Here is a 72,089-nt window from a genome sequence, read left to right as displayed (position 1 = left end):
CCGGTGACAAAGTCTCTGCAGGCTGGGCCGGTGACAAAGTCTCTGCAGGCTGGGCTGGTGACAAAGTCTCTGCAGGCTGGGCTGGTGACAAAGTCTCTGCAGGCTGGGCCGGTGACAAAGTCTCTGCAGGCTGGGCCGGTGACAAAGTCTCTGCAGGCTGGGCCGGTGACAAAGTCTCTGCAGGCTGGGCTGGTGACAAAGTCTCTGCAGGCTGGGCCGGAGCGACCTCCAGAACCACCATCGGAACCTGAGACGGTGGAGACGTTGGACTGGAAGGAGCGTCGACCTCTGGAGTGCAGAGAGCATCCTCAGACGAGGCGACTTCAGACGAGGCAACTTGAGAGGAGGCGACGTCATCAGACGAGCCAACTTCAGAGGAGCTGACTTGGGAGGCGACGTCGTCAGACGAGCCGACTTCAGAGGAGGCGACTTCAGGGGAGGCAACGTCATCAGACGAGCCGATTTCAGGGGAGGCGACGTCATCAGACGAGCCGACTTCAGGGGAGGCGACATCATCAGACGAGCCGACTTTAGGGGAGGTGACGTCATCAGACGAGCCGACTTCGGAGGAGGAGGCGACGTCATCAGACAAGCCGACTTCGGAGGAGGAGGCGACGTCATCAGACGAGCCGACTTCGGAGGAGGCGGTGACGTCATCAGACGAGCCGACTTCGGAGGGGGCGGCGACGTCATCAGACAAGCCGACTTCGGAGGCGGCGGCGATGTCATCAGACGAGCCGACTTCGGAGGAGGAGGCAATGTCATCAGACGAGCCGACTTCGGAGGAGGAGGCGACGTCATCAGACGAGCCAACTTCAGAGGGGGCGGCAACGTCATCAGACGAGCCGACTTCAGAGGGGGCGGCAACGTCATCAGACGAGCCGACTTCAGAGGGGGCGTCGACGTCATCAGACGAGCCGACTTCAGAGGCGACGTCATCAGACGAGCCGACTTCGGAGGGGGCGGCGACATCATCAGACGAGCCGACTTCGGAGGAGGCGCCTTCGGACAAGTCGACTTCAGAGGAGACGACTTCGGACACGTCGACTTCAGAGGAGACGACTTTGGACACGTCGACTTCAGAGGAGATGACTTCGGACACGTCGACTTCAGAGGAGACGACTTTGGACACGTCGACTTCAGAGGAGACGACTTTGGACACGTCGACTTCAGAACAGGAACGGGCGTCGACTTCAGAACAGGAACGGGCGTCGACTACCATCGACTACTGGTCCGGGGGCGTCGGCTTCGGGTCCGGGGCCGTCGACTTCTGGTCCTTCGGTTTTCGGACCGTCGACCTCTGGACCGGAACCGGAACCGTCTGCTTCTGGCCCAGAGGAGTCGGCTTCTGGTCCCTCGACTTCTGGACCCCCGAGTTTTGGACCGGATCCTGTACCGTCTGCTTCCGTGTCGGTACCCTCTGCCTCTGGACCCGATCCGTCAGCTTCTGGGCCAGTGGCAGAGCCGCTGCTAGGAGAGCTTGTAGCGATGAGGAGAGGTGGGAGGCCAGCTCGTCCAGCTCTAGCTCCCTGAGGCTGAGCGTCCAACGGAGCTGGGCCAGCTCAGCCCGCTGACCGGCGAGCTCCGCTGGGTGAACCCCGCACTCGCTCCTCTGGCCCTGAGACGAGGAGGATAGAGCATCCAGGTGAGACTCCTGGCGGCTGATGAGCTCGCGGAACCGGCCGAGCTCCGCCCGTTGCTCTATCAGCCGGGCTGCGATTACTGCTCCTTCCTCTGCAGCCGACGTAGGCGCCGGTTCAGGACTGGTGCTGGCCGTGGGCGTGTCCGAACAGCCGCGCCGGGCAGGGGTAGAAGCGGGCTCACAGCTCGTCTGGAGACCCCGGATGGTGGTGGAGTCCGGTGTCTTCCCCCACACCATGGACCAACTCCGGGGGAGCAGATAGCTAGCCTCGTGCCCTCATAGCTGGAGCGATCCTGGAGCGTCTCCCGGTCCAAACTCCCATCCGGTTCCGGGAGGGTGGCAAGGATAGCCGAGGGTGCAGTTCGGTGCCGTCGTCTGCGGCGGAGCAGAAGGAGATGGAGAAGCTGGCAGGTGATCGGACGTGAGCCACTGGAGAAGGCAACTCCACGGGAGAATCTCCCCGCTGGATCCGCTACTGGGTGGTGGTGTCATTCTGTCACGACGTGCTGCGGAGTGAAGCGGAGCTAAGGCGAGGATCCAGACCGGGGAGGAAGCAGGCAGACAGGTAGGATTCACTTGACAGGTTTAATAGGACGCACGCTGGACAATGAAACAATGACACCACAAGGAACACGGAACAGAAGGGGTTTAAATACACGAGGAGCGGGAGCTATGGTGATTGGGAAACAAGAGGCAGGTGGGAGCAATTAACGGAGACACAGACTACAACCTAGGAGAAGACAGGACAGGGTGTGACAAAATGAAGTAAAACTGACCTTTTAAAGTGGACCTTTAGAAGTCTGAGTAATAAAACTTTAATTTTTACGCATTTAAAGCTTCTATTACTCTTTAGTTATGACTCTTAAAACATGTAAGCACGCAATATTATGCTGCAGATGTCATAATGAGGGTTATTGTAAACATCAGTGAGCAACAAACTTTCCTTCCTAAGAGGAAAAGTCTTTGTTTTCAAATGCACAACTTCTGTTTTTCCTCCTGATTACTTCTCATACCGGACAATGATTCCAAGTCATCATACAAATAATGTTTGTTAGTCAGCTTGGCCTCATTGAAGGCATAAATAATGCAAACGTTTCTGGAAATGGACTCGTTGGGAAGACTACAAGCACAGAAGTGAGACAACAATAATACAATGTTTTATGCTATAAGAGTTATAAGGTTCCCATAACCTGTTTTATATGTTTTTAATCAACCAGATATGATTTAGCTTGGTTTAGTCTGAAACAACCAGATTTTTTGGGAGGTCTATCTTCTCATCCAAGAAGCTACTTCCGTTCTGAAGCTTAGGTTGAGAGAAGGAGGCTAATGGGCTCTAGGCCATTAAAAAAATTTTTTTTTTTGAGAAATCTGCTCGAAAATGACCTGGCCACACTTTATTGAGTATATATCTGTAACCACAAGGTCTATTTGATTAATTATAGTCTATTTTAAAGGGAACTCTTGTAGGATTTGTTGAGAAGTGTAAATATTAGTATGTATCACTGGTGAAGTGTAAATGGACATGAAACATTGTAAAAAAGTATTTGTTTTCCACCTGAATTTTAAAAAATTTCTACAGCCATGAATGATTGGTCAATTTGGATGTTTGACACTTATTTTTGATTCTTAGGGCAAATTGAATTAAACTATGCTCACCAAAATGAGATTACTGTCAGCCAATGAGATTCGTCAAAACACAAACTTGCACAGACAAGGAACAAGGCCCGCCGTCAGGGACTTTCGAGTTGTAAGCCTCTGGTTTTGGTCATAATGTCTCTGGTTTCTGTTTACACCTTTTTCAGTTTGACAAAAGAGTTAGAGCTAGAAGTAAATGATGAGAACGTCTTGATAAAATAAAAAATTCAAGGCAAAAATAAAATCAGAGGTGTGAGACGCTTTTAGAGCCCTGCTGGAAAACATTCTGTTGTTAGGTGTAGAATGTTACAAGACGCATATTTAAAATCAGCAGGGCCTCAGCTTCAACATGGTGGTTTGAATGTGTGCACAATTAAAAGTCTAGCAGTACTAGAGGCAGAAATGTAGCAAAACGTTTACAAAGTAGTGCTGTTTAAAGAGCAACTTCTCGTCATTCATTTAATTCTAGTTTTAGTTGTGTTTGGAGAATTTTAAAAAGGATTATCTGGGCTTGTAGCCAAGGTTCTGCACTTTTTTTTAGATGTTCAAATTGATTATTTTTACTGATGAATGGGGCATGAAGTTTGCTGCTGAACCTTTTTTGTCCCCCAAAGGCCCCCGTCCTCGGGGATAAGGTGTGTTGTGAAACAAACAGGTTTATAGGATCATGGTAGTTGCTGGTGAGGCCATTGTTATTACTAATGAGAAGGTCACATGACTTCATGGCCCCTCCCTCTATTCAGCTTCCTGTTTATGTCATTGGTGCTAATGATCCTAACGTTATGTGATCATTTAAAGTTAGGTCCTTGACCTAGAGATGGTGATTATTTAGTATGATGATGAAAACCACGTTAACATCTTTGTTAAAAAAACATCTGTACGTTAATTACACTGTAACTATACGATAAAGACTCAATAAACCATTTTAATGTTTTATTTTACCGTTCTTGTTCTGCATTTATGCAAATCAGCTGTTCCTGTTAGCGTTTGACATTCATAAGCAGAACAGGATGCCGTTCCTCCTGACTGTGGGTACATCTGTCACGTTGAGAGGACTGTTTGGAACCAAAATGCAGATACCCAGGATGACACGAGGCAGGAGTTGATATAAAGAAAATCCTTTTATTGTAGGATGAGTCCAAAAAAAAAAAATCCAAAAGGCAGGGAGCCAAAATCCAAAAATCAGGAAAATGATCAGGAGATCCAAAAACACCAGAGGAACGGGCAGACTGACAGAACAAATCACGCTGACAAACAACAATGAACTGACAAGACAATGAGAAACAGACAGGGCTTTATAGACTGGGGCGTAATGGGAGGCAGATGAGCTGCAGGTGTGTGGGGAGAGAACCAGGTGAAGGCAATAACTAATCAGGAAGGAGGAGCAGGAAGGAGCAGGGGAGAACACCGGACCTGACTGGGGAAGAACACACACACACACACACACACACACACACACACACACACACACACACACACACACACACACACACACACACACACACACACACACACACACACACACACACACACATACACACACACACACACACACACACACACACACACACACACACATACACACACACATACATACACACATACATACACACACACCGAGCTGGGGACAAAGAGGCTGGAGCTACAACTGGAGGGGCTGGGGATGACCTGAAGGGCTGCAAACAGAAGACACATAAATGAGATGCAGACAAAGGACACATGAAGGCGCTATGAGACACAAAAGGGGAATCTAAAAAGGGATGGAAGACATCAGGAGACACATGGGGAAAGACGCAGACACATACCATGACAGTACCCCCCCCCCCCCCCAAGGGCGGATACCAGACGCCCACAAGACAGACAAAACCACACCACAAGCAAAAGACAAGACAAAAACAGGATACGAGAGAACACAGGGCAGTAGAGGAGGGAACCAACAAAACACAACCCAAAAAGGGCAGGCGAGGAGGGAACAGGAGACCCCGGGAGGCTGGCGACAGGGGACCAGGAGGCAGGGCCAGGGAAGCCTAGGTGACTGGCGACAGGGGACCAGGGAAGCCTAGGGGGCCAGCGACGGGGGCCAGGAGGCGGGACCAGGGAAGTCTCGGGGGCCAACGACGGGGGACCAGGAGGCGGGACCAGGGAAGTCTCTGGGGCCGGTGACGGGGAACCAGGAGGCAGGACCAGGAAACCCTGGGGATTGGGGGCTTTGGAGGAGGAGGACGAGGAAGGGACTTAAGCGGACGAGGAAGGGTCTCTGGAGACAGGGACTGAGACTGGAACACTTGGGACTCGAGAGACTGGAACACTTGGGACTCAAGAGACTGGAACACAGGGGACTGGACCACAGGGGACTCTTGAGACTGGAACACTAGAGACTGGAACGCAGGGGACTCTTGAGACTGGAACACTTGTGGGGACGGGGAGACGTCTACTTCAGAGCTGGAGCTGGAGACGTCTACTTCAGAGCTGGAGCTGGAGACGTCTACTTCAGAGCTGGAGCTGGAGACGTCTGCTTCAGAGCTGGAGATGTCTGCTTCAGAGCTGGAGATGTCTGCTTCAGAGCTGGAGACGCCTGCTTCAGAGCTGGAGATGCCTACTTCAGAGCTGGAGACGCCTACATCAGAGCTGGAGACGGCTACTTCAGAGCTGGAGACGCCTACTTCAGAGCTGGAGATGCCTACATCTGTCGACTTTGAGACAGGAGGTGTCAACTTAGGAGGCGGCGACTTCTGGCCTGGAGGCGCCGGACTGGGCGGAGCCTCTTGGACAGGCTGGGCCGGGAGCGGAGCCTCGTGGACGGGCTGGACCGGGAGTGGAGCCTCATGGACGGGCTGAACCGGAGCCTCCCGGACGGGCTGGACCGGAGCCTCCCAGACGGGCTGGACCGGAGCCTCCCGGAAGGGCTGGACCGGAGCCTCCCGGAAGGGCTGGACCGGAGCCTCTTGGAAGGGCTGGACCGGAGCCTCTTGGAAGGGCTGGACCGGAGCCTCTTGGAAGGGCTGGACCGGAGCCTCTTGGAAAGGCTGTACCGGATGTGGTGCATCCTCCGGGACCACCGCCAAGACAGGGCGTGATGCGTCCTCCAGGACCACCGCCGAGACAGGGTGCGACACATCCTCCGAGACCACCACCGAGACAGCAAGCGACGCGTCCTCCGAGACCACCGCCGAGACAGCAAGCGACGCGTCCTCCGGGACCACCGCCGAGACAGGAAGCGACGCGTCCTCCGGGACCACCGCCGAGACAGGAAGCGACGCGTCCTCTGGGACCACCGCCGAGACAGAAAGCGATGCGTCCTCCGGGACCACCGCCGAGACAGGATGCAATGCGTCCTCCGGGACCACCGCTGGAATGGGACACGGTGCGACCTCCGGGACCACCGCTGGAACTGGATAAGGTGAAGGTAGGTGGAGCTCCGACTTGGACTGCAGAACTGGGACCTCTTGGACAGGCTGAACAGCTCGGGTCTCTGGGATGAGGAGGAGATCGGGCTGAGCTGGAGATGGTGGCGAGTGGAGCTTGGGCTGAGGTGTAAGTGCAGGAGACACCTGAACTGTCGGTGATGCTCTGGCCCCAGAAGACCTCTGAAGGCGGCTGCGGCATCGTCGATGTGGGGTTTTTTGGGTCAACGGAGGTGGGGAGATGGCAGAAATGGAAGATGAGGAAGAATAACAACCCACCAGGAATGAAGAGGCAGCGTTGTCGGGATCAGGTGAGGGTGTGGTGGTTTGGCCCATCAGAGGTGATGATAGGGCACCAACAGGTTCAGGGGAGAATGAGATGAAGCCGGTTCTGATAGTTTGGACCGGGGCAGGAACGGACTGAAGTCTCAGAACAGAAGGAGGAGACTTGGAGGAGGAAGTGGCAGGAGCGACTGGTGGAGGAGGGTCACGGCCAAAAGCTCGTAGCAACTTCCTGTCAAAGTCCCAAAAAGACACGGTCTCGATTGGGTGGACGTCTAGGTAGTCTGCTGCCCAATCCAGAGGTCCATCCCTCAAACAAAGCACCATGAAGGAGACTTTATTGAACTCTGAGGAAGTCTAGGCTATGGGCGCAGTCCTGAATAAAGCCCCAACAGTTGTCCGGGTCTCCATGGTAAGTGTACATAACCTGGGATGTTGGTGAAGCTGGAGGTTCTGCTGGGTCCTGGTATGGTTGGTTCATTCTGTCACGTTGAGAGGACTGTTTGGACCCAAAATGCAGATACCCAGGATGACACGAGGCAGGGGTTGATAAAAAGAAAACCCTTTTATTGTAGGATGAGTCCAAAAATAAAAATAAATCCAAAAGGCAGGCAGCCAAAATCTAAAAATCAGGAAAATGATCAAGAGATCCAAAAACACCAGAGGAATGGGCAGACTGACAGAACAAATCACGTTGACAAACAACAATGAACTGAACTGACAAGACAATGAGAAACAGACAGGGGCATAATGGGAGGCAGATGAGCTGCAGGTGTGTGGGGAGAGAACCAGGTGAAGGCAATAACTAATCAGGAAGGAGGAGCAGGAAGGAGCAGGGGAGGACACCGGACCTGACTGGGGAAGAACACACACACACACACACACACACACACACACACACACACACACACACACACACACACACACACACACACACACACACACACACACACACACACACACACACACACACACACACACACACACACACACACACACACACGCACACACACACACACACACACACAGCTGGAGAAGAACATACACATACACACACACATACACACACACATACACACACACATACACACACACACATACACACACACACACACACACTAAGCTGTGGAATGACACACACACCGAGCTGGGGACAAAGAGGCTGGAGCTACAACTGGAGGGGCTGGGGATGACCTGAAAGGCTACAAACAGAAGACACATAAATAAGACACAGACAAAGAACACATGAGGGCGCTATGAGACACAAAAGGGGAATGTAAAAAGGGACGGAGGACATCAGGAGACACATGGGGAAAGACGCAGACACGTACCATTACAACATCTCACTCAGCAGCCCACAAGATGTATTTATACACAGCTTCAGCCTGCTGAAGGCTTCCACAGCTAGTGACACAACAGATATTATACCGTTTAAAGTATACAAACACCTACAGGGAATAATCCAATAAACCGCTTAACTGACTAATGCCTCGCATTTGTCTGATTCAGTCTCGACAGAGCTGTAAACAAGACATGCCTCGATCAAAGCTATTAATGGGAACAAATGACTGTGGTTTATAAAAAACAACTATGTTAAAAGTGATGCAGGGACATTTAAATGATTTTATGTGTTTAACAGCTTCCTAGAAAGGAAAGGAAGCTGAAAGGACAACTGAAGGGCCTGAAATCAGAGTCACTCCTGCCAGCTGCTGTAATTATTTTCCTGCCCTGCGCTCCACTTTCAGGCGCTTCGCTGCTTTTCAGACCCAGTCGGGCTCCCCTGTGCTGAAGCAACACAGTCACAGAAAGTGGATCAATTAGCAGTTTGGTTTCTCTCATTTCCACTAATTACAAGCGGCTTCCCAGACACACAAATGGACCCTCTGTTCCTTGGCACAGTTTTGGCGATTCACGTCCTATGGCCGCGGTAGCCATGGGAACCTAACAATGAAACGATCTTTTTGACACCACTCTGAAGAAGGAGAAAGTTCCTGACAGGAGCAGAGATATCTGTGCTTTGACACTCATCCTCTGAGTGATCCTACGGATGAGGTTTGAGGTTAAACGAGCTTTTGTCCGCGCTGCTCTCATGCAAAGCGCTACCCTTTTGTAAGAAACCGCACCCCCTGTTCAACACGTCAGGACGTGAAGCCATAAAAACCAACCTGATTTTATGAGCAAATCAGGTTGCATCCCACATTTCCATGATTTCTGTCTCGGTTGTCAAGAGCTGCTGAACTCAGAGGCTCCTCAGAGAGTGCCTCTGGTCCAACTAACCCAATATCTAGGACAAACATGCCTCATCGCTGTCAACCTTTTAGAGGGACACCTGATGCTGCACGGCAGCACCTGTTTACCGGGAATAGCTTCTACTCACTATGTTAGAAACACAGCTATATGAGAAGCCCCACAGCTGGAAACCCTATGTAATCCTATAAACAATGACTGTTGAATAGGCTGATGTTTAACACAGAGACAGTGTCTCAGTGCCATCTGGCCTGTGAGGACACACACAAGTCTACGTTCTGGTGTCAATCTGCACTCCCTTGTCAACAGCTGCTAATAAACTGAAAACCGGTTGCAGGAATTGATTCTTTTTTCCAAGAATCCTCATAATAAAGATGTTTATTGAACTGGACAGTTTCGGCTTGCTTCTAGGGTTAACCTGGTCTTAATAAGACTAGCATCTTCTGGGACACCATGAGGGACACAGCCATGAGCCAAGGCAAGTGTTTTCTGGGCATTTTATTAGGATTTTCTAAACATCAGGTAAAGGCTCCTTATGTTGTGTACTGTACTACACACCCGCTGCTGCTACCTAAACATTTTATGTGACTTGAAGATTTGAATTGCAAAAAGGGAACTTGATATCAGACAAAAGAAGACCTTGTTGAATCTTGTTTGTTTCCTTTAATCATAAGGATAAACACTTAAACGTACAGTTTTCTGCCTCATTGTATCATGCACCTAACTAGATATTAAATAGTGTCTCTTCATTAGACTGAAGAGCCTCTTTCCTTGATGATGCCAGGCTCAACGTGCAGCCCCTCACCTCCTCTCTGCTTCCTACACTCCACCAGCAGGCTCTGACATTTGTATAATGAACGTGGTTCATTTTCAGAACGGCGCCCAATCATGTGAGGCACTATGAGCTGTGGAGAAGAATTTTAGTTGTCCAAAAGCAGTTCTCTCTAATAAAACAGCCTCATGGATTATATTGAATTTGGAAACAAGTGAATAAATTATTCAGCTTTTCTACATTTCAGAGAAAATCAACACATTTTTGTCTTCGTCACTTCGGAGCAAACGAAAATGCAGATAACGTGTCACAATATTATTTGTGCACATGAATTCCAGTTGTGGGTGCTGGCTATGCAATATTAATGTTGTTTTGTAATTATTACTAAGAAACATTAATTGCAGCATCATAAATAAAGAGCTGCACTTAAGACAATAAAACACAACCTGAAGATCTTCCTCTTTGTGATCTATTTTTGAATGAGCACACTGTTAGCTGTCTGGACGTTGTCCTTTAGTTGCTTATGGCAGGGATGTAATGAGAAAGGCCCAGATGCTGCCAACAAGGAGTTACTGGCATTTGCTGATTTTATTGCACCTGCTGCATAGGAAACAATAGTGATACATTACAGCTGTCACCATTTTAACAGCCCTATTCGATGTGGTCTTAATTACAATAAGCCTACCTGAGCTTTCTTCTTGCTGCGGAACAGAAACATTATGAAAATTTTAAAAATCTACATTATTTCTAAAATTGCTGTATAAATGTGTAGATTGTATATCTTATTATAACCCCAAATATATTTTGGTGAGTTTACCTATTTGTGCTGTTGATATAAAACAAAATTACAATGCCCCCTACTGGCTGGCTGCAGTAAAAGCTTTAAGCCCCACCTCTTCATGTGACTAAATGAATCAAATATTTTATTGGTGTTGATTCCTGTTTGTTTGTGTAGTTCTTACCAATGCTGTTATAAATTCCAACGATAACTATTCTAATATGTTTAATTGTACTTAGATGAAAAATAAACACATTGGTGGTATGCAGGTGAACACGTGTGACATTTAACCCTTCATCTAGCTCTAAAACTACGACATAGCAGTGTGTATAAATGAGAATTTTGGCTTCTTGACGAAACATATAAAACAAATGTGATACAGATTAAGGATCTGATTACAGCTGTAGACATAGTTTAAGCATGCATTTGATGTTATATTCACAAAATGTCCAGACATCTTGCATTTAACTCTGTGTTTGCGCTTGTTTATGTAAATGCTAACAAACAGACAAACAAAAAAACTTTAATGCCACTTGTATCTAAAACTTTAAATAAAACTTTGTTTTTCTTACTATTCTAAATAAAACTTTACATGTGCATGCCTATGAAAGAAAAAAATCAAAAATCACTCAGATGTCAAAATACTTGCAAAAAATAAATCAATTAATCCAAATTTCAGGAGATTTGGTCATGTGGAGGTGTGTCACACAGACCCTGAAACAGTCAACAATAACAAAGATGGCAGCTTTAGAACCTAATCCCTCAGATAAACAGACTGAATAAGGCGTCATGTTTCCAAAGCACTGAGGAGGAAGTCAGCAGGTGAGATGCTATCTAGGAGAGGAACTGCAGTGGGCACTACTTTTCCTGGGGTAGTGTGTTGACATGTTAATAATACATCAATGTTCAGCATTGATTGAAAAATCAGTGATGTTTGTAGTTTGAAATTGTGCCATGCTGGAGCTGAGCAATTGTTTTTTCAATGATCAGATTAATAAACGTTCTGAAAAATTCTAAATCCAAACAGTCTTTATTCTGTGTGCAAATAGAAGTCATCCTTTTAGATCCTTCTAACCGCACAGAAACCAAGATAGTCAATAATAGCTTAAATCAATCTTTGTGCGGAAAGTGAACACTAGCAATTAGCATGAGGCAAAATATGTTGGTAGTAGATTGGTGGGGGGGTGACGCCAGATCTGCTAAGTTTCTATTAGCTGCTGTTCCACCTTCGATGCGAATGCATGATGTGCAAATGAGAAGCAAGAAAATCAGAAAACTCTCAAACTTCATGTATTTTGGTCACCATTGACTGTTTTCACATCTGAATGTGCATATCTGGCTGTGATCACGTAAAATATTCTTCTCTGAGCACGTTGGACAAAATTATTCCCATAGAAAAAGATGCTCCATTTGATCCGATCTTAGAAAAGGGTGTTGTGTTCAGGTCAGTGCATTATTTAGCAATCTACATTACAATTTAATTATGTTTCAGTTCTTTAACAAGTATCGTAACATCTGCTCATTTAGAAAACATAAAGATGATGTAGATCAGAGTGTTGTTTTGTTTCTAGTTGTTGTTCAGAGGGAGCTCCTCCTGTGTGATCATTATTCTAGCAGTGAGTGGCCATTCATGCCTAGCCTGATCGTGCTGATAGCCTATAGCTCTGTCAGTTCGTTTATGGAGAGCAAAGAAAATAAAAAGTGACTGGAAGGAGGAAAAGAAACAACCCCAACCCTGCAACGACACATAGCTATTGAATGTCACTTGTAAAGGACAGTAAGTTGACCCAAGGGGTGGTAAATCCTCCCCTTTCTGCATGACCACCAAGTGAAATTAGACCGACTCGGTTATTTTTAGAGCAACCATGTGATTTGAGCCACAGGTCCCAAGACAAATGGGAGTCCTAGAAAAGAATGGCCTTCTTAAAAATGCCAGTATAAAACAACTGCTGCTTTCAAAGTCTGGAGGACTATTATTTTGAGTGAGGTCATTTATTCTAATGTTTTTATTTTTGTTGTGGTGCAGCCTGGACGATAACACCTTCTTCTCTCAGCAGCATAGCAGCTGCATCATTCATTAGGCAGCCCCACTATAATGAGACAGCACAGATAACGCTCCCAATTTTCACTGTGTCCTCTTCCCTCTGGGAGCTGAGATCATTATGAGGCGGCTGTTTGTTGCTCGGTTATGCTGACTCATGAAAACACAGTCACAGGCCATCAGCCGTTCAGTTCTCACTTCCCTCCTTTCAGCGTCTGGGAAGAGAAAGCATTATTTAATCTTACCCACTTATGTTCCAGCCTCCATATACTGTATATGTTAACACACACACACACACACACACATATATATATATATATATATATATATATATATATATATATATATATATTTGTAGTGAACCTGGGTAGGCTCTGTCAATTATGTAGGGTAATGGTTTATGCTCTTTTATGAAAGAGGAACCATTCTACATTTTAATTTGTGATATTAATTTTAATAAATTAATAACCAAATTTTATAGGTTTAAGAAGACTCAAAGGTTGTTTTCATCGATAAACTGTCGATAATATCCGTGGGTCTGTGTTTCAGTTCAATGAAGAGACAAGTTTGAAAGTTAAAAGATTTAATTCTTCAAATTAAACTAATGATTTTGAAATGACAAGCATAGGAAACAACAATCAACATTGGCAACTTTGTTGAACAATCTTTAACAGTTGATATTGTAAACTTGCTCAAATAGACCTTGTGTTGGATGTGCTGAAGATTGAGAATGATGTGATGTGATTATGGATGCGTGTGTGCAGGTGTCTGAGATTGCTTCAGGAAGAAACAGGTGTCTGAGTGAAAAGTGATGGTTTGAATAAACTTAGGTTTTGTTGGAAAAGATGCATCAAACGCTATCTCTCGTGGACTGCCTCACCGACTTTAGGACCCTCTTTTAGATCCGCGACGTCAAAGGAGGATGTTTCATCCAGGGCATCTCGGCTGACAGAGAAGACGAAGGTGTCCGACGCTCCGGTCCAGAGATGACCTCGGTACACGTGATGATGAAACGTTTGCAGATGCGCTTTCTTAAGTTTAAATTACTCAGAAAATCAAAGACTCTGGACGAGTCTGCGTTAGCGGTTGTAATTCAGCTATCCTGTCTGGCTTGGCAGGAACAGCGTGAGGGGGGGAGAAAGGAGCCGCAGCCCCGTTCCCCGTTGGCGTTGTTCACAAGTCCTCCCTCTTTCGTTGTCAAATACGAACTGAATCATGAACTGAAAACTTACCAAAAGCCTTTCTCTTCTCAAAGCAAACGTGTGCGTCAGAGCAAATGTGTTTTGGAGTTTACTGTGAGTTTGTGTGTGTGTGCGTGTTTGAGTGAGTGTTTGAGTGTGTGAAGGTCGTTACCAAACATCCTCAAAACATTATTTAATTAAGCATTGATTCATTAGTTATTATGATTACCCAAAGCATAATAATCATTCATTTGATTAAAACACATTTATAATGAGCAAAGTGATAATACTGATCATTTAACAACTTAAAATAAAGGAAAGGAAGTTTAAGACTTTGTTATGTTATGACTAGCTTTTCCATGAGAACACATCTTCTGGCACTGCAGGTGTTCAGATGTTATGGTTTCTCCCAGACTCGCTGGCGTTCAGGTCTTAATCTGTGGGTGAAAGTTCTCAGTGACCCAGCTTTGACCCAGCTGAGTCAAATGAAACCTTTGGCACAGAAAACCCATATTTCCTCACGTTACATATTTTTGCAGCAAATAGCAAATTGCTAGGGCAATTTCCTTTTTTCTGATTACTCATTAAATACAGTGGTATGCAGGAATCAGAGGTGTGGGAGTGAATAAAAAATATGGCAGTTGATTTACGAATTGTAGACCAAGACTTCCAAGAGTCTAACACTGACAAGATGCAATTCATTCATGTGACGATAAACATCAGATGCGTGTTTATTTTCTTTACTGACGAGTCATATTTCCATTAGTTTCTGCTATACTCACACAAGTAGCCAATGATACATCTCCAGCTGATGGAGCACTTAGCTCTCATTTTAGTGTTGCAGTAACCTCTAATAAATGTTGGTTTATAATGTTTCATAAACTCTAGATTATAGATTTTTATGTAGAGGTCAATGTGGAGCCAGAGCTATTAAGTTTTGTTCTCTTCCTCTGTTGTGGTTATGTTTTCATGTTTTTTTTATTGATACCGCAATTCATTTCAAGGAAGAAAGCTCAGTTAGTTCAGTGATTTTTGTTACAACAACAACAACAACAACAACAACAACAACAACAACAACAACAACAACAATAATAATAATAATAATAATAATAATAATAATAATAAATTCGTTGTTTACAGTGTGTAAAAAGCGTTAAAACTTTCGGGATTTTGTGTTTTTGTTCGTTACGTCAGAACCAACTCTCTTACGCTATTGGCCAACATTTTCAGAGATACCGTATTGTGATTGGCTACGTTTTTTACGTTCAGCTCTCAGCTTGTTTGCTAACTTTACTGTTATGTAGCTATGTGTTCGGAAAATTCACGTCTAATATGTTGATTTGTGATCATTTCTTTACACTTTAGAGACATGTGTCACTTCATTATTGCACCGTAATTGCAATCGCTTAATCGTTCTGGCTGTTTTGAGCCTTAATGCGTGTGTTTACAGCGGCGACCGGCTGAACATGCTAATAGCCGTGTAGCTTCGTGGTAGCTGGTTCTCACAGACGGTCTTGTTTAAAACTGACCTTGTCAACCGGAAGTAAGTTTAGGTGGGCTCTGTCAGAGTTATGGCATCGGCCAGGGTTCTGTGTTTATTTAATCGGAAGGTAGGTTTGAACAAAACATTAGCTCAGGCTCGCTGCAGCAGTGTGCGCTTCAGGCGAAATATCTGCAGCTCACCTTCACGACCGCAGAGCTGCATGTCATCCTGGGTCATTGATCAGTACGGGACTAATGGAGTTCTGAAGTACACAGAAGAAGTCCCTATTCCAACTATTAATTCTGCTAATGAGGTCATGATAAAAGTGATTGCCGCAAGCCTTAACCCTCTGGATGTAGCTATGAGGGGTAAGTCATGACCTGTTGTACAAACCCAAATGAAAATAGATGTCTGATTTGTCTTTAGACTTTTACAAACAATATATTCTCTGCTTTCTCTGTATTAGGAGGATATGGAGCTACATTGCTGAACCTAAGAAGAGATCCGTTATCTTTTATGAACAATTATAATGAGTTTCCACTCATTCTGGGTCGTGATCTGTCAGGTGTTGTGGTAGACTGTGGATCCAAGGTTAATCACTTTGCTCCAGGTGATGAGGTAAGTGCTTTGTTACACACTCATCTTTTATAAGATGTACATATTTTTATAAATGGTGGAGAGGCTCATAATATGGTTGTTACTATTGGAAGCAATAATCTGGTGATACAGGATACTCTGGAACTCTCTCCCCCTGAGCCTGAGATCAGTGGACTCCTTTAAAAAGCAGCTGAAAACTCACCTGTTCAGGCTGGCTTTGGTGTGACCTTCATCACCCTCTCTTTGTTCTGCTCTCCCTACCTATTCCACCTTCCTCAGGATCCACTGATTCCCACTCTTTCCTATTCACTCTCTCTTTCTTTACATTTTTTAAACACAATAGTCTATTTTTTTGCTCATTTGAAATATATGTTTAATCATTTTCTAAATTCTTTTTTATATTTTTACATTTTTTGTTTTTGTGAAGCACCTTGTGATTTTATCATGAGAGGCGCTATAGAAAATATATTTTGTTCTTCTTCCTAAAGGGGAGATGATACAATATATTGCTATAATAAAAGTCAGATGATATTTGCAATGTTTAGGACTCAGTTTCATTGGAAAACTCAGGCTAGACACTTCTAAGGCCCAATCCCAATACTCGCACTTTCACCCTTGCGCCCTTCAGTTGCGTGATCCCAACCAGGGGTGTGAGTGCGTAGGGTGTCTCGATTCTCAAATGCGGAAGTTGATCACGCCCCTTTTGCACCCTTGATCCGCACTTCACCCAAATTTGCATCTATGTGGACTTAGGTGAAGTGTATTACCCACAATCCATTGCTGCAGGAGAAAAGGCTCAGGTGCCTTTCCTGAAAATATGTATTATCTAATGAAATTAGTTAATTTTAGGTGATTAGCTGACGCTCTGAAACTTTTAGACAAAGCTGCAATGCATGTAAATTTATTTCAAATAATTGGTTGTTTGTTTGAAAGTTATAAATAAAGGTTTTTAAAAAAAAGTATCACCGTGACCAGCATCCCTGCATGCGTTGCAGTATATGACCTAATGCTCCCTGTCTCAATTCGGCTATTATTTGCACACTTGTGTACTACACACTCGAAGCCTTACTGCACACTCTCTCTAAGTGCACTCTGCTGAAAACCACAGGGCGCAGTGCAAGTACTGGGATTGGGCCTTAGATGCATCAAGTGTTATGGCAAGATTTTGTTCTGTCACATTTAGGGCGGTAAAAACTGCTGCCACCTAGCAGTCGGAGTTGGAATTGCTCCACACAAAAAATATGGTAAATGTTTGCATATCAAGCCTCCAAAAAAATAAAAATAAAAAACACACTGCTTTTAAATGACCAATTTGTTATCATAACACTAAATATTGTGATATTTCAGTGTAGCAATATTTTCATACATACCTACTTACTACAGTATGGTAAAGGATATTTATTCAAAAGTAAATATACTAAAACCTGTCCAAAGCTTCTAATAATTATAATAATATTCATGACTTAAGTTGCAAAACCAAAGAAAAATTGACCTTGAATGCTTTTTATTGGCATAATATCAACGTGAGGGCAATAAAGCAACCCTAAACAATGTATTGGTAACGCTTCCTTTTACAGTCCCCTAATTACTAAGTACTTACATGGTAATTACATAGTAAGTGTATTATTGTTTCTGAGTTCTTAAACAAGTATTACCACGTAACGCAGGTTCAATTCTAGTTTTTATTTTATTAATCATTCCCAGTAAATACTGCTTTACACAATAGTTACACTTTTTTTACAATCATACACTTTAATTACACAATAATACACTTGAGCTTACTATGTAATTACCATGTAAGTACTTAGTAATTAGGGGACTGTAAAAGGAAGTGTTACCAATGTATTCTAGTAGGAGGGTAACATAAGTTTTAACAATAAGAGATTAATTGTTTCAATAATAAATAAATACAAAGAGCAAATATGAGAAAAATTCCTGAGTCTGTCTTAATTTGAACATAATTTTTGTTGAAGGAGTTACACCTTTCTTTGAAGTTATTTTTATTCACAAGGTGATATTTATAAAAAAAAAGTTAGTCCGGTTCTTTAATCCTTTAAGATGAGCGGTAAGGAACAGAAAATAATTAAGCAATTTTAGGTTTTAACTTAAGTCACTTAGCTACTTGCAGCATTTAACTCGATTATATAATCACCTCTTCTGCATTTAGATGTTTAAAAAACAGAAAAATAACCTTTTTAAATGCAGAAAAATGTAATTTTCCTCCTTGGTAATTCCTTTCCTTTCACATATTTTTCCTCTTTTAAGACGTATTTTAAGCCCTGCAGCATCATCTTCTATTCTCCACTTGGCCCCTTTTCTCAGCTCTTTTTAAAGACTTTTGAATTTAAATAAAGATCTTTACTATCATGACCAAATATTTTTGCAAAATAGCTTCAAATGCAGTTTTCAACATCAACATTCACCCTGGTGTCATGTAACATCAGAGCAGAAAATCTTCTTTTTGCTCAGTCATTACATGAATCTGACTCATAATCATTACAGACGCCTGCTGGTCTGTCTCCCACTTGGCCACATTTCTGTGGTCCTACACACAGAGGCACACTTTAGCAAACTGGAGGGATTGTTATCACTATAATGAATTAACATAAACATTTTTCCATGCACACTAGTCTCATAACAGTGCTCCATCCGTTTCTAGATGACCTTGGAAGCAGCTAATTATGATTAAAAAGAGGAAGAGCTGTTAAAGATGGCTTAATAGGTAGACTCAGACACCATGAATAGGTGGTTCATTTTAGCTGTGTTCACCTTATTAAATGTCCGCTAGCAGCACGCATCAAATTCAAATTGCTAACACTAGCATACAAAGTCCGAGATGGTACGGCTCCCATCTACCTGAATCCTCTTGCAAAGGCTTACGTCTCGGCCCGGCCGCTCCGGTCATCACAGGATCGTCGGCTAGCAGTGCCTACACCACGCTCAGGACAATCCAGACTCTTCTCATGCATCGTTCCACAAATGTGGAATGACCTACCAAGCACTACCAGAACAGGAGCTTCCTTTTCAACTTTCAAGAAACTCCTGAAGACCCTGCTCTTCAGAGAGCGTCTTCTAAACTAGCACCCTCCTGCACCCGCCCCCCCTCTCTACTGTCCACTCCTTGTTCCCTACTCTCCATGATTGATGCCAAGTTGTTGTTGTTATTGTTGTTAGCCTCAAGGGCAACATGCCGACTATCACTTGTAAGTCGCTTTGGACTAAAGCGTCTGCTAAATACATAAACATAAACATAAATGTCACACTTGTCCTTCAGGTGTGGGCTGCTATTCCTCCGTGGAAACAAGGCAGTCTGGCTGAATATGTGACCTTAACAGAATACGAGGTGAGTCTTGTACTTAAAGTGCATAAAATAATGTTATTCTTTTATACAATTTTCAAGTGTAAGAAGTAGTCGGGGTTAAGGCTTGTCCAGCAGCTTTGGTTGTAATCACAGGGACATTTACATAGGCAACTGTTTATTCAGCAGCTCTATCTACTTGCCTTTAGAACAACTGTGGTATCGGCTCATTGTGCATTTAAAATCACATCCTGTTAATATTTTATACTTTTTAATATTGTTTGGCTGGCGCTCTCTGCAGGTTTCGCATAAGCCAAGATCAGTGAGTCACATCGAGGCGGCGTCCTTTCCTTATGTGGCCAGCACTGCTGTGTCTGCACTTGGCCATACGGGGGGACTTTGCAGTGAAAGCTCCTCAAATAAAAGGTAAAAAGTCTTCTGATCCTGGATAGATTTGTGTTAGCCATGGCAAGCATCAGGGAGGTTTTTAAAGGGCAAGTTCACAGAGAAACTGTTTTACTTGTTTTTGAAATTTGATCATTCACTCTGATTTTCATATGCAGGCGTAGGAACACTAGTTTCCTGCTTGTAAACAACCCCACAGCAGCCTGCTGTAGAAAGTGCTAAGAACAAGCTAACACTAGCATGAGCCAAGTCTTACTAAATAAGCCACGAAGTAAAAAGATTCACTTTGGAGCAGTTGCAGTAGCAACAAAGCGAGGTCAACATCAGCCCATGATTTCATATCCTCCTTCAGAAGAGTGCCGGCTGAGCCCACTTTCTCTCCGGTTTCAGTGTTTTCCTTCACCTTTAAAGATGTTACTCTCTGACTTTTGCTTCCAGGCTCCACTATGATGCCAACAAAAAAGCAAACATCTTTGTTTTTCTTCTTCTTCTTGTGTTTTTATTGACAGTCGGTAAACTGAAAAAGGCTAACTTGTTAGCTGCTGGCACAGAAAATAGCTTACAGCCATTAAGCTGGTACAGAGCACCTCCTAGGGCACCTACCCACTCCACAAAAGTTTACAGTGATCCCTCGTTTATCGCGGTAGATGCGTTCCAGACCTGGCCGCGATAGGTGAAAATCTGCGAAGTAGGGACACCATATTTACAGTACAGTACTATATTGAATTATTGTATGATCACATTCTCTTTTTGTGGGTAAAACTCAAGAAAAATTTTTTTTACTTGGGTTTTTTTATAGTTTTATTACAAAAAGTGCATTTTATGATGAAATTGATGAAAAAAATAGGAATTTCTTGATATTTCGCATAGAAAGTTACCGCAAATCGGTTAAAAATACCGCGAATTGGCAAATTTCCCTTGAGTAAGGCTCCAAAGAAAAAATCTGCGAAGTCGTGAATCCGCGATAAACGAACCGCGAAGTAGCGAGGGATCACTGTAGTGCATTTTCTACCAATACAATCATTGAACCCCACTTTTAAAGGAATTGCTTAAAGTGTCACTTTAAACTCCTATTCCCTTAATTAGCCGCCAAAAGAAAATGGACGGGGAAATGCTCGGATCACTTAAAGCCTCACAGATCTACGTCACACGGAAAATTAGCATTCATAGACTCACCCATCATGGCTCACGGCTGAGGAAGGCTATTGTTGACTTTAGCAGCCAGGAGAGAGCAGAGCGCGTCTCGGCTAGTCAAAGCTAACCGTTAGCATTAGCAACTCATTAAGGCAAAACAAGGCAGAACTCCGTCAGGCTTGTGTTACTTGTGGATATACAACATTAACATTGTTCATGGAGGCAGTAAAAGAGTTGTGCTGCTGTTAGCCAATCAGAGGTGTGATGTTGGAATATTCCAAATCCCACCGTTTTCTGCCCTCATCTCCTCCAGCTACCTTCTACTTCCTAAAACAGGAGTGCCAGAGCTTTTTTCCCCCCACGTGGAACGACTCACAAGGCATTCACTCCTACCAGAGAGCACTGCTAATGTATTAAAAAAAAAAATGAATGGGAGATTTAAGAAAAAACGAAAAGTTTGAAAGGAAGTTTTTTCCATTTCTTAAGTGTTCTAAGTTATTAATGCTATCTAAATCTTTCTGAACAACCTAAATAATTGTTTATGTTCAACCGGGCTAATAAGGTAACAGGAAGTTGTACATCAGAGTGGCCCAAAAATGTAATAATTTAATTACTGATATTAAACACTTTTTATACTATGTTTGCCAATAGAAATGTTGTCTCTACTCATTAATCTACTAGAACATCTCTGTTTCCTGTCATTCAGAGAGTCCGTTCACCTCCTTTAGCCTAATTTCTTTTTGTAAACTTTTCTTAAACGAGTCATCCAAAAACTAAAAGAACCTCTTGTTGTTGGGCCTTCTCCTCCCAGAGTTTTGATCACCGGAGCGTCCGGAGGTGTCGGAACGTTCTCTATTCAAGTAAGTCAAGACATATTCCTGTAGCCATAGGAACTACTGACTCATAAACCGTGCTGCAGAGGCAAGTTGATGCACGTGTAATATTGTTTTCCTTTGTCTACGTTCGGCCAGCTTTTAAAGGCTTGGGGTGCACACGTAACCGTTACCTGCTCTCAGAATGCTGAAGGCCTCGTCAGAGGTCTGGGGGCTGACGAGGTGGTGGACTACACAGCTGGAGATGTGGCCGAACAGCTGGAGATGATGGAGAAGTACGATTTCTTACTGTGTTATTAAGGACAACCAGAGAATAAAATCTTACGCTAAATCAAAAGGAAATTAGTGACAATGTTTAGCTGCAAGACACATGTTGGGTAAAAATCCAACTAATAAAAAAGAACTGATACAATTCTGAGGGGAACCCTAAACGCCCCAAAAGTTCTGACTCAGTTTCTAGTTTCCATGGAAACTATGATCATTCGGTTTTAATAATCAAAAGCGGTTTATTGTTTATGTTGAGATGTCAGCTTTTGCCCAGCAAGACTTCCTGAGGCTTGCAGCTTGTGCTCGCACCTCTAGGTTTGACGTTATCTTGGATAACGTGGGAGGCGATACGGAGCAGTGGGCGACGAGCCTGCTGAAGCCCTGGTCGGGGGCAAAGTACGTCACCTTGGTATCACCTTTACTCCTGAATACTGACTCCATGGGTCTTTTAGACGGGACGTTTCAAGCTGTTCTCACTCTCCATAACACAGCTTTTCAGGTAAGACAAACTCGTCTTTTGTCCTCTTTAAACAGATTTGCTGATGCTAATCTTGAGCAATGCTAGGGTTGCATCATATGCGACATCAGGTTTGCTAACATTAACTGTCTAACCCTGGTTTCACACTGGAAGCATCAGCGGCGTAAAACGGCAGCGGAACGGTTTTCTCGTGAACCAGTTTGCAAAGCAGTCCTTTGCACACCGGGAAGGTCTTGGCTGCGGCACGGCTCCCTCACTGTGCTCTTTGCTGGACGCACAAGATCACAAAATCCCTCGAGACTTCTGCCATCCTCCTCGCTTGACTCGCGAGATCACAAGATCACGATTTGTTTATTAAACCAACAAAGAAGGAAATCACATTTGATATCGCTATTTGATGTCATATATGACGTTTCTCTCTACTGTCAGGATTAAAGTAATGAAAAACACACGGCTTCACTTCTGGAATGATTCTGGGAGTAAACGATCCATTTGGTCACACGTAAGCTACATATAAATGGAATAGCATTGCTGCAGTACTTTTATTTTGAAAAGTACCAGGGATTTTACACTGAAACTGTGTGTGATTTCTTGTCTAGCCCAATGTTCACTGTGGAAATCGACATGTCCCAGACGGCGTGCCGCTTCAGGGGCTGGTTTGAAACACTCCATAGACTATAATTGGTTCTATTTAAAGCAGTGACGTTCTGCTGCCGTTTCGCGCCGCCGAAGCTTTCAGTATGACACCGGGGTCAAAGATCAACTCCCAATGTTGCATTTATAATACTGTGTTAAAGTTTGATGGAATTGGGAGTCAGCCCTTTCATAAGCAAACCAACAGTTAATTCCCAAGTTTTCAGCAACAATCTGACAATGGTCTCACATTTGCATTGTACATGTCAGGTTATCTCTCTTCATCAGTTACAGCCATTTTAGTGCATTAAAATCTATGAAGCACAACGCGCAGCTAATTGCTGTCCTTGTGGTTGGGTTTGTTTTCACCAGGCACAGAGCAGCCATATTGGATCAGGTGGATTCCAAAGTTTAAAGGCATACTATGCAACTTTTTCATATTATTTAATCATTTTCTTGTGCCAGTATGTGCTAAAATGATCCTTTACAGGGTTAATGAAAGGCCAGTCAGACCCTCATCGCATGGGCTGCATGGTGGCGCAGTGGTTAGCACTGTTGCCTCGCAGCACGAAGGTCGCAGGTTCAAAACTCGCCTTTCTGCGTGGAGTTGCGTGTTCTCCCCATGCATGCGTGGGTTTCCTCCGGGTACTCTGGTTTCCCCCACAGATCACAACACGTCCTATAGGTAAAAAAAAAAAAAAGTGTAAGTCGCTTTGGGTAAAAGCGTCGGCTAAGCACATAAACAACATCGCCCCCTGTGGCTAGAATATCGCACTTGCATCTTCAGAGTGCTAGTCTGGTTCCTGTTGGACTTAGTGAAGAGGAGCTGACATGCCTGGCGCTGCAATGTGTTTACTGCATGTTTTAGATCATTATTTGTTTGATTTAGTGATGAACCGCTCCTGTAGAAGCTGATAAAGGCTGGAGAGACGTTTCAGCTGTTAGATTAAGGTGTTAAAAAGAAGAACGCACAGCGAGAAAATAAGTTTCACTTTTGGTTTGGTTAACGGACACTAGGGGGTGCTAAAAGCAAACCAAACCGCAACTTATTCTTTTAAACAATTCCCCCTTTTTTAATCACAATTTGTTCATTGGTTCTTGTGATATTTCGACATTATTCAAATATCCGCACACATGCACAGATACAGACATCGTTTCACAGGGAGTAACGACGCTAATTGCTAGTAATCATGTAGGGCTGGTGGATATGGCGTAAAATTAATATCACAGTATATTGAGGATTTCACCTCTAATGATAAATGGATGATTACTACAGGTGTGTGCAGAAACAAAAGTTGTCCACTAGATGGGGCTGTCGCACGTTGAGTCACATTTTTACGTGACTCATGGTGATACAGCTTCTTAAAGGGACATGAACGCTGCCAACCTACACATCTTTTCATTTTTTTATTATCACATTTATTGACATGGGAAAAATTATCACGATAAGTCAGAAATTTCGATAACAATAATTTTTTGATTTATTGCCCAGCCCTATAGTCATGTATATTTCAGTGTTTGCAGAAACACGTCGGACATTACCGACGTGTTTTAATTTTGTCCGACGAAAAACTTTAAATGGTCGGACAGTGTGACCGACGTGCTTCTTTGATCTTGCCAAAATAAAGTAAACCTCTCGACAACCACACATTGATGATAATTAGCTCTGATTCCATGACTGCAGCAGCTGTAATAGATCTGCGCACCTTTAGCTTTAAGCAGCTGTGTTACAAACGCGAAGTCACTTAAAATCAACTATTATTGTTGTGATATTTGTGCTGAACCGAAACGCCAGACAGAATGGCATTTAAAGGGACATTAATGGAAGTTTGACAGTCAAAACATGTATAGAAATAATAAATTTCTTCTTCATACATTCTCCTGCAATGCCCTGGTCCTGTAGAATGAGCCCTGGCATTTTTACTGTGATTGCCTGTTTTTCTGTAAAATCACAGAAAAAGAGAGATGCTCGGGTTGAGCAGGCTGCTTCATGCGTGTTCACGCTCAGGCATTGCCCGTAGCATTTGCTATCAGTAGCTTTAGCAGCAGAGTGAGGCAGTGCCACTTTGTCGCTGTTCCTAACGCCTAGTGATGAACCCAGCTACATTTCTGAGGACCCTTAGCTACTTTCTGTAGAACTTTCTTCTAGATATTTCCTGCAAATTAGCAACAAAATAACCATTTTCGCTCCAAACCGTTCATTGATACAAACGATACAAATGACATCACTGGCGCTTTAGCTCACCTATTAAGTCATCGGATTCTTGTGCAGAAAACTCGGGTTCGATTCTGGATGTGAACATAGTTTATTTAGAGTTTCTTTTTTACATTAATGGTACATTTTTTTTCCAGTAAGATGCTCAAATTTTTATTTGAGACTCACCGAACGGCACTGAATTCACAGATAAACCTTTGTCGACTGTGCTGAAGAGAAAGGTACATAACCAAATTATTTAATTAATTAGCTGCGCGTTCACCTGTCCTCTGTCCTCCCACACACACACACACACACACACACACACACACACACACACACACGCACACACACACACACACACACACACACACACACACACACACGACTGTCTTAGCTGTTATTTTCCTTAAGGAGTGTGCACGTACAGCATGCGCGCCTCGTGCACGAGCCTACTATTGAAGCTGCCGTTAAGCTTTTGGCCTGAGGGGGCAATCGCGAGCATAAAAATTCAAAACTCCGTAAAGTCCCTTTAATCCTAACAGCGGTTTACTAGAGTAGTTTAACAAACAGCTAAGATTAAGTTTCAGTTAAACTCTTCAGCACCGCGTCAGTGACATAAGCTACATCACTCACAATGACCCCTTATGAACCATTACATCATTTAGAAATGTCTTCATATGTATTCTGATGTCTCTGGTGTTTCATAATAATTTATAATAATTATATGATGAACTCTATAATCATTTCCTGATCAATTCTGTAGGTTTCTTTTCCAAGCAGAACTGTCCAATCCTCAGAATATACAATACCTACTGTTAAACAGTTCTGAGGACATTGGCCTACGTGGTTCAAAAATGTCCTGCGTGAGACACTCCCATGTTAGGCAGACGTGGCTCAAAAGTTTTCACACACACTGATATTTCTTTCTGATGTTACACAAACATCCACCCTTCTTTAAAAGCCGAATCCGCTTTAATCAGATTGTTTTTTTTCCTCTAAACCAAAGTGAATCCCTGAGCTGGGTGGAGCGCTGTAACTCCGAAACTGAAACGACCCGCTGGATCCTCAGTAGTGTGGAAACAACCTGTTCAGACACCTGGAATGTTTCTGCTACATCTTAGTTCTGTTCAGTTGATCAGATGAGTTCAGGGGCCGGGGGGGGGGGGGGGGGGGGGGGGGGGGGGCAGTGTCACTTAATTACCTGAGCTAGCTTCGTAAACCTGACTGTGTGCGGGTGAAGAATACACAGAAGAATTTTAGTTAAGGTCTGGCTCATGAAAATCCTCTCTCCCCCCAGACTGCACATGTTGACATGATCACAACGGACGAACAGACTAGTGCTGGTTGGAATTTCCACCAGCTGAGGCAATCATGGCAGCACGGCTGCTCAGACTGCTCGTCTGCGGATGAGACAGTAAATGTGAGCACGGGCATTAGACGGGATGCAGGGTTTGTTGCTGAACAAGCAGTATTCAGTGTTCTTTCAGATTGACCCCACCCCCTTATGCCAGCATTTCTGTGTTCCTCGCCAAGCCGCTGAGCCCTTTTGTCTATGAGAGCAGCCAGCTGGTCAGTTTGGTGCATCTCAGCTCTCCTCCTGTCTCACAGCACAACTGAGCCCTCTAGTGTTCATTGTGCTGCACTGCTGGAAAAGAAAACTACCGATTACATCTCTTGTATCTAAAGTACTTTAAGTAAACATTGAGTATCATTGCTGAATAATGTTTGACTTAAGCAAAAACCACATTTCTCTTCTGTCATCCTGATGAAGCTAAATGAGATGTGAGCATTCACGGTCCTGAGGGTCCACCTGATTGGTCCAAAATAATGTCGACATCTAGAGTGTTTGTCAGTTTGACTTAAAATATTATATTTTAACTTCAAACTTTTTTTTAAACATTTTCGTGGATGATGACATTGCAGCATTTTTTGTGATATTTGAAAAATATCCTGTTAGTGATCGTTTTAATAGAACCGTGTGAGCTGAAGAGATTGACATGTCAGTTTTTGGGCACTTTTAACAGGTAGTAATAATATGTCTGGGAAATTCTCTTCACCTGCTGAGCTTTGAAGTAAAAGTTTGTTGCTGTTTGAGTTTTAGCCTTCTTTTTTTTTTGGTCAAATTTTAAAATAGCTCACATAATCCTGCAAGATCTGTCGTGAGTGACACTCGTGAATTTTCAGCTCCAAATGTGTAAAACTCTCCTGTGTTTTCTTGTGTTTGCGAATGCTGATTAGCTGTCAGACGAAGATTTATGCCCAGTAAAGACTGCCTGAGAGATATTTTGGTAACGCCTCTGAGAAACAGACAGAAACTTAAACACAAAGTAATGTTTATGTAACAAGGTAATCCAAATGAACCCCATAATATCAGATATGCTGCTAGATTTAGTCAGAAATAAATTCTTTTGCTTTTTATTAGTTCTTTTGAGTACATTTTTAGTCATTTTCTAAATAAATGTGGTGGTTTATTGCCCCTCAATACCTTTTTAATGATTTAGTTGCTTGTTGGATTTCTACTGGAATCAACCATTCACTCGATTTAAAATATGGACGAACCCTCCGCGCCGTCACCCGTAAGTTTCTGAAGAGCCGAGTTAAAGCCCAGCAGGTGGTTCCCACCACCGCCATCTTGGCTCTGTCGTACATCTCATCCGGAAAATACAAAAATGGAGCGGAGAGCGGGGTTCTGAAGGTGGGGACAGATGTTTGCCACTCTTTAAACTCTGGGCCGATGTTGCTACGAGCTAACTTAGCTAACCGCAGCAAATGAGCGCTTTTAGCCAGACAACCACGACTCTGCTGCCCTCTGCTGTCTAACCTGTAACATTTTTAATGTGACGTCGAGGCTGGGGCTCGGGGAATGCTAGCGCTGACGGCTCATCTACTACCTGTCAAATCAAAAAGACACACCCCTAAATATTCATAATTTAAGAATAATTTCATGCATTAAAGGGATATTTAGCAAATCAGTCATATTTTTAAATGATTTTCTTCAGCCAGTATGTGTTAAAATGACCCTTTACAGGGTTAATGAAAGGCCACAATCGCCCCCCTTTGGCCAGAATATTCCACTTGCAACTTCAGACTGGCAGCAACACAGCTAATGTGTTAAATTTAGTGATGAATCACGCCTATAGACACTAAGGAAGCTTGGGGAGACATTTCAGCTGGTAGATAAACGTGCTAAAATGACGAATGCACAGTGAGAAGATAGGTTTTGCTTTTGGTTCCACAAACAGACACTAGAGGGTGCTAAAAGCAAGTGAGAACTGCCTAGTTCCCCTTTAATTACATCTAAACAGATGAGTTACAACCAACATAAACCACCTCGCTCAGATTTGTCATGATGGTAAATGTGACCTTTTAAACCTTGAATGTTTTTAAGCTAGGCTGGAAAGTTAGCATTTGACATGGGAGCCAATAGGGACGTTCTATTTTCTGGGGCCAGCCCCTAGTGGGTGAAGTGGGAACTGCAATTTATGCCACGCCCACGTTGACTTCACTTTTAGTAGCAGTTTGCCCCTTGGAGTCAACGTTAGTTTCTTCTTGGTGTTTTTCTGTCTTTAGTTAGATAGTTGTGATTTTGTGATGCTGGAAAACCTCTCCATCATGTCTTAGCCCATCTGTCTCAATCTGTCTGATTTCTAATGCTTGGCTGACCTCCGTTTACCTCCCAGAGCATAACATCAAGTGGAGTGTTCTACAGGTGGGCCTTTTATTCTCCTGATGGGTTTGCCTTGGATGATGTCAGCAAGCTCGTGGATGCGGGGAAGGTATTTGGTTTAATGTTTATATCGTACATGCTTACCAACATAGCAAGGGAAGTAAAAGTGGTCTCATTTACACACGAGTCAGCCTGAGAGTGGAGTTCATGCTGAGATGTACCTCGTACAGCTCATGCCAGGGATTCCCTAAATGCTGGCTGTGGTTTTTCTAGAGGTAGAGTGCATCAGAGACTGGTTAGTGGGCGGCGCGCGCGGCTGATAGCTGGGTGATCGAGTCCGGCGCCAGGGAACTGTGAAAAGGATTTTAAAAACAGTGCTGAGCAGAGCAGTCGCGGAAGCGTGCGGACCCTCCATCCTTTTGTTTCAGGGCTTACTGAACGCGACGCGCTCCCATCATTGGCGGGAAGCTGTACGCCTCACAAAACCCACACACACTCTCTGGGTGTCGTGTTGGCTGTCAGGAGTGTGAATGATTTCCAGTGACGCCACCGCGCCTTCCATTCATTGTTAGCAACAAGAGATGCTGACCAGAATAACAAGCCTGTAGCTGCTTGTGTTGTGGGATGAGGACAGGATTGTCCAGCCTCATCACATTCTGATGCGTCTCCCTCATTATCTCACTTTTCCTACTGTTGAAGCTTTATGATCGTCATTATTCACATCGTATTCGGTAACGCGTAGGATTGAACTGTTAAAACTGTTCTTATCGGGCTGCAGAGGTTCTGGTCTTGGATTTCCATATAGATGCTATCCATCTTCTTCCGCTTATCCGAGGTCGGGTTGCGGGGGCAGCAGCCTAAGCAGGGAGGCCCAGACTTCCCTCTCCCCAGCCACTTGGTCCAGCTCCTCCAGAGGAATTCCAAGGCATAGTCCCTCCAGTGTTTTCTGGTCTTCTCTTAGGTCTCCTCCCGGTTGGACGTGGCCGGTAAACCTCACCAGGGAGGCGTCACGAAGACATCCTAACTAGATGCCCGAGTCACCTCAACTGGCCCCTCTCGATGTGGAGGAGCCAGATAACCGAGCTTCTCACCCTACCTCTAAGGGAGAGGTAGGGTTGCGCTCCATCTTTCCCTCACTGAAGACCCTGAGATATTTGAGGGAGGACCTCATCCCTAACCCAGAGAAGGCATTCTACCCTGCTCTCATATTTAGAGGAGCTGATTCTCATTCCAGCTGCTTCACACTGATGAAGCCAACAGGACCACATCATCTGCAAAAAAACAGACCTGATCGCCAGGTCACCAAAACGGATCCCCTCAACACCTCGACTGTGTCTAGAAATCCTGTCCAATAAAGTTACGAACAGAATCGGTGACAAAGGGCAGCTTTAGCGGAGTCCAACTCTCACAGCCTTTTTGGCTTGCGTTTGCTCGACGTGTTGCTTTTTGAGATCGTTTTGCCTCCTTCATGTTGTCAGACAGGTTCCACTGAAGTGAGGTTAATTCTTCCGGTCTGGCGTTAATCAGGCGTAGAGGAAATGAACTCAGCTTTGCAAAAAAGTTATAAAAAAGGGGGAAATTACTCTTCCACTGCAGGGCAAGTTAGTAACTTCTACCGCTGGTCAGCAGCAACGGAGAAGTCCAACTTCGTTTAGTCTTCCTTTCCTCCTGACAGGTGTTGATTTTAAGTTTGTGTTGCTGGCATTTCCTTCGCTGCTCCATCACAGATCCTGCCAGTCGTGGAGGCACAGTTTCCCTTCGCCCATGTGCCTCAGGCTTTTCAGAAGCTGGAGGAGGGTCACGCTAGAGGGAAGACGGTAATAAAGGTCGCGGAGGAGGATGACAGCTGCTGCACAGAGTCTGCGGACTCGTTGCACGAAGTTCAAGGAGCGACCCGGCAGAACTGAAGAAGGGAACACCATCGCCAAGAGAATTACTCTTGTGATTCGTCTCACCTTTACAAAGCTGCAGAGGAACGCAGCAGACTGTGAAATCCTCCCCATTGTCAGATAAACACAAGTGTGACTTATATTTGTGATGAGGAAAAGCCAAAGGTTGATCTTGTTACACTTTTTGTAATTATCCTGTATTTATGTCTAAGAAATGACTCGCAGCCTCCAGATGTTTACCAGGCATTTAGCAGCGTTTTCCTGCAGCTGATGCAACATAAATTTGCATATTGAAGCGCGTCTGTTATGCTTATCTCTGTGTTTATCCTCCAAAGCAGGCGAAACCCAATCAGCAGAGCAAGATTAATATGGTTTCACTTTCATTTGTTTTGCCTTTATGTGGAAAGCATCACTTTTAATGTTCAACAAACATTTGATAAATGGGAAATACAACCTGGATTGTTTTGTTTCCATCTTGTTATAAACCGTGTATTTAAAACAAAGTTATTGTCAAAATAGTTTTATTTATGACAACAAAGCAGCTGTGTTGTACAGATGTGATTAAAACATCAAAAAAAGGCAAATTGCATTCTCTTTGCACATATTGCATGCAGACAAGGGAAGAAACGGTAGTATGGCATCATTCAAAAAGACTCGAACGTAACACTGTTTAAATTATCAGGTAGAAACAGGTTCATTCAATGAAAATATCATCAAAAATATTACCAGAGGTTTCAAAATCTGAAGCGTCTTTCAAGTTCAGAGCCATTAAAACTTTAGCTTTGACCTTTTTAGAGTTTTTAACAGTTCAGCTGAAGAAACGATGCGTCAGACGTCCCGTTACAGGCTCATCCCATCTGCTCAGATGATCTCCACATCCCACCTTTGCTGTAGTTTGTTTGGATCGAGTGTGTTGAGAATCACTTGGCTTTTGTCGTAGTTGAAGCCGCCTGAGAGAAAGAAACGTGTTGTAGTTAGTGTACAGATTTCTCAGTGTTTATAAAAACAGCTGTTATTAAAGGATGTCTCATGGCAAGATTAGAACTGATGTTATTAATACTGATCACACTAATCAGGCATTTAATTTAGTTTAGAAAGTATATTTCGAACGAGAAGAAAAGAAAAAGCATAATGATTAAATTTAGCAAATAAAAAGAATAAAAATTTAACATGAAAAAGAATAATCCAACTTAGAAATAATCAATTTCATAATTAAGTATTATTATCAAACAACCAAGAATGCAGCACCAGGTAACCTGTACACCGGTGTGCATCCGCTGATATTATTATGTCCACTAGGTGTCACTATATGTCAACAGTGGTGGAGAGGACATCCCCCACAAACGTTCCCCAAGGAGGCCTTTTGGTTTAGATCAGATAAAAATAACTAGTTTTAAACATTTATTTTTGTTTTTTGGTATGATTAAAGCTATGAATTATTGTTAAAACAAAACAAATGCAAGTTGTGGGAGCCCAGATAGAAAATTGTTTTACTTTAAAAAAGAAAAAGTTTGAATAAAAAACTTTTTTTGACATGGATGCTCACCTTTGATGTCCAGGACGAGGTCGGGTGTGGGCGTGTAGTGGATGAAACCTTTAGAGGTCATGCTCCAGAGGTGGGTCTGGTTGTCTAGCCCTGGCGTGAGCCCCACTCGGCTTCCAGCGATGGTGACGCTGCCACTGGGACTCAGGCAGCACTCTTCCAATAGCTGGTCACAGATCAGTGACAGGCACAAGCTTAAGTCAGTGATTCTGTCAGTTGTGGTGCTATTTGACCTCTTTCAGGGTGTCGACATTCACCATCATCATTCTCATGGTATATAAGTGGTACCTTGCAGTGCAGATGCCCATTGTAGTAGAACCAAATCTGCTCCAGTCCATCCGTTTCCTCCGTTTCGTGTATTCGCAGCATTTTTACATCATCCAGGTCGCCGGTCACCGACATCATTAACCCCGTTTGCCGGTTCCTTAAACGGAAATGAACTTGCTTCTGCACACACAAAGACATTTACATATTTAAGAGCTGGAGTCACTGCTCTGGTTAATTAGATTTTTTTGTTTTTGGACTCCGTTGGTCGGTTTTAGTTGCCTGAACTCACACTGAAGATGTTTGGAATGCACGGGCACCCTTTAGAAAGGTAAGTACGTAGCATGTTTGAGTGCTGGTGACGCATTTGGTGCAAACCTGTATGAGAGGGCGCAGGGATCCAATTTTCTGCCAGCTGCTGAACATGCGCCAGTCAGGAATCTCACCAGGCTTCAGCAGGATCTGAGCTCCCCGATAGTTGATTCCCTCGTACAAGACCCACCTGAGACGGAAGAAAACACTCCTCTAGTGGTGTGATCAAAGAAACTGCCCGGTCATCAGAAGCTCAGCAAAATTAGTCACCAGTTTCAAGCTTAAGAGTCTGTTTTACAGAACAAATCTATCCAATAAGCTTACAAACATAAAAAAATAAAAACGAGTAGAAGTTGCTTTTTTGTGCAACACTTTGTAAAAAGATCAACTAAACTACGCAGAGCGTCTTGATCTCTAACTTTTCTTTTTGCTTCGATCTAAACGGCCCATGCAGCGGGACTGTTCCACTTCCACAGACAGCTCTGACATGCTGCAAGCCCTTTTTTTCCCTCCTGCAGGGCTCACACCCACAGTCTGAATCTTGCACATCAGCAGCAGGTTTCCATAGCTGTCAACACTGTCATGAACCGAGCTGCAATATCAAGATGTGCTGGCTCCGCACTAAACGTCCAGGATTTCAGAATCTTGTAAACATCACGTCTGAGCCTGCAGAAATAGCTCAGGGCATCTATCATCCTTTGTTCATCACACTAAAATATCTAATTAAGTGATTATTTGAGTAAAAATAGCCACTCGTGTGAAACTGCAGACATTTTCTTTGAAGAAACAACCTTTATCCAAGCTTCTTTTATCATCTCAGGTTCAATCATCTTTATTTTAAGCTTTTAATTCAAGGGATTTGTCTGCCATTTAAAAGCTGTGGTATTATATTGCACAGGACATATGAGGCTAATGATAAGATAAGATAAGATAAGATAACCTTTATTAGTCCCACAAGTGGGAAATTTGTTTCGTTTACAGCCAAGTAAAAGTAGGGTAAAAGTTATGCAGCAGAGGGAGAAAACACTAAAATACAATAAGTTCAATCGTAATGAGATAAAATAAACTCAATACAATAGACAATTTATAAACCTTAAGAATGGGTTAAAAAAATGGTGGATGAAGAAAAGCTTCAACAAAAAGTCAATTTGGAAGCTGATAAAAATTTCTAAAATGTGTTTAGTTTTGGCCCCTCAGGGGATTTTAAACTACAGACAGATGTGCATGGTAAAAATTATTCTGTTTCATGTGTTTCATGACTGAGAGAGGGATCCTTGACAGCACAGTGGGCTCCGGCAGAAACACACACATGCATCGACCTGTCACACACACTGTGTGGTTTCTAAATGTCAAATTTTCAAGAAAGAAAGAGAAAAAAAAAACTGCAATAAATCAGAGAGGCATGGGAGAGTAAAATGGTAAATGGCCTGTATTTGATATAGCGCCTTCTAGAGTCCTAGAACCCCCCAAGGCGCTTTACAACACAATCAGTCATTCACCCATTCACACACTGGTGGTGATGAGCTACAATGTAGCCACAGCTGCCCTGGGGCGCACTGACAGAGGCGAGGCTGCCGAGCACTGGCGCCACCAGTCCCTCCGACCACCACCAGCAGGCAACGTGGGTTAAGTGTCTTGCCCAAGGACACAACGACAGCGACAGACTGAGCGGGGCTTGATCCTGCAACCTTCCGATTACGGGGCGAGCACTTAACTCCTGTGCCACCGTCGCAGAGACCAAAGGTGACATTGCTGAGCTGAGTAGGAGAGGTGTGCTGCAGACCGCTGAATAATATAATAAACCATCTATTTGTGACTATTCAGTGTTTTTTGTTGGCCCACAAATGACTAGAAGTGCGACGAAATGTGCGATGCATGCAGGACGGGAGCTAGCTTTAGTCTCACTTTTGCTAACACTTTCACACATTGTTATTTATCTGTCAGACAGGGAATATTTGATAATTACATTTTCTTCATCTATTGTTCTGTTTGTTTTAATCTCCGAATATATCATAATTTAAATATGATTCTGCAGCCAACTTTGCAGGTTGGTTTTTGTCAGATTTAAGCATCCTGTCTTCAAAGGCAGCCTTTATTCACACACACACACACACACACACACACACACACACACACACACGCACGCACACACACACACACACACACACGCACGCACGCACGCACACACAGCAATGTACTCACATGCCTCCATCCACCAGCACAGACTGGACTCGGCCGCAGCCTCCAGCCAGCTGAAGGTTGACTGATCCTTCCGTGAGAAGTACCCTCTTCCCCCGCAGACCGCATCGCTCAAATAGAGTGATGGATGGCAGAGAAAACTCCTGCCAAGAAAGACAGAAAGCACATTAACAAACTGTGGAAGCTGCAGGTGATGCAGCTTATTTGAAGTTGCCCTGGCAACAGACCACACTCCAACCCCCGTGCTCTCTGGCAGATTCACAGTCTGGTTACTGTAAAGAACGACTGCTTTTCTAAATCGATGCTGGAGTGGTGATTTATTTATAACCTCAAGATACAAGATAAGCTCTAAGATATTGTTTAAATGTTTGGGTTAGTTGCATTTTCAAATTTCCATTTTTATTATTTTGCTTTAAATGAATATTAAACTCTTAATCTCTAAATTTGCTGTTTAAAATCAGAAAGTTATGTAATACGACGCTTGATATTAGCTTTTTTTACATCGATATACCAATATTGTCTAACTCTTAATTTCCAACACCGATTTATGTGGAGTCCCCCCTAATAAAAAAGGAAAAACTAAATAATTTAGGTTGCTAAAATTATATTTCTCCTATCATACAGCAGGACATCTAGGACAGCAGATCCTCACAACACAGAGAAAATCCCCACTTCCTCACAAGTTGTGTCAAATAAAACTAAACTATCTCAGGATCTAAACCTCAGATCTGTCATATTGTGACTTTTCAAGAGAGAGGAGATGAAGCAGAAGAGTTTGATGTATAAGATGTGCATCTTATCTAAAAGTTGGGTCATTAAAAGAGTAAAAACCAATTCCGATATTACATTTTATTGCTAAAATTGGCCAGACTTCTCTAGTATGTAAGATCCATAGAGAAAATTAGCTGTTGCTTAAAAAGTTATAAAGTGTAGTTTGTCAGAAGAAAACATAAATAACTTGAACAAGAAAATGCATAGAAAGAACACTGCCTCTTGTGGTGGCTGAGGGGCATTGCAACTGAATACAAAAGCAGCATTTTTTTATAAGTCGAGATGCTAGTAGCATTGTGGCACAGCTAACCACAACAGGAGATTAGCAAAGTAGCTCTTTAAAAATCCCATGAATCACTGCATGAAATAAAAAACTAAGGGGGCGGGACATAAAACCAGTACTGCAGCCAGCCACTAGGGGAACACACTTTTGTTTAAGCTCTGAATTCTGCGTTTAGTTTATTATACATGTTCCTGCCAAACAGTCAGCCTATTCTAAGCTCCTGTTTATCTTCTGAAAACTTATTTTGAAGTGATATATTTTCCCAGAGGCATTGTGAGACATGATGTAGAATTAATTTAAACGTTGGGAGCTGTGCATGTAGTTCAAACCAGCTTGAATTTTATCCCCCCTGCAGCCAGCAGCCCAATTTAACAGCAGTTATTTCGACTTTAAAAAAGGGGGAAAGCACGGGTGCACTATAATGAGGGCTGCATTCCATTCCTACAGCATGTGCATGCTGGTTTTTTGGAAACAATGCTACTTCCTCTAAATGAAATGCGGGACTCTTTGATACACCTGTGCTCTCCTGACTCTTTGAAGGCCATAATAACCCCCCTTCCCCACATAGTTATCGCTCAACACTTTTATTTTTATTTGGGTAACTTGAAAACTAATTAAAACGGGAATGACAGCTTTCATTTTTCCACAGAAAATACTTGCAGCACATTAAGATGGGTTGCATGCTTAATAGGATTAGCAAGCATAGAAAAAGGTTGGGTGGATTTGTGTTAGAATAATAAAAAAATAAAAAAAAGAAGTGACTCACAAATCCAACGATTTGCAGGGACAGAATGGACGAGCCACTGCTGACACAGCCCATCGCTCTCAGATCTGGGTAGCTGCCTTCTTCTAACACATACATCTTCCCTGTGAAGTCCTGGCTTTCATATGCCAGCCAGCTGGAATCCATTTGCATAAACAATAGCACACAGGAACATGGAAAATGTGATTAAAAACAATTCAAGGGAGAACCTCTGGTTTTCCGTACATCATTCTGTACCGCAGGCTGATTTATGAGCTGTGTCATAATTAATAGGATGAACATCATGTTGCTTTCTTACTAATTAACTGAGCTTTGCAACTTAATGCATTAATATAGATGCTGCAGTGTAATATTTGTAGTATTCGTATTGTATTAATTAAAGTGCATGGCTTGTAGCAGTGATACCTGCTGCTAAAATCTGCCTTCAGAAGGTTGCAAATGTTTTCGTTGGACTTGGTACAAAGCTCACCTGCCAGCCAGAACCTTGCAGGAAGCTACGGAGAAACCATCCTGAAGGGACACTGCGCTGTCCTCCAGGACAAGGACAGAGCCTTGAAAACCCGGATCGGAGAAAAGCTGCACCTGAGGGACACAGATCACGGCATGAAGACTGAGTCATCTGCTCACAGACGTCACCAAATAACTGAACAAAAAACACAGAGGTTATTTTTCATGTTATTTTGCACTTATAACCTACCTTAAACTTGTCTGTGCTCACAAAATCATCCTGAAAGGAAAAGAAACAAGTAATCTGCAACAACTCTGCTGTAAAAGGTGGGAAAATATAAATGTTTTTGAAAAACAGGGGAAGAAAATAGTTTTTTCCACTCGTTATAAACTAAATCAATAGGAAGTGAATGTGAAGTATGGAGTCTGTTCCTGCAGAAGGTTTTATTGGTTTTAGCATCCTTTGGAGGTTTGCAGACTTTCAAAAGCCACATTATTATTTTCAGCCTAACAGGAAGTAGAAGGGTTGCATTTTAATAACGTTCATATTTATAAGAGAGCATCCTGCTCTGTAATTTTCTGCTCCTATACAATAATCAGCAAATCCTTTAGGGTCTCAAGTGAGTTGATTCTAATCCGATTTGTCCTTTTCGTTTAATGTGCATCGTAAACATTTTTGGAGCTGCTGTTAACCTTAGGCCTGAAGCTGGATCATAAAAATGGAAGAATCTGTCGACCTCATCAAGGCCAAGCTTAACAACCTGGGGCTCTGTGGATTTTACGCACTCAGGAGGAAATCTTTTAAATCCCCATCACAGTGATGGACATTCTTTATTTTTTACTCATCAGCCTCATGTTTTATCATAAAAAACTGAAGTGAAATGCTGCATCAGTTTCTAATTGCTTCCTACCCCTTTCAGAGGAAGCAACAAAAGAGCTTAATTTCATTAAGCGTTCACAATAAATATGATCCGACTCAGAACAGAGGTATAATGTTAGTTAGTTTTAGATTCATTTTCTTTTCATCAGTATTTTCCACATTTTTTTAAATTTGTCCTTGATTATCAAAAAGCAGCTCTAGTCAAACTTAGCAATGTAAAACAGCAGATGATTCATCATATTTCTATAGAAAATGACACATTTCAACAGTCTTGTTATTTAGATTTCTCTTTGGACATTTAGTTTGGTAAAACTGCATTTAATATAATTTCTGGTGAAAATTTGACTACAACTCTGAGCATGAATTTGGTGTATAAAACGACAGTACGTATTCTTTAAACGGGGGCATATTATGACTTTTCTCAAGTTAAAATAGTTCTATGGTTATGAAGTTCTTTGCACAAAAACCCTCTCACATAAAGCGATTCCTGCATCTTTGAGCTGTGTCAGGGCTCAGTTAAAAAAAAAGAAAAGCTAACACTAGCCACGCCCACCCATCCCTGCTCGGCTTGCTATAGGCTGAGAAACTCTGATATGCGCGAGGGCTTTGAAGTAGAGCCACTGCTCTTCCAGCAGCAGGTCTCACCTCCAGATGATAGAGGTTTATATGGTACCGTATTTTCCGGACTATAAGTTACACTTTTTTCATAGTCTGGCTGGTCCTGCGACTTATATACCAAAGCGCCTTATATACCAAATTATGTATACCGCGCTGCTGCGGGCCGGCTCCGGTCCAGGTTTCAGCTCCTCTGCCCCGCTGGGAGGGGTTAAACACCGCCATCCTCTGCTGGAGACCGTGGCGTGCTGCTGCACCCTGATTGTTTATTCTGTTATTGTTACCGGCACTTGTCTTGCAATGTGAAATGCTTGGTCTCAGATTTTGTAAAAATAATAAAATTTCCCCCCAAAATGCGACTTATAGTCCAGTGCAACTTATATATGTTTTTTTTCTTCATCATTATACATTTTAAGGTTGGTGCGACTTATACTCTGGAAAATACGGTAATTTCCACATTTGTGATGTCACAAATGGGGACTTTTTGAAACTGCTCAATTTATTTGCACAATTCCTAAAATCAGTGACAGAAGACTGATGTTTTTTTGTTTTTGTTTATAGAGGCAGTAGAGATCCACATAGCAGTAGAAAAGGATGCAGAAGGAGAATTTAGCATATTTTGTCCCCTTTAAAAGCATCTGCTCATCATTTTGTGGTTTGCAATCAAAACATTTTCACTATGAGTCACCTACATGATCCACGCTTTAGTCATGTACGTTCCTGTTTTCCTTTCTAAACCGGGCACATGAGTTTATTCCTGATTTACTCCAAAACTTCCACAATTCATTCTAAATAATCGATTATGTCACAAGTGTGAGTGCTGAGATTAGTCCTGATATAATCTAGAGTGAGGTAGAGTTGCCAGGGGAAGTCAAAAGTTCTCAAAGTGTGCAACTTGAGTAAAAACACAGACTATTTTAGCAACTGGATGTAAAATATCACAGTTTCTGGACCGTCTGAGTAACACCCAGGCCACGTTTCCACCAGAGCAAAACAGTGAGGCGTTGTGGTTTCCTTGTGAGTCACCCCTCTTACCAGCAGGACCGGCATGGCAGAGCCAACTCTGTGCTGCAGCGCCCCCCAGTCCTCCGGGCTTCCATACAAGCCTTTCTCCAGGATGTAGGTCTCGCCACTGAAGCCTGGTTCTTCAAACACAACCCAGCTGAGAGGGAGTGAAAACAAGAACACAGAAAGCGGTGCACGATTACTCCATCAGAAGAGAGATTTATCCACTTTCATTTTATTTTAATCAGCAGAGAGACACCTTTGATGTGGCCACAATTCCTTGGAAAGAAGAACCGCAGGAATTCAGGCGAAGCTGTGCAAATGCATCAGAAAAGCCAACAACTCGGTCTGGATCCGAGTGCATAGTAGCTTCCCACTTCGCAGCGTGTCAGCATTTGTTGTCTTGGCAAACGTGGCGGGTCTAAAGTGGCTGAAACCTTGTGTTGCTTTTGTGGATTCATGATGTGCAAGGGTACAAACAAAGCCTCCCACCGCGAGTCCAATTCAAACCACAGAGCCAATCAGAGGAACACGTGGGTGAGGCTAGCAGTAAAACCCTTCCTGCTAAAGGAGGACACAGTGTTCCCCTCCACGTTTGTTGGATTCTCCCATGGGAAGCAACAGTCACCAACGCATGTTCTGCATTTCATTTTCCTGATTTGCTTCGGATTTTCTTCCTGCTCTTTGCTTTTTTTGGCTGATCACAACATAAACAAAACCAGACATGTGCCATCTAAGTAAAACTGAACTTTCCCAACTTTCCCGAGCGTGAGGCAGGACAATCACACCCCAACAGGGAAGTGATGCGTGGAAGCTTTAAAACATTAGTGAGCTCGCGTATCTGTCGAGGCCTGTCTGTTTGGGTGTGGCGGCTTTTGCCGTTACACCTGGGCACCTTTAAATGGCAAGAAACCAACACGAGAGGAAGCAGGAACTTTGGTCTCGACTAATGCAAAGGTTGCAGGGTTGGAAAAACACTGGAAGTTTTGCATATGAAGGGATGAGACGTGCCTTCAGCAAACGCAGAAAAAAGTACTCACACACCACCGAGGACATCGATGGACTGCGTTTTCATGCCGTAGCCTGTGTCGTCCATGTTGATAACGGGCGCCGTGAGGTCAACGTTCACACCGAGCTTGCCAAAGTTTTTATCGGAGAACATTTTCATGAGAGGGGACAAGAAATCCTACAAGAGAACAGGATAATTAGGGCCAAATGGAAAAATATATAGGACATGACAGATTTAGTGAGACAGGGGTTTTCAGAAATGATCTCACTTGAGGAGCAGGACAAATTCTCAGCATGCCACAGGGCACCAGTTACATTTTTTTGAAACCCCCAAACACTCAGCTGAACCTGAAACGTTTGTTTGAAGCGATGCTTCAAACTGTTGTTTTGACTCCAGTGCAGCTTTGGGATTTAACATTTTAGCCAATAAACCAGTTTGTTTTAGAAAAGCCGAACATCCGAGAGCTGCGGGAGGGATTTTTCTTTCATCGATTTCCATTTGTGGATTTCCTTTGTTTTGTATTCCATATCTGAAGAAAAGTAAACCCCCCCGCACACAATGCTCAGATATTTGATTGCCCTGCAAGACGTCCAAGCAATTATATTGTGAAGTTTATACCCGCGGTTATTGGTTTGGTTTCCCATGGCGATGAATTGATTTATAGCAGAAGGCTGAGGAGCTTAGTGATTGGTGCGCTGCAAAAATAATTGCACCCTTCTCTTTTTTTTTACACCAGCAGATGCAGAAGTAGCGCAAAAATACAAATTAATGATGGACCCTATGTATTCAGCCTATAATATATACACCCTCTGTCCTTCACGCACAAGGCTGAGCTAAACTAACAACTTCAACAGAATGTCTTACATGCTGTTTATAATATATTGGTGTATTTATGGTAACTTACAGAAATAATCGGTCGCAGTGACAGAAGCTCAGCGCCTCTCCAGTCGCTGCAATCCAGGTACTCTCCTTCCTCCAGGATGTGCTGCTGACCCTCAAACCCAGGCTGGCTGTATCCCACCCAGCTGCAACAGGAAAAAACACGTTGATGGATTTCTCTTCAGAGCCACATTGGTAGATTTAAACCACGTTGCATAATGAAAAAATATGTATTTATTGAAGTTTTGTGTAAACTTTGCTCAGAGCTTCAAGTCACTAAGAATAGCACGGTGAGACGGAGACTCACAATCCTCCAATAATCTTTAATGATCCAACAGATTTCAGGTTGTTTGTGTCAAGGTTCGCTCCGTCTGCGGCGATGCCTCCTCCTTCAGCCTCGCAGAAGCTGAAAACATCGCTGTCGATTTCCAGAGAGGAGCCCTCAAAGCCAGGCTTCTCGTACACGACAGCCTGCGTAGAGGAACCGACATTATTCCATGGTGGATTTGAACACAAACCATAAAGACTTTCTGATGTGGGAATAGAATATTCAGTAGATGTAATGTATTTACCACATTTGTGCATAATATTTTACACATTGCGTAACAAATTAGTCATTTTCCCTTCATTGTGTTGCTGAATGATAGTACAATCTGCTCCTTTCTATTAATCTCTAATTACTGTGACTCCTTTTCAAAAATCCACCACTTTATTTTTATTTTGGCTAAAAAAATGCAAACAAAAAACCAAAAGTTTTTTTTTAATAAAATGTGTTTCTAATATTCAAATGAGCCATATCATAGAAAATCCACTTTTTGGAGCTTTTTATGATGTGATATTGTCATTTCCTCATGAGAAATACCCCCAAACCCGTTTTTGGCTGCCTTCAGACGTTTTTCTGCCTCAGCTTCAATTTGGTCAAATTTTACTGCAAACTGAAGAAATTTGCCCATTTCTCCTCCCCCTCAACCTAGTCTGTCTTGAAACTGGGATATTCTGACAAATTGCTTTTGCATTGGGGGAAAAACACCACCGTAAAAACCATGTGTCTTGTCTATAAAGATGCACGTAACGACCAGCATGTGCACAGGATATGTGTGTTGTGTGTCAGGCAACTATTGTCCAGTAGGAGACTTGGTAGTCCAGTGGATAGTATGCCTAAGCAGTCACTTTAACCGCTGGACTACCAAGGTCAATACAGCAGTGGGCTTGCCCAAGACGCTGTTGTAGGTGTGACATGTTTAGCCGCATGCTGTCCTTCAACCGCTGGCTGTCTAGGTGGTGTCCTGAAAACAACGTGGGCTACATTGATAATTGGAAAACTTTTTGGGGAAAACCTGGTCTGATGCGAAGAGACGGCATCCATACCTCTTTGGATGGAGCAGCTCTTCTTTCTAGGAACATGGCCAGTTTTATTAGTCCTCCATGACAACCCAGGGTCCAGACCAGGAAGCAGAGTCGTAGTTTAACCCACCCCTCTGCAGCTTCTGTACTGATACACACCCACTACCCCATAGAGACAGTGTCCTGCCCACGGCCAAAATCACACAGATTAAATATCAGGCTTAATAAAGCAAATCATGGAAATCTCATAAATATTAGAACAAATTCAACTGAGTAGAAAATTAGAAAAATTAAATGCGGGTTGTTGAACATTAGATCCATTTTTTCTAAGACTCTGTTAGTTAATGACTTGAGTTGTGATAATCAGATTGCTTTGCTGTCTCTCACAGAATCCTGGCTGCAGCAAGAGGACTATGTTAGTTTAAACGAGGTGACTCCTTCAAATTGTTTAAATCATATTGCTCAAAGTACAGGGCGAGGAGGAGGAGTAGTAACCATTCTTCATTCAGACCTATTAATCAACCCCTTACCAATTAATAGCTACAGTTCTTTTGAACACCTTATTCTTAGTTTTCCTAATCCAGATTGCAAAACTGTAAAACCACTCTTGTTTGTAGTTTTATATCTTCCATCAGGCCCTGACTCTGATTTTTTATCTGATTTGGTGCTAAATACTGAAAAGGTCATTGTAGTGGGGGATTTTAACATTCATGTGGACATTGAAAATGATAGCCTCAATGTAGCCTTTGGTAATATCTTAGACTCAATTGGTTTTACCCAAAGAATTCATAGCTCCACCCACTCCTGCCATCATACATTAGACCTTGTGCTGACTTATGGCATAGAGTGTGAGGAAATAATATTTCCGCATAATCCAGTCCTCTCTGAGCATTTCGCTCTCAGACTGCAGTTTACTGGCGGTTCCCAGAATATCTAAAATGAGGATGGGAGGCAGATCTTTTAGTTATCAGGCTCCTCTCTTGTGGAACCAACTCCCTGCTTTAGTCCGTGTGTGTGTGTGTGTGTGTGTGTGTGTGTGTGTGTGTGTGTGTGTGTGTGTGTGTGTGCGTGCTCTGTCTTCTTGATCCCCAGTGAGTCGTGGCGAATGGCTGTTAATATACCGAGCCAGGATCCTCTGGAGGTTTCTTCCTGTTAAAAGGGAATTTCCCTCTCCACTGTCACTGCATGCTTGCTTAGTATGAGGATTGCTGTAAAGTCACTGACACTGACTCGATGCAATTTGCTGGGTTCCTTATATAGGAAACTTTTTTTCTGACTGGCTTAATGAACTGACCTGTATTGGAATGTTTATTATGTGAAGTGCCTTGAGATGACGCTGGTCATGATTTGGCACTATGTTACGTCCCTGACAGGAGGTGTTAAAATGTTGAGGGGGTAACATAAGAATTGCGAAGGTGGACTTAAAATGGGTTTAATTGTTACAAAAGTTTCTAAAAACAAGTGCAAACAGATGGCACGCAATATTAAACTAATGCCAAACAAAAACTCTCAAAAGGTTAACAATAAAAGATCAATTACCAACATTTAAAAACACCTGGTTAAAACTTATTCTAAATGTTTTACTGAAACAGAAGGCCTTTAAAATCAGAGTCAATAAAATTGCATCCAAGTTAACCTTCAAAACGATCCCTCTGGGTCAGTCAGAGCTTTGCCCTTTTAAAAGCTCATCACTCAGAGTTAAAACTTTAAAAGTTAAAACTCATCACAAACAAAGGGGTTGAAAACAAAATGAGGCCTGGAGGACAGCAGAACCCCTGCACTGCTGCCTCCCGGACTGCAGAAGGCACGGCCTTTTTATGCCAGCTCAGCTGTGCTCCTCAGCAGCCTGGAAGAGAGGAGGAGGAGGGGCGGTGTCAGGCTGATCACCAGGGCTAGGTGATCCTGGCTCCTGCATCCCAATGGCCAGGATGGATGCTATATAAATAAACTTGAATTGAATTGAATTGAATTTTGTCAGAGTGGATGTGGGTGGAGCTTTGCTGAAATGAACCATTTTAGTTCTGAGTATAAATTTAGGCTGATGAAAATAACTTTTATTTATGATAAATGACATCTTAATAGTGCCAACCGTAATATTTGATCAAATATTGTTCCTACCTGTTCTCAAAGGTCTAAAATGCCACGATCTGGTAACTTTAAGGAGCGTAACCCTAATCCTAACCCTGTATAAAATACATATTCATAATCACGGTGCTAAACATTCCTAATCTGACCTCAATAATATATAAAAACAGAACATTTTAGAGGGAACTTATTCATACCTTGACTTCATTGGGATTCTCCACTTTGAATCCTCCCTGAAACAAGAAATCAGTCATTTAGTTTATTGTAGGAGAACAAAAATGCATCAGAAACTATTTCTTGTTCCTGCGACAGACCTGGACGCGTTCACACAGAAAAGAAAAATGTGAGTGGAAAGACCAATTGCTATCTACAAAAGGCTGCTAATTAACCTCACCAAGACAGTGCTGCTGTATCAACTCTACAGCAACTCTTTTTAATTAGAACCAAAACACAGCAGAGGAGGATTGGAACGTTGTTAGTTCTGCAGGAATTCAGATGTTTTTTTATTAAATTACTAAAATATATCATAGAAGCCTTGGTTTATACTGGAGGAAGCACATAAGCCCTTCTACAGCAATTTTCAGCATCTAGAAGTTATTCAGTGCTCCATTGTCTGCTCTCAACCTGATAAAAAGATTAACTATTGCTGAAACTGCGAGTCAATCTTTCTTGTCCAACAGTACCTAAACCCATAAATGGGATTCTGGAAGAATGGACAACAATTACCATAAACACACTAAACTTCAGCTCTTAAGCTCATGTTCCCATGGGCCAGGTGTTTGTTGTTTAATGACCTCAAATTCTGCAGAAGCCTGTTAATTAACCATTGATTTAAATAAACGGTGCTTCAAAAATAAAAAGTGGCCAGAACACCCGAATTTATGGATTTGGTGGAGTTTCCCAATAAATATAGAGACACCAGCCTGGAGAAGCTTCATTCCAGCCAAAATCTTATTAAAACAGCCCAGAAGTAAAAGCTTTCCTAATCGACTAGCTTTAGTTGGAGAATATCATGAACTAGCTTCAATGATGCGCATTAATACTCACCATTTTAAGGGGTCTGAGGGATCCTACGAAGGGCGAAGGAAAGCCCCAAGCCTCCGGAACAGGAAACACCCCTTTTTCCAGAACAGACACCATGCCTTCGTACCCTGGGTCACTGAACAGCAACCACCTGAGGGAAGAAGAGAAATCAGTATTTTACTTTTATTCATCAGGACAAACGATCACATCAGTTAAAGGTGCGGAACACTGAAAAACCATTCTTTAATGATTATTTCTGATTAGAAATGGTCACTCTACACCTATCTCCTGCATTAGCCGCTGATAGAACATAGACAGTGAAACTCTTGGGTTAGAAAATCCTGACAGACGTCACTATGTCACTCTGTCACTTAACATTCATGAACTCACCCATCTTGACTCACAACGGGGAAGGCTGTTGTTGATTTAGCGTCCAGGAATCATCAGAGAACGTCTCGGCTAATAGAAGCTAGCCGCTAGCACTAGCAACACAGTAACCTCCTCCAGGCTGGAGTTATTTGTGGGGATATAACGTAGATGTCACAGAGCAATTGCATTGCTGTTAGCCAATCAGGAGTGAGATGTACAAATATTAGGAAAAAGGCCTCCACAACCTGCTGTGACAAGCTCTCCTTTGATGAGGCGCATCTGAGCTTTTATTCCTCCGAGTACGACTTGCTAGGCTTTCATTCCTGCTAGAGACCACTGCATTGCTCTGATTTAACGAGTGTTCCGCACCTTTAATGGCTGCTAGGAGCTTGAAGATCACAGAAAGTCGTGTGGTTTTTTATTTTTATTAAACAATCTAGAAGCTAACCATTAAACAGGGTAATTTTGTTTTCTATGAAACTTGTAATGAAGATACTTGAAATCTTCATCCTTCTCACTGTGTGCATCTTACATCAAGAGTTAAATCAGGATTTAATTTTAGATCTCCCTCAGATATGAGTCATGAAGCTACAACGCGAGAGCAAACGTTGTTTGTTTTGGATTAAATGCCTGGGGAATGGCATGCTTTGGTTTAAAGAATTTTTCTTCCCTTCTATTTTTTACATTTTTGTCAAGCGTGGGCAGATTTTGTTAGAACTATGCCTGCTTTATGCTGACATTTTGAGCACAAGACAATGCCTCATGCCATTTACTACATCTGACCTTCTGGCAGGAACAATGAAACCCATTTTGTCCAACTGATGTTGGATAAACGATACCGACGGGATGGCAAAGTCACTCAGCGAACAGGCATGCAATAAAAGAAGCCACTGCATAGCTGTAAAGTCAACAGACGGCTACATCTGGTGCACAGCTGTCTCCACTTGTCACAGGACATGCTCCACAGCAGCACGGCTGAGGAAGAATGACTCGTAGTTATCTATGGAACAGAACCGAGCTGGCACCTGAGAGCAGTTGCTTTCCAACCCGTTTCAAGACTTGCTAAACGAATCTAAAAAAACACAATCGTTTGTAAAAGTTGCCAAGAGAAAGCCACAATAGTAGCTTTAGGTGAGCAAAACTCTAATGCCGTTTATTCCCGTCTAGGGCAGGGCACGGAATCTTCTGAATGCTAACACGTCTCGTGTGAAAAAAAAAACATTCTGCGTTTTGACAAGTTGGATCTTCTGTCTGTTTCTCACACTCGGGTCTAGTCTCCACCTTCAGACGTTTACGACGTGCAACAGCAGGACAGACATTCCCCAGCTTGCAGACGAGTGACGATCGAACCAAAAACAAACACAAAGAAACAGTGTAATGATTATCTCTCTCTCATCAATAAAAACATGATGCCCGCTCTTTACCGAACCACCAAAGGCCTGATGAATAATGAAAAAAAATCAGAGAAAAACTGGGAGCGTCTCATTAGTTTGTCTTTTGGCACCTGAAGCCTTTTTTCTTATTTACCCTAATAATTCAGTTCACCTCCCTCTGTTTTATTTTCAACCATTTCCTTGGCAGAATCAACTGAATAATGAGCACACGCTGCAAAAATGACAGAAAAATAATTGATATGCAAATCTGAGTGTTCAACAACAGCCTATGGATTCCAACCGCCATATTTGTGGGCTCTAGAACAGATCTCTCTTTTGGTCTACAGGGAAAGAACAAGCCCCATCTGTTCTTTCCATTTATCAATCAGGATTGTTTTTCATGCTTTTGCAGCTACAGATGTGTAAAGGTTTCACAAGTTTGCAAGAAATCTCTTAGAGGTGTTGAACACTTGTTTAATCACATTTGCAGTTGGCTTTGGTAGGAATGAATGCCTTGTAAGTCGTACTCTGGGGGAACAAAAACACCAGTGCACCATTATCAGGAACTAGAAGTGAGCCACATCACAGCTGAGCTTCAGACGCCAGGTTTAGGAGTCTTATTTCCTGATTCTTGTACATCTCGCCTCTGATTGGATAACAGCAATGTGACGCTACCACCGACTTACAAGGATGATGTTTTATCTCCACAAATATCACAAGCCTGGAGGAGTTCTGCTGTGTAGTGGAGTTGCTAGTGCTAATTGTTAGCTTCTACTAGCCAAGATGCTCTCTGCTGTTTGCAGGACGCTAAAGCAACAACTTCCTTCCTTGTTGTGAGCCAAGATGGGTGAGTCCATGAATGTTCAGTGACAGCGTGACGTAGATCTGTCAGGTTTTTCAAATCCTAGACTTTCAACATCTGTTTTCTATCAGAAGGTAATGTTGAAGTTGGTGTAGGAGACTATTTTTAGGTTCAGCCTGCGTGAAAAACTCAGAGTGACTGATCATAATCAGAAATAATCATTCAAATATGTTTTTTCAGTGATCCGCAGAGGTGTGACATTGTGGCGTCATCAAGTCGTCTCCATGTCATGTTTTTGCTCTGCTCAGCAATTAAACCAGGTGATTTCGAGCAGCACAGTGAGTGAACCTGGTTCAGTTGCTGAGCAGACCAAAAACATGACATGGAGATGACTTGATGATGCCATAATGTAACACCTCTGATCCGCACCTTTAAATCAGACCGGAGGAGTTGAAATGTTACGTTTCATCTATTCAAATCCTCTGTCTCAGATCAGGATTTCATCTCTACTTTGTGCACATGATGTGGTTCTGTTGGCGTCTTTAAGTCATGACCATCATAGTTTAGTGGGACAGTTTGCAGCTGAGCGTGAAGTGGACTGGATAAAGTCAGCCCCTCCAAGTCTGACGCCATGGACCTGAGCTAGAAAAAGGTGAAACTCCACTCTAGGTTAAGAGTCAAGTGGAGGAGTTAAAAAATTGCCAGATGAGGAGCCAAGGCTTCCTCCATAGGATGGTCAGACTTGGCTTTACAGACAGGATTAGGTCATCCTAATTCTTCTGGAGGAAGTTAGTCGGAGAGCCACTGCTCCTCCTCCTCGGAAGGAAACAGCTGAGGTTATTCAGACATCTGATTAGGATCTTTGGGGAAGTTTTCCCGTCACATCCCACTGGGATGACACCCATGACAGACCCAGGATTCCTGAAGGGATTATATATGTCCTGTCTTGCCTGGGAGTCCTTTGTGGTACCTGAGGAGAGCAGTTCTAGGAGGAGAAGCGTTTGGATTTTCCTCCTTGATCTGTTACCTCTGCAACCTGACCGTGGATGAGCAACAGATAACAACATTCCCACTCAGCTGTACTTACACCCCAGAGTGCACTTGGATGGATGCTGTATTCAGCGGGATGCCAAATGAGCCCGTCTCTACAGTGTCATCGTGGTAAGGTGTCACTCTGCCTCGGCCCTCTGGTTCAGTAAAAAGATCGATGTGGGGGATGCTGTAATCCTACAGAGAGGAGGAGAAAGAAAACAACAATTATCAGCAGCAGCCACTAGCAGAACTCAGGTTATTAGCTGAGTCACAGACTTTCATGTTCTCGAGCCTCAAGTGAAAACTGGAAGGCAATTAAAAGTGTGTGAGGATGTTGTTAGAGACAGCAGGGGGAGTTGGTAAATCACTCACCCTGACAGCCAGTCGGATAGAGCCGATGGTCATCGGTGGAATGTTGTCTGGCTCCGTTTCGGGTTCAACCCACATGTTTTCCAATTCAGTGTTCCCCTCTTCCAAGGCGACGATCCGTCCCTGAAAGTCGGGCTTCTCATAGAGCAGCCAGCTGCGTTTTAAACATAATCAGGGAGCAGCTTAGCTTCCATTCGCTTCAAGATGAATCATTCTGTCTTTGCAGGTGAGATCTGATTGTTTTTCTCTTTAACTTTCACATTTCTGCTTTTATTTCATTGAAGGCAACTCAACCACATCTACTTATGTATTTGTACTTCATGCCTTTCATTATATATTCATCACTACTACTGGGAGTGTATTAATGCCCTGCAGCAATCGGCAACACCTTGAATATTAAAGCCTCAACTGTGGTGCAAAGTCGTGCTGCAGTTTGCACTTGTGCAAAAGCACAAGAAGGACTATGCACGTGTAAGATTGCATCTTTGAGTGAACAGACTGCAGGATAATTATTACATTTGAATTTAGAAATCTAGAAGCTCAAGTTGGTTCACGCTGAGGTTCATATGTTCAGTTGTAACCAGATGAGACCAGGTAGAGGAAAACGTGGTTTTCTTTAACAAAACTCAAGGATAGGCATTGATTTGTAGATGTTGAAATGAAGAGACCAGCTTTTATTGAGCAATCAGAGACTTGGGAGGTAGAAAAGCATTAAATAGTACAAAGGGAACATGACTGTTGGCAAAAAAACATTAAAGGAGTGAAACAATTGTTAAATCAATACATTTGCAGTGGTCTGAATGCCTTGCAAGTCGTACTCGGGGTGGGGGTTGGGGGGCGGCGGGGGGGGGGGGGGGGGAACACCCGATGAACAAGTCTGCTGCAGCAGAGAGTGGCACAACATGGCTTGATTTGAGATATTTGGACATTGGATTGGATAACAGCAACACAACTCTACCTCTAAATTTGTTTGCTCTGCGACATTGATGTTTTATCTCCACAAATAACACAAGCCTGGAGGAGCTTCTGCTGTGTGGTGGAATTGCTAATGCTAACTGTTAGCTTCTACTAGGCGATATGTTCTCTGCTGTTTCCTGGACGCTAAACCAACAACAGCCTTCCCCGTTGTGAGCCAAGATGGGTGAGTCCATGAATGTTGACAGATTGACGTAGATCTGTCAGGATTTTCTGACTCAATAGTTTCACCATCTATTTTCTATCGGAAGCTAATGCAGCAGATAGGTGGAGGAGACTATTTTCATGTTCAGACTGCATGAAAAACTCAGAGTGACTGATTATAATCAGAAATAATCATTAAAAATGGTTTTCCAATGTTCTTTACCTTTAAGAAATATGCAGAGAAAACAGTTTTCACTCTTTTCTATAAAAACTAACTAACTAAACCAACAATACTTTAAAAAAGCAGGTTATTAGTTTAAATCGGAGGTCTAGGAATTAAACTTTTAGTTTTACCGACAGCTAAACACTCTTACATTTAGATCATTATAATAAAAATAGGCTTTGTCATCTTTTCCCACCACATTTTCAAATAAATTCCAATGTTATACGTGAATAAAAGTAAAATATTTTGATAAAAAAAAATTTAATTGCACCTAATGTTGAATTTTAAACGTGTTTGTTTTGAATGTATTTTTTTTGCTAAAGTGTATATTCTAAATTAAAGCAGGATGAGATCTCCTATCTAACATCTCAGCGAGTTTGCTTATCCACGGCTCATTCATCAACGCTCTTGTTTGAGTTCTCCATGCACACTGATGAATGATCTCTATAAAGTATTATGGGATATTAGACAGGAAATCTCTTTGTCTGACTTTAGAATCAAACACATGCAGCCCTAATGTTTAGATTTAACCCAAAATCTTTATTGTTTGAACATATTACAGCTGTTTTATTTATTTATTTATTTATTTATTTATTTTATTGCATGACTTCTTATTCTGCACCATATATCAAAGTCCTTCAAAAACTGCAGTGTGACATTTTGGTAAAGTTCAATAAAACTATAAAAACCTGTAGCTGTAAGGAGCTAATTGTGGTTTTAATTCAAGTAAACAAGGTTTCAAACTAAAAGCCTGGCTTTCAGCCCATCCTCCAGATGTCTAATTGCACAAAATAAATCAGTATGCTAATTCTGTATGCCACACTGGTTTCATAACACTAAGACACCTAAATTCAGAGAGTATACTAAATCTTTCTGATGTGGAAAGGGCGTCAGGCCTCAGAAATATGTAGATTCTCGATGTAAACAGAATAATCTCCTAAAAGAAGCACCGTGCTGTAAGCAAGGATGGGCCTCAGACATTTCCCTATATGACTCCTGTGAGGCCGTAACAAACGACTCCGACCTCCCAAAGCCACTTGACACAAATTAAAGCCACCTTTCTCATCACATTTTCATCTAAAAGCTATTTTTTAAATTACGAGTACTCACCATCCTCTCACAACCTTCACAGATATGAGATGCGAGAGCTCTAGGGATGATGCATCTGCCACATCCCCGTAAATCTCATGTGTTTGGCCACTGAACTGAGCTTTTTCGTACAGCACCATCTGTGGAGACATGAAGGGCAGCGTGAAAAAAAAATCAATGCATTAAGCAGATAGACACATAAAAGCATCAATAGCTACATCCATCATTCCAAATCAGGAGTGTTAAGGACATTTAGCTTTATCTCCCTTTGACGCTACAGGATGTTGATGCCGATCCTTATTGGATAAGCTCCGAAGCACGCCATTATGAGAGCCCACTGGGTGCACAGCTAATGCAGTGAGTTGCTTTAATATAAAAGTAGCATTTTCATTTATTGGAGTTGAATGTCGTATTGAAATTAGTGAAAAAAACAAAACAAGGAAAAAACAGAAATCCAGACATTTTCTTTAAAGCCCTCAATAAAAACGTATTGCAGCTGAAGCAGACTTTAGTGTGAATAGATAATTAAAGGTGCAGTTCACTTGTTTAATCTATACATTTCAGTGGTCTTTATTAGGAATGAATGTCTTGTAAGTCATACTCTGGGGAAAAAAAGCTCTGGTGCATCTGTTTCAGGTACTAGAAGTGACCCACATCAGAGTTGAGCAGAAGACGGCAGGATTTGGAGTCTTATTTACTGACAGTTGGACATCTCACCTCTGATTGGCTAACTGCAACGCGACTCCACCACTGACTCCATTTGCTCTGCAACGTTGATGTTTTATATCCACAAATAACACAGGCCTGAAGGAGTTCTGCCGTGTGGTGGAGTGGCTAATGCTAACGGTTAGCGTCTACTAGCTGAGACGTTCTCTGCTGCTTCCTGGATGCTAAACCAGCAAAAAACATTCCCCGTTGTGACTCAAGATGGGTGAGTCCATGAGTGTTAAGTGGCAGTGTGACGTAGATCTGTCAGGATTTTCAAATCCTAGAGTTTCACCTTCTATTGTCTTTCAGAAGCTAATTCAGGAGATAGGTGTAGGAGACTATTTTCATGTTCAGCCAGCATGAAAATCTCAGTGACTGATTATAATCAAAAATAAGCATTGAAATATGTTTTTTCAGTGTTCCACACCTTCAAATTACCTTCAGATTTTTTTTTTACTAATCTCTAAGGGGAATATGGTGTTGTTGCAACATCTATAATGAAAAATCTTTTGCACCGTGTTAAACTCCAGGGTTGGTAATCATACCCAGCTGAGCACTTTTTACCCCCGAGAACACCGTATGAAAACCAGATGTTTCCACAAAACAAAAAGCTGTCTGTTAAGATTCCTTTCTCCATTTTCTTTCTGTTCAAAGTGGGCAAAGGAGTGCCGACTGTACCTTTCCTGGGCGCTGGTGAAATCCCTTGACAGTTCTCATCTGGAATGCAAAATGCACAAAATTAGGTCCCTGGCAAACCCAGCAGACACCAATAAAATGTGAAACATGCCGATTTGTTTGTGCAGCAGCTCCGTGCCTGTATATCCCCCACCTATGTGTTTACTGCTGCAGACGTGGTGAGCGCTTTAGGATTACAGGGGTCTGATTTCAAACTGAAACGGCGGAATTAGAGACCAGTGAGATCGATACGAGTTCCTGAGGTAAATTGCAAGTTTGGCAGCTCCAAATAGTCTAAAAGGAAAACACAGGAATGGAAGCTCCACCCACTTGAAATACCAAGTCAGTAACACTTTTGAAAAGAAGAATCCCAAAGTAAACTACATTAGGTGTCCAACTTTTAAAAATCAATGCGTGCATTTGCAAAAGAATGTGCAGACTCTGAATGTTCGGCTGCAGGTTAACAAACACAACTGAGTGTACACATTCTGTGTGCCTTTCTCATCAACACAGGAACACACAAATTACAGAATGCACAAGTTTATGTCAAGGCTTTTCAATTAAAACCCAGCTACAAATGCCGTTATTTAAAAATATAGAAAACAATAAAGGTAAATTACATTTTAATCATCTGTTTCTGTCAGTTCAACATCTTTCATGGTCACTAAACCCCACTTCATATTAGCATTCAGGAAACATCTTTTAATTTTTCTCAGCTATATTCATAATAAAATAAAGATATGTTTCCCTACATGTTCCACATATTGAGAGGTTATGCAAATGTCCCTGTTTTTGGTAAGAATGTCTGTTTCATGTTTGAATATTCTTTGACTTTTTACCCAAATAAGAACATATTTGCATAAAAACACTCTATTCTTGCACTGTAAAAAATGTGTTTTATAAGCTAAAAAAATATGCTACTAGAAAAGTTTCATAGAAGTATATTAGTATGTTTGCCCTACTTTCATAAACCTAAAATATATCTCAATATTAGGGATGTAAGAAAATATCGATATGGCAATAGATCGTGATATTTTTCCCAGCAATATTATATCGATATTCAAAAGCTGTGTATCGGAAATATCGATATGGCAATATATCGTGATATTTTTTCCTGCGATTATTACATCGATATTCAAAAGCCATGTATCTAATTCCTGAAAGAATTTACATGAAAACATTTGTGTATTTTCTTTTCGTTTTGCGCAATTCATTCGCCACCCGCTAGTTGGCAGCAGTGTGCAGCGGGTTTTGTTTCCACCACTGAAATGTAAATCCCTCCATCATGGTTCAGATACCTCATGTTAAACATGTTATGTATCAGTTTGGACTGTTTATTGAACATTCTTACAATAAATTCAGTAAAAAAAAAATTGCTTGTAACGTCTGACTGAATGTATCGCATTACATTGTGATATATCGTATCATCTCCCCTGTATCGTGATATGTATCGTATCGCCAGAATCTCAAAAATACACATCCCTACTCAATATAGTACCTAAAGTTATCTGAAAAGACAAGGATGAGCCAGATTAAACCTGCTGTATCCTTGGAACTGAATGCATATGCACAATGAGTGTTTTAAAGTAAGTCAACAAATATTAGCCGAAGGATACGGTAATCATTTGTACAGGCCACTAAAAATCAAACAACATGGCAACTCACTTTTTGCAGTGTTGAGTCATTTGTGTTGGGAAATATTAGTGAAATTAATTTAGTTTTGCAGATCACTCTAAAGGAAGATATTCCCTTTAGAGGACCGCTGCAGTTCCAAAAACACAGAAAATCGGCATTTTTTTTTAGAGAAAATCGGCTTTTTATAGCTTTCAATAACAGATTTCAGTGTTTTATGGATTTATTTTTCAATAAATCCTTTGATTATCCAGATTTTTAAAATGATCCTATCGCGCTGAAAAGGGATCAATAAATAAAATCTAAGTGGTGAAACAACAAAACACGTTAAAGTGATGCAGTTTGACAAAATCATCATCCGCTGCAGCAAAGATTGTTTATTTATGCAACCAGATGAATTACAATGAAAAATAATGCGTCAAAAATACAGAACTAGCATGAGCAGAGAGGCCATGCAATAAGGAACGGCTACAAATCTGCATTTTGTTTCTAGATTTATAGAAGTTCAGCAGCATTTTGGCAAAATAAAAGCAAAAATAGTCTTAGCTCACAATGCTAATGAGCTCAAATGGGGTTTAGTTTGCGTAGCTGTAGATGTTCCTGTAGCAGCGTGTGTGAACGGTACTAAACAAACTTACATTATCCCTGAGTGTGTTGTGTGGCTGAGTCAAACGCTGTTTGAGATCAGGAAGTGTGGAGTGTGTGGTTGGAGGAATCCCAGGAAAACGTGGAGCGGTAGTTTCAGGAAGACTCGGCTTTAGAACCATGTCTCCCTTAACTCCAGAAGCCATTTTCTCTGTTAACTGAGACAAAGGCAGGACGAAGATCAGAAAAAAGGAACGTTTTTGCTCATACAACACAGAGAAGATGGTGACTGTTGACTTCATGCACCAGTAAGGGTGTAGCTTAGCTTCATTTCAAACAGCCTCAACATTTAGATTCTTTTCATGCACACGGATCTAAACTAACCTCTGTTTTGACTCGATCCTGTCCTTGAACGCTCTGCCCTGCTTTTGCTCGATCCTGTGGGAGGTACTTCTCTAAATAGTCCGGCAGCTTGATGTCGTTAAAAGGAGGAAGTGGAGGGCCTGAGTCACTGACCGCAGTTTCTGCTGCCCGGGTTTCCTCCCGGTTGTGTGTGTTTGTGATTTGGACTGCAGCTGTGGTCGTCGGGCTTGGCGGGGCCGGCTGGGGTGAAGGTAGAGGACTGAGCCGGGGGGCTTCTCCTGGCATCACACTGTCAGAGTCCTCTGCTTCTGTTTGAACTCCATTTCTCTTCCCTCTGATGCTAGAGGTGAGACTGCTGAGGATAGAGCTCCTCTCCAAGCGAGACTTCACCTTTATTTGTTCGTCTTTCTCTTCCTTTGCATCCTCCCCATCCTTAGCAGGGTTCTTGCCTTTAAGGTGCGCGTGACTGTCCAGACTGCTAAGCAACAGGCTCCGGTCAGCAACGCTCACCCTGGCCGGTAAGAGGCCAGATTTGGTCTCTGTGCTCTGGAGCTTTGCCAAAATGCTCGGAGTCGTTTCTAAACTCATCTGGGTTTTCTTTCTCAAACCAAACGTGAACTCCTCAGGATCAAATTGCTTCTCAAAGCGGTCCTCTCTGATGGCCGGCATTGCAAAGGGAGGCTGGGGCGGCCGGAGCACGTTGTGTTTACGCGGTGGGAGAGAAAACGGGGTGCAGAGTTTCTTGATTTTCTCAACAAAATCGTCGTCGTCCAGCTCACCTGAAGTGTCCAGGAGATTGCTCTCACTCCCGGACGAGGTCAGTTTAGTCTCGGGGACTTTGAGCTTTCGTTTGGGAAGATCCAAATCTAGCCAGCTAGAGGGGGTATCTTGCTCTTTTGACGAATCAGCTTTCATTAGTTCCTGTGGCAAAGTGAACTTCTTCATGGCTGAACGGTGCGTTGAGTCTGGAATCGGTTTATTAGACTCTAATTGAATAGGAGCCTTTGGAGTTTGACTCATCCTGTCATTTGCTGGTTCCTTTTTGGTGGTGTGAAGCCGTGAGTGTGGCGAGACATCACCATTAGCAACAGGTGAAACTTCACTCGCTGGCTGGGTGATTATTTTCTCAGCTGGCTTGTCTGTTTCATTACCGGTGGAGCTCGATGTGATGCTGTCACAGCAGCTGTGAGGTACTTTTTCTGCATCCCTAACGCCGCTCTCTGGTTTCTGTGATTTCTCAGACATTGCCTTGCTCAGATTTGGTTCCTTTCTACGGTTTTCTTGGGATTCGGAGAAAGGACTGTCAGAAGCGGTCTGTCCAACTCCTGTACTGGTTGGTGATTTATCAAGAAGCCGTTCAGTGTTTGAATTTGAATTTTTAGATTCTGTGACGATGATCTCAGGAGGTTTCCGAACCGGGGTGACTTTAGACCCTGTTGCACTCACTCTCTCATCTCCTGCTGCAGTTTTAGGGAAAGCTTGGGTGTTGGAGATCCCGGCATCATTAGCTCCACGTGTGCATGAGTCATTCAGAGGATTCTCGGCCTTTTCCACCAAAACAGAAACAGGAGGGGGCTCTGCCGCTCTTGTTCCAGAGCTTTCTGTGGATTGTGACTCAGGAGGCACGCTCGTGTCTGTCACTACCTTCTGGGGCTTTTTATCACTCTCTGTGCCACACACAGGCTCATTAGTCTGGGTGGCGGTACAAATAGCAGCATTTTCTGGAGGCCGAGTCTCACTGACATTCTGTAATTGAACGGGGAGAGCTGTAGGCTTCTCTGACTTGTCCTTCTCAACACTCCCCTCTTTCTCTGAGGAACTCTGTCCCCTGTGTGAGACCTCACCCTTTGCAAAGCTTTTATCTGTGTTTTCTGTGCCCTCCCTCTCGGTGTAATTAGCTTCCCCGCTGCCGACCATCTCTAATTCGACCACGTCTTCAGTCTCAGCTTGATGCATCGGCTCTGAGCTTGGAGCTCTCTGCGTTGTTCCGTCTTCATACTTTCCCTTTTGTTTACTTTCTGATTCAGGCCGCATCGACAGCTCTTTAGCTAATTTGGGCTGTTCAGTGGACGACTTCTGCTTTGCAGCAGGAGGCTTCTCGAGATGCTCTCCGGCTGAGGAGGTTATTAATGAGGACGGGGCTGAAATTTCGCTGCGGCTCACTGAAGCCTTTAGTCTTTCCGATGTGAATGCCAGGCTGTGTTCCTCTGATTTTTCCTCCTTACTGGATAAAATTTCAGCCTCCTGACCAACAGTCGCCTTTGTTCCACTGCCACAAGTGGCGATATCTGTTTCATCTGCATTAACGGATGATTTAGCTGGTCCCTCCTGCTCGTTTAGCATTATTTCTGTATTTTCTGTTTTGATTGAAGCCTGCGACAGAGCGGCCTGCTTGCCAGACACGCCTGATTCATCCTTCTGTTTAGTGTCGCTTACAGGTCCTGATTTATGTCCTGGGGGGGGTTCAGCCATTGCTTCTGGTATTTCTTTGTAAGCTGAGGACATCATTTTTGTATCTTCCACCTCATTTTTCCCCGTTTTATTTGTATTTAGGTCGTTTTGGCCAATAGGACTGGCTGGTTCTTTATTTTTCCTTCTTTTAGAGCGTGAGCCGGTTCTGTCACGGCCTTTGGGCTGTGAGGGAGAAGCATCAGTCACATCTGCACAATCACTTGAATTGTTTAGTTTTGGGATCCGTTCAACTGTCTTTGTGTCTGTTTCCTTCAAGTCCATTATCTGTCCTGTTTGAGTGGACATCTGCCCACTGACAGCAGAACCATCCAGTGCATCAGGTTTTGGTGTTATCTCTGACTTACTAGTCGTCATCATGGGCTCTTTACAATCCAGTTCATCCTGATTACCCAGTTCTGACGGCTTTGATACTAAAGCTGAAACAGGCGAGAAGGATGTCGGAGTCGTTCCTGTCACAGGCGGCATTTGTTGAGTCAGTGCTGGTTTGGCCTCTGAGTTGCACGCCTCTGCAAACCTCCTGGCACGCTCTTTGATCGTCATTGGCTTCTGCTTGTCAGGTGATGCAGAGCTGGACCTGAGCGTGCCGTAGCCCTCAGCTGATCTCGATCTCTGATCTGTCGCAAGAAAGTCGACTTTAATCCTGTCTGTGACTTTCCTGAACGGAGGCACGTCGGCGCTCCTGGAGGTCTGGATGCTCTTGTGGAGACCCCCATCTGGCTGCTGCTCAAAGAGGCAGATTTTATCCACAATCCGGCCAACGGCAGCTTTGGGCTCCTCAGCAGGAAGTCTGCGTACAACAGGGAAACATTTAAAAAGAATCTTTTAAAAATCATTTTTTTCCATTTAATCTTTGGAAGATTTCAGAGCGACTCCAAAGTGAATCTCCTCTTTTGTCTAATCTTAAGAACAGGGCTGAACTTTGTGCTGTGACTCACGTTCACACCTGTGTTAATTCCACCCACGCTAATGAACAGATTTTGGAGCCAAACAAAAGCTAAAGGAATGTAAATTATGAAACAAGACTAGCATATTTAACCCTTCCAACAAGTTGGTTTTTTCAACTGTTAAAAATCTAATAAATCAGTTCAGTTCACTCACAAATAAACGATTTCTCCTGTTTTAAACTTGAACTTACCTCCCATCGGGCCCGTCCTTTGTTTCAGCTGTATTGTTTTTGGTTGTAGCGACTAAATCTTGGTGTTTTGCTGCTGTGCTCCACTTTGGGGTAAAAGGTACCTGTTTGGGGAAAACTTTCACTTCACTATGAGAAACTTTTATACTCCTGCGTTTGGACTCTGGCGTCTCTGTCTTCCTCTCCACCCTGTACAAGCTGTCGTCCTCATCCATGTCCGCCACACCGACCGCCTCACACGCCCGAGTGGCTGCAGAGACTGAGACGGAGCTCTGGAGGTTGTCCCAACACTTAACCATATCTGCAGAAGAGATCTCACTTTCCTCCCTTTCAGGTGAGACCAGTAAGGTGGGGTTGTGCTTGCAGGAGTCTGCAGACGCCTTGTTAAGGTGAGCGTTTGGACCTTTGTCCACTGAGCTGCTGCTTGGAGAGAAAACCTCTGTTTTTTTCTCCTCGGGGCTCTTCCCGCCGTCTCCCTGAGAGTTTTTTCTGACTCTCCTTCGGTTTGAGTTTTTACGGCCCATGTCGTCTGCCTCTGTTTGTTCTTTATCAGGTTCAGACTCAGACTGAGAGTCTTTGTGTGGTTTCAGTGACACTCCCACTAGAGTACTGTAAAAGCTCTGTGCCCCGGCTGCAGGCCTCACATTTTTTTCTGCTCTTGCTGGACTGGAACTAAAACCCGGTGACTTGGCCCAGGAGAAAACGGGCAGGTTTTTGTTTACTTCTGTGCGTACCACTTCCTTTTCAGCACATGTGTCCCCTCCACACTGGATCACGCAGGTCTCCTCCAGATACACATGGAGCCTCCTGCCTGTTGCTGCTTGTTTGTCAGGCTGGGTGTGGGCCTGGTCAAAGTCCCACGCCACTCCCTGTTTAGACAAGGAGGAAAGATGCGTCAGATGACTGACATTCTTCACAGGGCTTCCACTTGTCGATGCAGCCTCACAGATCTCCTCCCTCCCCTCACCCTGCGCTGTTCCCAGCTTCCTCCTCTGCACAAGCTCCTCCTCTTTTGGACCTCCCTCTCCTGTCTGAGTGCTGCTCACAACAGAGCCGTCTCTGTGGGCAGACTGCGTGGCGTCCCCCTCTTCAAAAGGGAGAAAACTTTGGAACAAACCCAGTGGACTACTGTTCTTGTCCCCTGCTCGGGTTCTCACACAACCCTCATGATCCTCATCATCTTCTGTCCAATCACTAATTGAGGATGAGTTTTCATTGGGACTCTTTGGAACGTTTCCTTTCCATGGGGAGAGCCAGCTGCCGATACGACCCAAGACTCCAGTACTCGGCAGCTCTTCAGGACTTTCAGCCTGTAGCAACAAAACAAAACAAAACAACAAAATAACCCTGAAACGTATTTACACATGCACCAAATGCTATAAAACGTGCAAATAAAAATATTCAAACTTATCATGAAATTCATGTAAAAAAGGTGAAATCAACCAACTTGTTATTTTTAGTTGTGCAAACTTTCTATTGTTAGAAAAAGAAAGTGCAGGCTGTTGGTTCAAAAACAAACGGATGAAAGAAGATGTTTTTACTTCTACTGCAGCCATGCATCTCTCAGCATAGCAGAGCCATTCAGTGGTGCTTACGATCTGTACGCTTACCGTAGAAAATACCAAATCATTCAGACTCTTTATGTAGGATGTGAACATGATTTTTGCTTTAGAACAAAAAGTCCTACAGAGCATAGAACAAACACAAAATCATTTCACCAGAGTAAACAACACATCTGAACAAACACACTGTCCCGTAAAAATGTGTTATTGTTTCTAAATTAGAGCTGATTTATAGTCATTCCAAGGAAAAACTCACCCTTAATTACTTGAAGGAAACTTTTTCTCTCCCCTCTCATTTGCAAACAGCGGTGAGACCATCCGGGTTAAAAACGCATGATGCCTTTGCTCTTCTCTTCTGCACTTAAGCATCTCCAACTATTAGTGCGTTATAAACGCGTGCTGCACAAGTTCTGCCCCCTCCAGCAGAGCGCGCGCTGGTAATGGTGCCTTCAAGTGCGGCTGGGAAACTTTGAAACTTCAGCGTTTCTGTGCGTGAGTCATCCGGTCACGCTTCCACATAACGAGCCACCCAGATGCGTTTTCATTTCAAAGTTAGTTGGAAGACTGGCAGATGGCCAAGTTCAGTCTGAAGTGTTTTTAAATCTGTTATCAGTTTCTTTGTTCACTTTTTTGTCCTTTTAAAATATTTCTGTAGTTGAATTGAAATCAGGTTTACATTCTTTTATTTTGAAAAAGACACGCAGATTTCCTTATTGCTGCAGCTCCTAAATTAGAATTAGACTGTGCACGCGCGCGCGCGCGCGCGCGCGTGTGTGTGTATGTGTGTGTGTGTGTGTGTGTGTGTGTGTGTGTGTTTGTGCGTGTGACTGGTAGGAAAATGTTTTCTCTGCCTTTTGATAAATTTGAATGAAACTGAGACAGGAAATATTGGATGTGCATCAACATCTGACCTGAAGACAACCACTGCACCTGCTTGACCTTTGCAATGACTGTGGCTTCCGCTCTGTCAGTTTTACAAACAAGTGCATACAAATCAAACAAGAATGGCCAGAACTCTCCAGCATTTCTCAGTACTTGATGATCTTAATTTAAAACTAATGTGAAACGGCGTCAGGTGATGTGCATTCCATTATGGCACACTTCAACTTTAAAGGGGACATATCATGATTTTTTTTCTTGTTTATGAAGTTTTTTGCTCTAAATTCCTCTCACGTAAATCAATTTCAGTAGTTTTATTCTTGATAGTTTCAGTACCTTCCAGAATTAGTCATTAAGGCGCTGTCACTTTAATCCTTTAAGACTGGCGGGAGCGCCGGCGCTCCCATTTGCATATCTGTGTTCAGATGCTTGTAGAACTGAAACTACACTGTGAACCCGAATTTTGACACCACTTAAAATACTGAGTTCATATTACTTAAATTGGCCTAATTTGTGAACATTACTTGTTCATTTTGATTAAACTTCACTTTTTATGTCCTTTTTTTATTCTAATCATGTTTGTAAGTTCAATCAACAATGTCTACTGAAACAAATTGAGTTTATATTACTTATACATCAGTAATGTCTTACATAAACTAGGAATTTTGAGTGACACACTTTTTTGATGGTCTAGCTTATTCTAATTACCGTATTTTATATATATATAAGAGAGAACAAACAATGTTTTGCATATTAAACCGGAGGAGGTACACTAATATCTCACACACTGAACATGTCCCAGAGCGCTGCGTATTTCCGCGAATGAGTTTGCAAAAAACTACCAAAAAGCACAAATAAGAAAAGCGTTTTCATTCAGACACGGACGCTGTGTCGTTCTGATCTGCAGCTCGCACGGCTTCACACGCTAGAGTAAACGTCATCACGTTGTCAACATGAACTGTCACATGATTATCACTCACCCAATCACATGCTTTGATGTCATTTTCCCGCAAATTGTAGTTCTTTGTAGTCCCAGTCTTTCAGCTTTTTCTTGTGCTTTTCTCAATAATACGTTTAGACAAACACACACATCACACACCCACTACAAACTCCCGACATGCTCACACATCACTAGGAACATTTTGATGAATCATGGACCGGCCAAACGGTACATCCCCCCTGGACACCATTACAGCGCTGGATGATGTTTAAGTTTCAGTTTCCTCACGTATATATTCATGCAATATTTTTTATTATTGTTATTGTTATTAGTGAGCTAAAAGGAAATACTACTGAAAACTGAGCTACAAATATTCAATGTTATTATTTTAGACTCCTGCTGATTATTATTATTTATGTTTTTGTTTTTGTTACAGTTTATATAAATGAGTGTATCTCAGAAACAAATTCATGGAAGCACCCATCCATCCATCCATCCATCCATCCATCCATCCATCCATCCATTTTCATCCGCTTATCTGAAGTTAGGTCGTGGGGGCAGTAGCCTAAGGCGAGAGGCCCAGACTTCCCTCTCCCCAGCCACTTGGGCCAGCTCCTCCGGGGGAATCCCAAGGCGTTCTCTGGCCAGGTGAGAGACATAGTCCCTCCACTGTGTCCTGGGTCTACTTTTAGGTCTCCTCCCGGTTGGATGTGCCCGGAAAACCTCACCAGGGAGTCGTCCAGGAGGCATCCTGACCAGATGCCCGAGCCATCTCAACTGGCTCCTCTCGATGTAGAGGAGCAGCGGGTCTACTCCGAGCCCCTCCCGAATGACCAAGCTTCTCACCCTATCTCTAAGGGAGAGCCCAGCCACTCTTCGGAGAAAACTCATTTCAGCCGCTTGTATCCGCGATCTCGTTCTTTCGGTCACTACCCAAAGCTCATAACCATAGGTGAGGGTAGGAACATAGATCGACCGGTAAAACGAGAGCTTTGCCTTCTGACTCAGCTCTCTCTTAACCACTGCAGATGCAGCACCAATATGCCAATCGATCTCATGCTCCAGTTTCCCCTCACTCGTGACCAAGACCCTGAGATACTTAAACTCCTCCACTTGGGGCAGGACCTCATCCCTGACCCAGAGAAGGCATTCTACCCTTTTCCGAATCAAGACCATGGTCTCAGATTTAGAGGAGCTGATTCTCATCCCAGCTGCTTCACACTCGGCTGCGAACCGCTCCAGCGAAAGCTGAAGATCACGTTCTGATGAAGCCAACAGGACCACATCATCTGCAAAAAGCAGAGACCTGATCCTCAGGCCAGCAAAACGGATGCCCTCCACACCTTGGCTGTGCCTAGAAATCCTGTCCATAAAGGTTATGAACAGAATTGGTGACAAAGGGCAACCATGGCGGAGTCCAGCTCTCACTGGGAACGAGCCCGACTTACTGCCGGCAATGCGGACCAAGCTCTGACACCGGTCATACAGGGACCTAACAGCCCATATCAGAGGGCCTGGTACCCCATACTCCCGGAGTACCACCCACAGGGCCCCCCGAGGGACGCGGTCAAACGCCTTCTCCAAATCCACAAAACACATGTAGACTGGTTGGGCAAATTCCCACGCACCCTCCAGCATCCCCCTAAGAGTATAGAGCTGGTCCAGTGTTCCACGGCCAGACGGACCCTCCTCTCCAGAACCCCTGAATAGACCTTACCAGGAAGGCTCAGGAGTGTGATCCCCCTGTAGTTGGAACACACCCTGCGGCCCCCCTTTTTAAATAAGGGGACCACCACCCCGGTCTGCCAGTCCAGTGGGACTGCCCCTGATGTCCACGTGATATTGCAGAGCCGCGTCAGCCAACACAGCCCCACAACATCCAGAGCCTTAAGGAACTCTGGGCGGATCTCAATCACCCCTGGAGCCTTGCCACAGAGGAGCTTTTTAACCACCTCAGTGACCTTAGCACCAGAGACTTGAGAGGCCAACGCAAAGTCCCCAGACTCTGCTTCCTCACTGGAAGACATGTCGGTGGGATTGAGGAGGTCTTTGAAGTATTCTGCCTACCGATCCACAACATCCTGAGTAGAGGTCAGCAGCACACCGTCCCCACTATAGATAGTGTTGGTAGCGCGCTGCTTTCTCCCCCCGAGGCATCGGATGGTGGACCAGAATCTCCTCGAAGCCATATGGAAGTCTTGCTCCATGGTCTCACCAAACTCCTCCCATGCCCGGGTTTTTGTCTTGGCAACCACCCGAGCCACGTTCCACTTGGACTGCCGGTACCCATCAGCTTCCTCTGGAGTCCCACAGGCCAAAAAGACCTGATAGGACTCTTTCTTCAGCTTTACAGCATCCCTAACCGCCGGTATCTACCAGCGGGTTCGGGGGTTGCCACCACGACAGGCACCGACGATCCTGCGACCACAGCTCTGGTCGGCCGCCTCATCAAAGGAGGCACGGAACAGGGTCCATTCAGACTCAATGTCCCCCGCCTTCACCGGAACATTTTGGAAGTTCTGTCGGAGGTGGGAATTGAAGCTCCTTCTGACAGGAGACTCTGCCAGATGTTCCCAGCAGACCCTCGCGATACGTTTGGGCCTGCCTGGTCTGACCGGCATCCTCCCCCAGCATCTGAGCCAACTCACCACCAGGTAGTGGTCAGTTGACAGCTCCGCCCCTCTCTTCACCAGAGTGTCCAAAACATGTGGCAGCAGGTCAGATGAAACAACAACAAAGTCGATCATCAAGCTGCGGCTTAAGGTATCCTGGTGCCAAGAGCACATATGGACACCTTTATGACTGAACATGGTGTTCATTATGGACAATCCATGACTGGCACAGAAGTCCAATAACAAAACACCACTTGAATTCAGATCAGGGGGACCGTTCCTCCCAGTCACACCTCTCCAGGTCTCACTGTCGCTGCCCACGTCAGCGTTAAAGTCCTCCAGCAGAATGAGGGAGTCACCGGAACGAGCGCTTTCCAGCACCCCCTCCAAGGTCTCCAAAAAGGGTGGGTAGTCTGAACTGTAGTTTGGTGCATGAGCACAGACCACAGTCAGAACCCGTCCCCCAACACGTAGGCGGAGGGAGACTACCCTCTCATTCACTGGGGTAAACCCCAACCTACAGGCACCAAGATGGGGGCAACTAGTTTGCCCACCCCTGCTCAGTGCCTCTCAGTGGGAGCAACTCCAGAGTGGTAGCAAGTCCAACCCCTCTCAAGGAAACTGGTTCCAGAGCCAGAGCCATGCGTTGAGGTGAGTCCGTCTATATCTAGTCGAACCTCCCAACCTCACACACCAACTCAGGCTCCTTCCCCACCAGAGAAGTGACATTCCATGTGCCAAGAGCCAGCTTCTGTAGCTGAGGATCAGACCGCCAGGGTCCCCGCCCTCGACTACCACCCGTCACACACCGCACCTGACCCCTTAGGCCCCTCACACGAGTGGTGAGCCCATGGGAAGGGGGACCCACGTTTCCTCTTTGGGCTGTGCCCGGCCGGGCTCCATGGGTGAAAGCCCGGCCATCAGGCGCTCGCTAACGTGCCCCACCTCCAGGCCTGGCTCCAGAGGGGGGCCCGGGTGACCCACATCCGGGCGAGCGAACACGGTTTCCATTTATATAACTCATCATAAGAGGTCTTCGGGCTGCCCTTTGTCTGATCCCTCGCCTAGGACCTGTTTGCCATGGGTGACCCTACCAGAGGCAGAAAGCCTCAGACAACTTAGCTCCTAGGATCATTAAGACACTCAAACCCCTCCACCACGGTAAGGTGGCAGCCCAGGGAGAGCACTTGAAATAAATTTGTTGTTGTTTGAAAGGATTGTGTAAATTTTTTTAAATTGACAATTTTGAGGGATAAAGGTTTGGCATTTCTGTATAATGAAACATATGTGTAAATCAAGAAACACATTTCAATTTCTGTATGGATAATAGCATTTTTTAGTAAATTATTTAGTTGCTATGAACATTTTACATTTATATTATTAAAATTTAGAATGCAAGGCTTGTATTGATGTATAGCAAGTTGAAATACTCCCAAAAATGTCACCACGGCATTTAAAAATGTAAATATAAGCTCTGGCAAACTTGTTCTATGGCAGGTCTTAAAGGGTTAAGAAAACAAGCTGCAGCTGGCCACACCCAACCCTACTCTACTCAGGCTACTACAAGCTGAGAAGCTCTGATATCTGGGAGGGGCTTGGAATAGAGCAGCTGCTCCTCCAGCAGCACTGACAGAAAACAGATGGATGTATTTTTTCCTGTTTGGACTGTTTTCAGAGACCCACATGAAAGCACAGACAGATGCAAAAGGTCAGTTTTGTGTCTGTCCTCTTTAATTAACAAACAAGCCATTATTTATGTGTTTTTCTAATGTGCTGCATAACATTTGATACATATAAAAACAAAAAAGGATGTTTTCAGTCAATTGGATGTTGATCTCTAAACATTTTTTATGTTCGCACTCAATTACACTCACAAGAAAGCACGCACACTGTGGGAAGTTCTTGCAAAATCTACGACTTCCTCCAATTTGTATGACTGAAGCGGGCAGGCTAGTGGGTTAAGGGAGGGACAGAAGGCCCCTGAAGGGGGTACCGGTCCATCCCAGAGGCAAAATGCACAATCATGCATTTTAACTCTTAAGATTTATTTAAAATCAGCAGAACGAGCATGCATGTTTTGAAGAGAAAACTGAAAGAAAAAATACCATACATGCACAAGAGGAACATGCAAACAGCAACTGCTGCGAGGCGACAGAGCCAACCATGATTCCACCATCTAGCAATTACTCATTATTTAGATTTGCTTATTCAGTTTTACGTTTTGAACAGTTTTACTGGAAAAGAAGCAGCTTTTAGGTCTCAACTCTGATTTGTATCATTTTGACTATAAATCCACCTTGTGTGAGTTTTGTATTAATGAAAAGATATTACAGTGTCTCCATAATGTCACATGACATCAAATCTTTATCATCAAAACGAATGTGATGACGCATAGAGCTGGAACTACAGTCTGAACTGGATCTGTCGATATTATTGGTGCATCTGCAGAATATTTATTGTTCTGCACCTGGCACCACGACCTACGATCTCCTGCAGCGGCTGAATGAAACAAATAGATTTGCATAAAGTCCAACTAAGCTGTCAAATATCCATAAAGCTCGAGATCAGTTAGAAAAAGAACATAAAAAGTCAGTTTCTCTATTCTGTTTAGATAAATTAACATTCAAAAATATTTTAGAAACATGCAGCTGAAAATGTATTTAACTCAAAAGTCTGACGTTTGTCGGAGCACCTGAAGGCAGCATAGAGGTTGTGCCTAAAATAAGTTTTCCAGAGGAAATGACGCGACTGTGGCTTTCAAAGTTTTTTCTCTAAATCTGCTTGCTCATGTTTCATTCGAGCAGCTCCTGTCAGTCTTTCCATGTTGGATGAGGAATTTAACCCTTCAGCTTCTTCGGTTTGTAAAAACATACGGGTTTTTATTTTATAATGAAAATACAATTTAAAGTTTAGAAGTTTTAATTGTTTAATGAGTTTTTATTTCTCTGTTATTTGGTGAAGTTTTTCTATCCTCCTTCTACCTTACCTAATGTGGGAGTGGTCCTGTCACCAGTTAGAACATTTTCACAATTTCCTTGTTTAGAAAAGTTGTTTCCAAATGCACTTTTCCTAACTTTTACACATTTAAAAGCCATAAAACTAATTAATGCACACTTTTGCACCCTCCTCCTACCTCTCCCTCTCAAAGGGTTTCTGCTCATACTTCCTCATCTTTGAAAATAAAGGACTATTTCTGAGTTTTTACAGTGTAATCCCACCAAGCGCACCTTTAAAGATAAATGAGCGAAGCTCCCCACAAAGAATTCACCTCTTGAGCAGAAACAGAAAGCGAGAACTCACCATGACACAGTCTCTTTTGGGTGGTCCTGGGAATAAAAAAACACTGTTAAAAAAAAGCAGGAACCTTCATGAAGCCTTCGGTGCGTCGCCTCTTCTAGCCGATGTCTCACACACAGCAGGGTACCTGCACGGCACCGCCTTATTAATATTTAGCAAGTTCTGTAGGGAAAAATCTAAAAAGAAAAAGTTTAGTGACTCTGCCGGACTGATGTCATCAGGAATGTTTTTGGAGCGGTGTATTTTTTTCCCCCATAAGGAACTTGATAGGAATCTGCCCGGGCCAGGTAACACCCCCACAGGCGAACAGCACCTTGACATCAGCTGTTGGTTTTGCAACCATGTCAGAGCTCAGCAGGCGGAAAAGAACACTGGCTTTTTTCCTTTGAGTCTGACTTCTTATTTATTTCATAAAGAACATTTATGCACAAATCTTGGTCTAAAGCAGGTCTTAAACATAATTATGTGACTTCAAAATGCTCTTGACTTCAGATTTTGGTTTCGTAAACATAACAGACTGTTTACAGGGACAACGAGATGCCTGTGTCACACACACACACACACACACACACACACACACACACACACACACACACACACACACACACACACACACACACACACACACACACACCACCCCTATCTGTACCTGTTTTCCATCTCTTATTGATGAGATGTGGAAACTGAAACCTGCCTCCAACTCCACCCTATGAAAAATTCACACCTAGCCCGTGACGGTCCCTTCTCTTTTCCAATAAAAAAAAAAAAAAATAAAAACATGCAAAGTGGGTAAACAACTTTGCCCTGATGCATGTTCTAAACACACGGCCCGATCTAAATTCACTCTGCAGGATTTTCCCTAATTGATGCTTTTACTTAATGTGAACCAATACCCGAGTTATAATTACTGTTTGACAGTAATAATAACTCGGGTATTGGTTCTCACTAGTGCTAGTCCAGAGTGCACGGTACAGACCTGCATTTGCATTTCGACAGTTACAGACTTGCATGCCCTGCAGCTGTTTTTTAAAATGTGCCCTCCATTGGCCGCACCACTGGAGGAGTGTGTCAGCAGCAGCTTTCCTGAGTGAAGTGAAGGGGTCTCTCATGCTCTGTGTGCATGCTAATTTTATGTCATGAAACCATTTATATATATATATATTTTCTTTTAAGCATCCTAATAGCTGTTTGGGTTCACTTGTGTAACTTTCACTTGCATTAGTCAGAAATCGGGGTCAGGAAACCACCTTGGCCGGTCGTGGTTTATTAAGGGGTCTTAAGATCTGCTGGAATCAAAAAAACTAAGTTTTCAATTTAGTACTTTAAAAATTGCAATCAGAAGATGATACAAAAGTTTTACATAAATTAGCTGCACGTAAATAAAAGTTAGAAAGTAATCAAAAATGCAATAAAATAAAACAGAATTTTCATCCAAATGGGTCTAAAATACGTCTTATAGCCTCTTCTTCAACATATCCATTGAGTCTGAATGCGCAACTGGACAGGCAATGAGCTACAGACCTAAGCTCAAATCCATCTAGTGACATAAAACAAGTAGAAATGCACTGATCAGAAACATTTTCTATGCAGTTATAATGAGTGCTACAGATCACATGATCTGGAAAAAAGAATTATAGCTTCACCTTAAATTGCCTGTATTAATTTAGACAAAAATATATTTTTACTTTTTCAAGAGAAAAAATAAACTTGCAGCAAAATCAATGTGTTTGTTTCTGACCACAACTTCTAAGCCTCCTTCACACAACCCAAGCTTTAGAACTGAAGATGTCTCTTGGATGAAACTACATCAAGATAACCAGGAAATTCCAGCTGTTTTCTATTGAAACTCTCAAGACGATCATGTCCAGGATGGATGATACTCTACACCAGCATGAAGCACAAAGCAGCAACAGCTAAATGGCTGTGGAAGGTGTGGATCGGAATTTGCTGATCACGAGTTTTTCGTGTGTTTTTTCATTGATCCGATCAATGACAAGCAATGATCCTTAATGACAAGCAATGATCACTTCACTTGAGGGACTTGGTGACCAAACAGCTGGAAAATTTCAGAAATGACCCTTTACATTTCAGACCGGAACCCTTTTTAGACTATTTTCACAAATTAGCATCAAAACCATTTCTAGCCTCAAAGCATCCAGATGGAGTATTAGGATCGGTACGTTCTTTAAAACCCTGCCCTCTGCTGGAGGATCTGCAGGTGGCAATGACTAATTTGACCTATATTTTAAACTTCTAAATTGTTATATAACTACATATCAGAACAAAACCTGTTAAAAACTGGATAATTTCTTATTTCAAGTGTTAAAGTATTAAGCAAAGAGATCATGCTGTGGCAAGAATTTATTGATTTTTTTGTAGAAATCAATATATAATGAATCGAAGCTTCAATGAATGAGTTGCTGCAGGATAGACAAGATGTTGTAAAACTGGGAACAGAGTTCAGGTGAAGGAAATCAGCAACCATGGGTGGAGGAACGTGATGGGCATGGCCAGAGACGCGACTGGATCATGACAAACAAAAGAGGGCCAAGAACAGCACCCTGGGACACC

The 72,089-nt window shown here is 43.2% G+C and overlaps 2 protein-coding genes across 3 annotated transcripts; one reads left to right on the top strand and one right to left on the bottom strand.

The window, feature by feature from the left end:
• Nucleotides 1–15,229: 15,229 nt before the first annotated feature.
• LOC107377652 (reticulon-4-interacting protein 1 homolog, mitochondrial) lies at nucleotides 15,230–31,322 on the top strand. Its single transcript, XM_015947409.3, has 9 exons — nucleotides 15,230–15,833; nucleotides 15,932–16,083; nucleotides 19,337–19,405; nucleotides 19,662–19,786; nucleotides 21,711–21,759; nucleotides 21,871–22,007; nucleotides 22,315–22,498; nucleotides 28,988–29,083; nucleotides 30,702–31,322. Exons 1-9 carry the CDS (start codon nucleotides 15,554–15,556, stop codon nucleotides 30,879–30,881), a joined length of 1,272 nt encoding a protein of 423 aa, XP_015802895.1. The 5' UTR covers nucleotides 15,230–15,553; the 3' UTR covers nucleotides 30,882–31,322.
• A 45-nt stretch (nucleotides 31,323–31,367) lies between these two features.
• LOC107377651 (beta/gamma crystallin domain-containing protein 1) lies at nucleotides 31,368–62,278 on the bottom strand. Of its 2 annotated transcripts, XM_015947406.3 has the most exons (23): nucleotides 62,047–62,278; nucleotides 61,839–61,911; nucleotides 60,232–61,538; nucleotides 56,646–59,883; nucleotides 56,315–56,479; nucleotides 54,048–54,086; nucleotides 52,683–52,801; nucleotides 50,234–50,384; nucleotides 49,917–50,056; nucleotides 46,310–46,436; nucleotides 45,460–45,495; nucleotides 42,141–42,304; nucleotides 41,859–41,979; nucleotides 40,986–41,131; nucleotides 39,976–40,102; nucleotides 37,696–37,725; nucleotides 37,468–37,580; nucleotides 37,002–37,134; nucleotides 35,185–35,324; nucleotides 33,049–33,172; nucleotides 32,695–32,853; nucleotides 32,410–32,572; nucleotides 31,368–31,813 (listed from the first exon to the last, which is right to left on the bottom strand). In XM_015947406.3, the coding sequence occupies exons 2-23, from the start codon at nucleotides 61,884–61,886 to the stop codon at nucleotides 31,725–31,727; spliced, it is 6,879 nt and encodes a 2,292-aa protein (XP_015802892.3). In that variant the 5' UTR covers nucleotides 61,887–61,911; nucleotides 62,047–62,278; the 3' UTR covers nucleotides 31,368–31,724. The 2 variants fall into 2 exon arrangements, with proteins under 2 accessions (XP_015802892.3, XP_070399633.1); XM_070543532.1 differs by lacking the exon at nucleotides 62,047–62,278 and having other exon boundaries at nucleotides 61,839–61,986.
• Nucleotides 62,279–72,089: the final 9,811 nt, after the last annotated feature.

This window comes from Nothobranchius furzeri, chromosome 2 (assembly GCF_043380555.1).
Source record: "Nothobranchius furzeri strain GRZ-AD chromosome 2, NfurGRZ-RIMD1, whole genome shotgun sequence".
Taxonomy (NCBI): domain Eukaryota; kingdom Metazoa; phylum Chordata; class Actinopteri; order Cyprinodontiformes; family Nothobranchiidae; genus Nothobranchius; species Nothobranchius furzeri.
The sequence above is the reverse complement of the archived record's forward strand: the minus strand, read 5'-3'. Positions and strand labels throughout refer to the sequence as shown.

Bases quoted from the DNA above. Each gene is read 5' to 3' on its own strand.
- LOC107377651 (XM_070543532.1), bottom strand. From the start codon at position 61,922: ATGCTCTGTAGGACTTTTTGTTCTAAAGCAAAAATCATGTTCACATCC. The intron at 45,496-46,309 runs GTGAGTATTAAT...TTCTTGTTTCAG, and splicing joins CCCTCAGACCCCTTAAAATG to GGAGGATTCAAAGTGGAGAA. The intron at 37,581-37,695 runs GTAGGTTATAAG...TGTGTCCCTCAG, and splicing joins TGAGCACAGACAAGTTTAAG to GTGCAGCTTTTCTCCGATCC.
- LOC107377652 (XM_015947409.3), top strand. From the start codon at position 15,554: ATGGCATCGGCCAGGGTTCTGTGTTTATTTAATCGGAAGGTAGGTTTG. The intron at 15,834-15,931 runs GTAAGTCATGAC...TCTCTGTATTAG, and splicing joins TCTGGATGTAGCTATGAGGG to GAGGATATGGAGCTACATTG. The intron at 19,406-19,661 runs GTGAGTCTTGTA...CGCTCTCTGCAG, and splicing joins TGACCTTAACAGAATACGAG to GTTTCGCATAAGCCAAGATC.